Source organism: Onychomys torridus, chromosome 4, assembly GCF_903995425.1.
Source record: "Onychomys torridus chromosome 4, mOncTor1.1, whole genome shotgun sequence".
Lineage (NCBI taxonomy): Eukaryota > Metazoa > Chordata > Mammalia > Rodentia > Cricetidae > Onychomys > Onychomys torridus.
In genome coordinates this window covers 61267261-61321553 of record NC_050446.1, presented here as the reverse complement: position 1 = coordinate 61321553, position 54293 = coordinate 61267261, and the positions used below count along the sequence as shown (strand labels likewise).

At 49.2% G+C, this 54293-nt stretch overlaps 2 protein-coding genes across 2 annotated transcripts; both read right to left on the bottom strand.

Annotated features, from left to right (window-relative positions):
• Positions 1-7600: 7600 nt before the first annotated feature.
• On the bottom strand, positions 7601-33053 carry Slc43a1 (solute carrier family 43 member 1). Its single transcript, XM_036185907.1, has 15 exons — positions 32938-33053; positions 31648-31814; positions 21912-22089; positions 21726-21781; positions 21520-21596; positions 19024-19116; positions 17441-17574; positions 16113-16291; positions 14889-15035; positions 14744-14779; positions 14409-14562; positions 11672-11813; positions 11352-11425; positions 9726-9849; positions 7601-8265 (listed from the first exon to the last, which is right to left on the bottom strand). Exons 1-15 carry the CDS (start codon positions 33051-33053, stop codon positions 8119-8121), a joined length of 1824 nt encoding a protein of 607 aa, XP_036041800.1. The 3' UTR covers positions 7601-8118.
• A 10926-nt stretch (positions 33054-43979) lies between these two features.
• Positions 43980-48309, bottom strand: Timm10 (translocase of inner mitochondrial membrane 10). Its single transcript, XM_036185337.1, has 3 exons — positions 48172-48309; positions 47633-47745; positions 43980-44402 (listed from the first exon to the last, which is right to left on the bottom strand). The coding sequence occupies exons 2-3, from the start codon at positions 47701-47703 to the stop codon at positions 44201-44203; spliced, it is 273 nt and encodes a 90-aa protein (XP_036041230.1). The 5' UTR covers positions 47704-47745; positions 48172-48309; the 3' UTR covers positions 43980-44200.
• Between the last annotated feature and the right edge of the window lie 5984 nt (positions 48310-54293).

The following is a 54293-nucleotide window of genomic DNA, read 5'->3' as shown; positions in this document are numbered from 1 at the left end:
GCCCTGAAGTGTTTGATAGCTGAATGACTAAATCTGGAGGGGGCCACCAGCTTGGCTGAGTGGCCTCCAGGAAAGACATGTAAGCCTCCACCTTCCCCTGCAGGGAGGTGTAACTTGGATATTCATGGGCACCACCAGCAAAACATGGCTTTGGGCCTATCGGCTTCCTGGGGGAACACAGTCATACCACAAAAGCCTTATAGAGCAGAACCTAAGACTAGATTCCAGCTTGTGTATGCCCTCTTTGCTGAATGCCCCTGTGAAGTATTCAGCACACACAGCTGTTCTGGATACCCCTACAGCCATCCTGTCTTTCTCCCTTTGTGCCACTGGTGAGATAGAAGCCTTCGTGGGTGGGTCAGGTCAAGCAGTTCCCTGAGCAGATTAGGAGAGACTAAAAGGTTAAGGTGATCAAGGGACAAAGAATTCTAGTTGGGGTGTCTTATATTGCAGCTGGAGGCCCCCTCTCTAGGGTGGGTAAAGAGGGGCCAGGGGCAGGGCTAGCAATGAACCTTAGCCTTGAGTCTCATCCTATGGAACTGATCCAGGATCCAGAGCTGGGTGGTAGCCTGGGAGGTAGGAATGGCAGAATGGGAGGGATCTGGGTGCTGGGGTTCAGGACTGAGCTGTTTCTGGGTTCTGATAACCCTGACCAGTGATGTCTCAGGATGCTGAGAAGAGGGGGTAGAAACAGGCAGGAATCAGCAGCACCCGTGGACCCATAGCAGATGGACTTTGGCTCTGAATGTGAAATGGGTGAGGGGCTAGTGAAAGCAGAGGTCAGAACTGGAGAGCTCTGAGCTGGAGTCTTACAAGGCCTGTGTCAGGCTGGCTTTGAGGATTGGGAGGGGGTCTAGAGGTAGGTTGATGGGGAAAAGGAGATGTGAGCTAGGGAAGTGCTGTATTGGAGGAGGGGCTTCTGGGCCAGGGCAGGGGAGGAGAGTATGCTGGTAAGTCAGAGGCAGGCTGTCCGGGTCACAGAATTATCTTTGTGAAATATTCATGGGCCTTCGGTCCAGATGCTATTTCAGAACAACGAGAGCAGGAGGTGTGTGTGTGTGTGTGTGTGCGCGCGCCTCAGGAAGAAGCCTAGAGCAATACTGCTCCCCACTGCCCCCCCCCCCCCCGCAGCCACTGACAGCCCAGACAGACCAAGGGACGCCCATCACGTGCACACCCACACTCTCCAGCTCTCTCTCACACGAACACACACAAAATGGAGCTTTGTGGCACGTGCAAGCACACCAGAAACCCACGGGTCCCACAAACAGGCAGATGCACCTCAGATATGGACATGTACCCACACCCTCTCACCCAGGACCCCACCCCCAGCAATCTCACAAGCTCGGGGGCCCCAGCCTCTCCAAACAATCCAGATTGACAGCTTTGAGTGTGGCACTCCAAAATAGAAGAGATGGGCAAAGCCATGTTTTCCAACCCCCACCCATGTCCAGATAAGGAAACTGAGGCCAGAGTGTTCAGGAATGGACTTATCCCCTAACTCCTGAAAGAAACAAAAATCCATTCACCTCCCGCATTCCATGAGTGTGTCCCCATTCTGCATGCTTCATCTTTCAGACAGACGCTAGCTCCGCCTTTCTCTAATCTCTTAGATCTATCTACTCGGTTCCCAAGTCCCCTCCTGGCCCCTGTCCATGCTCTTCTTTCTAGCCCCGCCACCTCCCTGCTGAAGCTCCTCATTACCTCGTGCCTGGAGTAGAGAATAAAGTGGAAGTAATCTCTACTCTGCATTTTCTGCACCCAGTCTCCCTGCCTCCCACCCAGCCTGCCCACAGTGACAAGACTCATCTGGCCGAACTGTGTGCATCATGTCACTATGTCATCTGGAACCTACCATGGCTCCCCATTGCCTTCAGATTCAAGGTGAGACACCTTATCCAGGCACCCGAGGGGATTCACTGTTTCGAGAATCAGCTGCTATTCCAGCCTCCACCCTCGGTGGCCACCTGCCAACCTTCTCTCTAACGCTTGAATGTTTGTGTCCACCTGGCCACCTGGTTTGGTACACTAGAAACCCAGAAATCTATTTTGAATGCCACCTCAAGTCCCTTCATCTCCCCCAAACTGGGAAACTCTTCCCTGCCCTTCTCAAATCACAGAGCCCTTCCTCAAGGCCTACACTGCACCTCCCTACCTGCAGGCAGGGCTCTTTACTGCCCTTCAAAGTACAGAGAAGATGAAGTGGCCCCAAGGACGGCTGCCCCCTACTGGCCGTCATGGGAAGCACAGACAGGCTTTGTCATCACAAACTGCAGAGTGAGCATGCAGTCGCCTGGGGAGATGAATACAAGGACGCCAGATGACAAGCTTCCTAAACCCTTAAGCCTCTCAGGTTCTTACACCCAGAGTGGGGGGTGAGGGTGTTTTCAGCCCAGTTTTCCTAGCAGCTGGCTACCCACTTTAGGTCTCTAATCTGTTAGAGAGCTCTTCTATAAAAACATGAAGACCGGGCTTCCAGGACCCTTCAGAAGGGAAAGTTGGCCAACAAACTCCAAGAGGACACAAAACCAGGAACAGTCCAGGTGGCAGGCCCAAGGTCCAGCTGGGGTCAGGTTTCTCTATGAATTTTTAACGCTTCCAGCCAAACCTGTCAGATGTCCTGAAACCTGAGAATCCATCTCCTTTCCTCTAGACAAGATGCCCTTCTCTATCCCACTGCTCCCGGGCCTGGGCCACAGAGGGGGCTCCAGGGCATCTCTGCTCAGGGCAAGTGGTTTGGAGAAGGAGAGGGATGAAGAGCTGCTTGTTCTCCCCCTGCCTAGCTTCGTGATCTCGGTGAATTCTCCCAATGCCCCTTTTTGTTGGTACTCCTGGTTTGGACATCTGGGGGAAGTGGGGGAGGGGCGGTAACACCGAGTCCTCGATTTAACTGAGCTGTGGTGAGGAAGCACCTAGAAGACCCGTGTCTTTGTCGGGGCTGTCCTTCCCACAAACCCTGTCTCTTCTCCTGTCTCCTGTCCTTTTTATCCCACCGCCAGAAGTGTCTGTCTGTCTGGGTCTCTCTTTCTGAAGGTGGGGTTCTAATTGATTTTGGTGTCCCAGTCACCTCCAAATAGCCTGAGCCTCAAAATTCTCCCAAGGACTACAGATGAAAAGAGAGAGGGAGGTTAGAAAGTGGGCAAGGCTGGCTGAGCAAAAAGTAAACAGAGAAGAAACCCCCTGAGGGAGGGGATGGGAAGAGGGGACCAGCTCAGAGAAGAGCCTGGGGCAGGTCACTCCTTTACCACTTTTCCTTACCCCTGGCCTCCACCCTCTCTGTTTCCTTCCTGGCACCTTCTCCCGGGCCAGATCCCATCACACCAGAGACAGCCACAGTGTGGGGGGAGGGAGGGACGGCCGGCACGGGACATAATAGGAGGAAGTGGGCCCCCGTTTTTCCAGTCCATTCAGCTCTCCCACGGTGATTCTAAACATAAGGGCCTCTCTATCTGACTAGTGGAAAGACAGTCCCTGACTCCACCACCGCCACCTTGGAATCCAATAGCCGGTGGCCCAGGGATCTGCATTTTATCAAGTGGAGAGGGTCTGTAAGTGCTCTCAAGTCTGAGAGTCATCTTCTTGAGGGGGAGGGGGGGAGGGGGGAGGGGAGCAGACAGGACAGGCAAAAGCAATTTGGCCCGCTCCAATCATACACTCTTGGTGGAAGCTGTGGATGGGAACTCCATGCAGAGGACAGTGGGTACGAAGAAAAGATGGAGAATGTCAGCCTGAGTGATCCGTGCTTACCCGGAACCCCAGCCCTAGGGTGGCTGGGGCAAGAGGACAGTCATGAGTTCGAGACCAGCCTAGCCTATATAGGAAGTTCCGGGCTAACCTGAGGTACAAAGTGAGGTCCTGTTTGGTTTTTTGTTTTTTAAAACAAAAGGCAAAATGGATAATATGGTAAGTGGAAAAAGGGACCCAAATTGTATGGGGTGGGACATAGCCAAGATGAGACTGGGAAGTGGCCAAAAGTGGTACTTGACACATGCAAGGTGCGTCCACCCACCCTTCCTCATAGCCACCTGAGACTCTGCCTTGCTGGACCCAAGATTCGGAGATGGGTAGTCACAGAGGAAGGAGCTCCCACTAGCTTTCCGGGGAGGAGAGCCAGATAGCAAGCGTTTCATTCCTCAAGACCAGTGAACCTCTAATAGGGTGCATCTCAGGATTATATGGGTCCGCAAGTGTCACCACCCTAACCAGGGCCCTCTGCACCCGCGGGAACTCAGCTGTGTCCAGCATCCTTCTGACCTGTTCACCCCGGCCTTCCCCAGCCCCCAGTTCCAGATCATCTGCATAAAGTTCCAATTAACACGTTTTCCTAGAGCTGTTTGCGATCCCTGAACTCGCTCCCAACCCAGAGCCGGCTTCCTGCCGCCCCCTCGTCCCTCGGATCGCAGCTCTATTAACCCTTGAGCCCCAGGCGGCTCCGCTTGGCCCCTGGCCTGTCCTTTCGCAGAAGTCAGCGAGCCTGGACGTGCCCCTAGGCGGCTGACTACTCAAAGGGCGAGCCAGAGACCGGTGCTCCTCCGGAAAACGACAGGCGTTCGCCCGCCCCTCTTTCTGGGATGAGGAGGGGGACTTCTCCCGGGAGACTCGGGGCGTCGAAATTCCTCGTTCCTCATCCTCCGGCCCCCGCACCCCTCCTCCCGGCAAGGCACCCTCTCCCCTCCCCAGCCATCTGTTCCTCTAGGCAGCGCAGCGACAAACACGGCTCTAGCTTGCTTCCGCCCCTACCCAGCCCCCTCCCCAAACTCCCCCCATCCCCGGGAGTGGGAGAATGATGACACCCCTCTCCTAGAAGGCCCACATGTCGGCCTCCATCTCTCACTCAACCCCTAGCCTCAGCTGGGCCGAGTAACTGGAGGCCCCCTTCTTCTCCTGAGGGGCCCATGGGGCTGGAGAGAGAATGCTTCAAGGCTGGGGATCGGGGGCGGGCTAGCGGGGAGGCGAAGAGGAGATCTCGGGAAAAGGCAGAACAAACAGAGGTAGGAAGACCGAGGCCCGGGTGCCAGAAGCGTGGGTCTGAGCGCAGTGGTCTGGGGTTCCCCTCCAGGCTTGCCACCCCGCAAGTTGGCCGCAAACATGCAGCGCCGCCTGCTGGGCACACTGAGGACCGCGCGCGCGCACACACACACTGGGCTTCCTGTGCCCACCTTCAATAGACTGCCTGGTGGGATGCCAGCCAGGTCCCTTGATGGCTTGAGGTTGGCAAAATTAGAGTCCTGGGAAGAAAGAGAGCGCAGGAAGACTCTGACAGGGCCTCCGGGAGTTAGCCAGCCTCACTGACAGGATCTCACCCATTCTGAGAGTTTTCTTGCGCACAAAAGGCCATGCAGGGAGTCAGGAGTCTGCTTAGAGCCACCATCTGCTATGTGACTTTCCTCCAGACCTCCCTGCAGTTTTGTCATTTGAAGAGGGGTGGGGTCATTCTGCTTTATTTATTCCTCATGAGAAGTCAGAACAAACGGGGAAGCTCATCCGGAATGCTATCCTCCAGCCCTAACAGTTGGGGGTCCTTCACGGGGTGCGGGCCAAGAGGACTCCAAAGTCAGAGGTGCTCATCTGCCAGTCCAGCACTTGGGAAGCTGAGGCAACAGGATTGCAACATCTACACAGTGAATTCCAGTCTAGCCTTGGCTAAAGCGTGAAACCCTCAAACACATGAACAAGTCACCTCAGCCCTGAGAACCAGAATGCTTGGGTAATCCTTTCTGTCCCTGACTGCCATTGGGGTAGGCGTCGGTAGTCACATTGCTACCTGGCCTTGCCTAGTTATTCTCTGCCCCTCTGCACCACTTGGCTTTGGCCTTAACCTTTCTGGGGCAGTGCACTATGAACCTCTCCAACTATAGCTGGGATGAAATGACTCACCTGTATGGAGGACAGATCGTCAGCTGGCATGAGTGGCTCTGCCAGTCTATAACTAACTGCTAAGGCTTTCTGTCCCAGGGCACAGACTAGTGAAGGGTGAGATAAACAAGGTCACAAGGTCACATCTTCCTGATACGTCTCTCATCATTCAAGATGGTGTTTTCTTTGTAATTGATTTATTTCATGTGCATTGGTGTTTTGCCTGCATGTATGTCTGTGTGAGAGTGTCAGATCTTGGAATTACAGACAGTTGTGAGCTGCCGTGTGGGTGCCGGGAAGCACCCAGGTCCTCTGGAAGAGCAGTCAGTGCCTTTAACTCCTAAGCCATCTCCCCAGGCCCACCCTGTTTCCTTTAAATATGAATAATTTTAAAGCCTGACTTTAATGTTTAAATGTAAGTACAGTGTAACATAAAGCTCAGAATTTACCTGATGTTTTAAGATAAAAAAAGAGGTAACACATAGGTGTTGCTTTCAGCAGGCCCCAGACAAGGTATGGTAGTGGGAAAGTTGGAGTCATTCTTTAATATCTCTCTCTCTCTCTCTCTCTCTCTCTCTCTCTCTCTCTCTCTCTCTCTGTGTGTGTGTGTGTGTGTGTGTGTGTATGTGTATGTGTGTGACTCTGAAGCTCAGGCTGGCCTGGAATTTACTATGTAATCCAGGCCATGTTCAAACTCATGACAACCTTCAGGCTTCTACGTTGTAGGGATTGCAGGTGGGATCCACCACATCTGGCTTTCTATATCTTTCTTTAGCATTTGGCCCTGATCTCTTGTATAGAGAAAGGGCAGCTTTCCAAACCCTGGAAAGTGGTGATGCAGAACTCCCTTTAGGCACTAACTGTGGTGCTTCAAATGAGAATGGCCACCACAGGCTCATATATTTAGTGGAACTGTTTGGGAAGGATTAGGAGGTGTGGTGGACTTGTTGGAGGAAGTGTGTCACTGGGGTGGGCTTTGAGGTCTTAAAAATGTACACCATCCCAGTTAGCTTTCTTTCTCTCTGCCCCTGATTGTTGTCTCAAGATAAGCTCTTAACTATTGCTCCAGCACCATGCCTACCTGCCTGCTGCTGTGCCTCCTGCCAGGGTGGTCATGGACTCACCCTCTGAAACCGTAAGTTCTAAAAAATTCTTCCTTGAGCATGGTGTTAGCACAACAGAAGAGTAACCAAGACAAATGGCAAAGCAGTACATAGTTGAGAAGAGGAAGATGGCCAGACAGACAGGTGTGCAATCCTTCTTAAATATATTTTTATTTATTTATATTTAATTTTATATGCATTGGTGTCTTGTCTGCATGCATATCTGTGTGAGGGTGTCAGATGCCCTGGAATCAGAGTTACCTTTGTGAGCTACCATGTGGGTACTGGGCATTGAACCTGGGATCTCTGAAAGAAGTGCTCTTAACCACTGAGTCATCTCTCCAGGGCACCCATCATCTTTCTTAAATTCCCAGGCAATCTGGGCGGTGGTGGTGAACACCTTTAATCCCAGCACTCGGGAGGCAGAGCCAGGAGGATCTCTGTGAGTTCGAGGCCAGCCTGGGCTACCAAGTGAGTTCCAGGAAAGGCACAAAGCTACACAGACAAACCCTGTCTCGAAATGAAATTTAAAAAAAAAAAAAAAACAACAACAAACCCAGGCAAACCTGGTGAGACAGAGGGATGGAAAAGACAGACACACACCAGCCAGACTTCCATTTCCCTTTTTACTTCCTCTAAGACCTGTAAGAAACAGCACCAGGGAGGGAACCTGCCCTCCAGCCCCTACACCCAATCATGGATACAGCCAGCACCTCAGCCCCTCCTGCAGGAAAGGCCGCCATATGCATGTGCATAGGATGTATGTGTGCACCCTTAGCAGCTGTGATCTTAGGAGAGTCTGTTCACTGATCCCATGAGTCTTCAGAGCCAGTGCCACAGAGGCTCCTGGGGCAAGTGTGAAGAAAGGGCAGCCCCACATTCTGGTTTCCTCCAGTTCAATACCACTGGAATAGGCACTGTCTTCAGTTAATGGACAGCTTGCTTTAGAGAATATTTTTAAGGGATGTTTTTTGTTTTGGAGGTTTTTGTTTTGTTTCCCTTTTTGCAAGTCTCTACAAAAATAGAACTCTTAGTATTTATAACTCCACGGCCCCTTGGCTCCATGCACACGGTGCGGGTAGAAGCCACTGAGGCATTCATTCCCTTTGCTTTATCAAGCCGTGGTTGTCTGTCCTCCAAGTCCCTTAGCCTCAGGAGTCTACGTAGCCACCTTGGAATCATTGAGCACCTTCTGTGGGTCTGGAAAACTGGTGGCATACTCTCGCTGGAGATGGGACCGGTAGTAGAAGAGGTAGGAAGGTAGCAGAAATCCCAGGAAGGAGAGAATCAGGAGGCCCAGGTTCACCTTCAGAGCACGGAAAGAGAAACAAAGAAAGTCAAGTTAAGACTAGCAGGATGCACCCTCTTCAGGGACTCCCAACATGGAGGCCAGGGCAGCATCTGTACTCCAGGTCCAGGACCAGGAGAAGAACTATGGACAGACCCAGGAGGTGTGGTGAATCTTTCACCAGCATCTCAGATGGTCAGCAACCCGGCAAAGGGCCTGAGGTGAGAACACTCAAGTCTGGGAAGTGACTTGAGGGCTCCACGACATAACACTCTCTGGAGTGGCGACATCTATGCCCTGGAAGCCTGGCTCATGCCAGCCAGTAGGATCCCCCTGGAGTGTCAAGAAGAGGTTCTTTGGCGTGGTCAAAAGAACCAGTTGCATATCTAGCCAGCTCGGAGCGCAGATGACTTGCCACGCCCAGGACTGTGCGCTTCACAAGCTCCCTCGGATCACATCCTACTCTATGACTCATGTGTGACTTTGGGCAAAGAATCTCATTTGAGTCCCTCCTTCACAGGTATACTGTGGCAAGACTAAGTGAAAAAGAAGACGAAGAAAGAAAGAAAAAAAAGCCAGCATGCTTGGCACAGCAACTTCTCAGCAAGCTGGGGGAAGGGTAACTTGTCACAGTTCTCTCAGGAGGAGGGTCCACGGCTGAGTGCCCCACAAGCAGAAATCACTGTCAGGGAGGTGGATGGTGGTTCTGCGAGGAAAGGCCTTAAGGACAACAGCGGTACTCACACAGGAGAAGGCACCCTGCCACTGAACCTGTTTCAAGAGTACTGAGAGAGGATGACCGCATCAAGTGATTCTAGTGAATGGAACTAGAGGTACCTGCATGCAGCCCAGGACTATGGCCAGGCCAGTACACAACTTATCTGGAACCCTATTAAAACAAATCCTGGGACAGGGGAGATAGATCAGAGGAAAAAGCTCTTTCAGCACATGAATGAGGACCAGAGTTCAGATCTCCAAAATCCATATAAACGTCACGTGGGAGTGGTGGTCAACCTGTAATTCTAGCTCCCTGGAGAAAACTGGTTAACTAGACTGTCCATACTGTTAAGCTCCGAGCTCAACTAAGAGACCCTGCCTCAGTGAATAAGGTGCAAAGCAATCAAGGAATACTCCCAATGTCAGTCTTGGGCTTCCACATATGTACATACACACACTCAAGCATGAGTACACTCATACACACTTACCCCACACATGATAAAGCTTTTAAAAATAAAATAGAATAAAAGCAAACCCTTGGAACCAGATCAAGAGAGTGACTGATATGAGGCTGGGAGACGTGTGTTTTTAAATCTCCGGGAAGGGTTCTGATGAGCAGACAGCCTGACAAACCCACATTAGGGAATCTCCAAGGCACCTCCTGGCTGAGATGCAAAAAGAGGTGCCAGCATGTACCAGCCCTTTCCCCTTGCCCAGTACTGGGAAGTGGTCCCTGGGCCCCGAGTTGAACCCGCTCTCACCCAGAAGGGGTCTCCACGCAGAGGTCCCACCATGGCCATGAAGAGCAGCTGCTGCAGGAGAGCAAACACGGCACTGATGAGGGACTGGAGGCCTGTCAATGTCCCAAAATGATTGGATGGAAACCTATCCAAAGGGACATCCAAGAGTCAGAGGCAGGACCCCCTCCAGCCCAGCAACCTCTCTGGGTCCACTTCCTCCACTACCAGCAGGGATAGGACGAGCCTCACTGGGCTATTTGTGTTGTTCTTTCCATAATGTTTACTGAGCTTCTCCTCTGTGCAGACACTGTTCTGGGTGCTGGAGAAAAGCAGTGAACTCAACAGATATCTTGAGCATGTTAATGCTAAGAGCTAAGGAGAAGAGCTAAATAGAGAGGTGGGAACCTGCAGGAGAGCCGGGGCTTGCAGAGGCAGATGAGGTGGCCTGAGGCAGCCATACCAAAAAGACAGACAGGTATGCCCCCCGAGACAGTGAGAAGGTAAAACTGTAAACCTTGCAGGGATCTGGAGGAAGCATGATCCAGTGCAAAGGCCCTCGGGAAAGAACATACTTAGGGTATGTTGTTTACAGGTCGGCTCTTGAGGCTGAAGCAGAGTGAAAGGGGGATTGGGGAAGGAAAAGGGCCAAGATGTCCCAGGCCCAGGTCTTTAGGAACTTTGGCCCTATTCTGGAGCAAGGGGAGATGAGAAATCACATGCGATGTGAAGAGTTATCATGTCCTAACTAGGGAGCCAGCCCATGTTAAAAGGAGAGTGGGTGGTGGTGGTATACACCTTTAATCGAAGCACTCAGGAGGCAGAGGCAGGAGGATCTCTGAGTTCAAGGCCAGTCTGGTCTACAGAGTGAGTTTCAGGACAACCAGGGCTACATAGAGAAACCCTGCTTTAAAACACAAAAACAAACAAATGGAGAGTGGGGGAGGCACCAGCTAGAGGTGATGCAGATTGGCAGTGATCCATGCTGGCCATGACCGTGGCTTGGAGGGGGACTGAGACAGTCAGGGTTGGGAAACCAGATGTGGGCACTTGAAAAGTGGAGCCCAGAGGACTGCAGATACATACCCCGGATATGGGTGTTCAGAGAAAAGCCGTCAAAGGCGACTGGAGGGCATTGGCTGGGACAGTGCAGGAGAGGAGCTGCCCTCTGCCGAGACCACTAGCAGGCGGTGTAGCCAAACACCCACCCAGAACCTTCTAGGGAAGGGGCACTGTGATGTGACCCATGCAGAAGGCTTTCAACAGTGCTTTGCAGTTGGAATGAGGAGAGAAGGGAACCAGGGATGTTCACTGGGACAGTATAAGAAATCTCTACAAGACAGGCATGGGGAGGGAGGCCTCAACCCAGGCCCAGGGCCAAAAAGTTCATCAGACCAGGCTTTCCCATTTCCTTTGAGAAAGACATGACTTCGGCGTCTCTATGAAGAGGGAGTGGGCTCTCTGTAATCACTAGCTCCTGCCATAACCTATGCACGGCTTCCATGATCACTTCCCCCTCTGACAGTCACTACTGAAGGGAGGCTGGGAGAATGGCTGCTTTAGAGGACGTTGGGCCCCTTTCAGCTCTAGCTAAAAATCCCTAACTTCTCAGGCAAAGCTCCAGAAAGCAACATGGTCCATGTGACTCACACTGCAGCGTAGAGACCTCCACAGGCCGAGTGGAAGAAACCACGAACCATGGTGTGCAGGACAAAGGCCACCAACTGAAACCCAAGAGAGAGAGAAGCGGGTCAGAAAGATCAAGACAGAGAGAAGAGGGACATGGATCTTGCCAGGCCGTTTCCACAGTTCTACCCTGACCCAACCCCCACCAACATAATCTACTAGGCACACCTCCCAGAAACAGACCTGGAACAGAGGCATGCTTCTGTGGTATACAGACACCAGGAGAGCTTTCCCATGGTGGGGGAGGAGTCTAGGAATGGAGAGGAGCGGAGGAAAGTAGGTACCTGCAGGTGGAGGTTGCTGACGAGGCAGGTGATGCCAAAACCCACCAGCAGAATGTTGGTCAGGGTGAAGGCATTGATGGCATTGGTGAGCTTTTGGATCTTTCGGTAGCGTGGTCTGGTGAACTTGGTGGTAGTTCCATCCCTGGAAAGAACAAGCCATCACTGGCTGCTGCCTGGAACCCCTGGAAGCTCCTTGGTACCAGCCTGGTCTCAACCCCTGCTGGTGCGCCTACAGAGTCAGGAAAGCCACAAAGGCAGAACCATTTCTCTGTCTAGAGAGATGGCTTAGCCTGGGAGGTGCTTGCCTTGCAAACACAACAATCTGAGTTCTAACCCCTAAAAAAAAAATCTAAGTGTGGCTAAGCATCATAGCACACGCTTTAATCCTGGCACTCAGGAGGCAGAGGCAGGCGGAGCTCTGAATTCAAGGCCAGTCTGGATTACATAATGAGTGCTAGACCGCGTCTAAAAAATAAATCTGTGGCACACGCCTTTAATCCCAGCACTTGGGAGGCAGAGCCAGGCATATCTTTGTGAGTTCAAGGTCAGCCTGGTCTACAGAGTGAGATCCAGGAAAGGCACAAAGCTACACAGAGAAACCCTGTCTCGGAAAAACAAAACAAAAACAAAAAAATAAATCTGCAGGGCTGGAGAGATGGCTCAGAGGTTAAGAGCACTGACTGCTCTTCCAGAGGTCCAGAGTTCAATTCCCAGCAACCACCTGGTGGCTCACAACCATCTGTAATGAGATCTGGTGCCCTCTTCTGGCATGCAGTCATACATGCTGTATATATAATAAATAATAAATTTAAAAAAAAAATCTGGGTGTAGTGGTATACACCTATAAACTCAATGCTGGGGAGGTGGAGACAGGTGGGTCCCTGGATCTCACCTACCAGCCAGTCTAGCCAACTGGGCAAGCTCCAAGAGGTCAGTGAGAGAACCTTTCTCAAAAACAAAACCTGCCGGACAATGGTGGTGCACACCTTTGATCCCAGCACTCGGGAGGCAGAGGCAGGCAGATCTCTGTGAGTTTGAGGCCAGCCTGGTCTCCAAAGCGAGTTCCAGAAAAGGCGCAAAGCTACACAGAGAAACCCTGTCTCAAAAAACCAAAAAAAAAAAAAAAAAAACAAAAACCACAAAACCCAGCATGGACAGAACCTGAGGAACAACAGCCAAGGTTGTCCTCTGTCCTCCACAAACGCATGCATGCTCATGCATGTACATACACACTCACCTACAAAAAAAAAAAAAAAAAAAGAAAAAAAGAAGTCATTTCTCTGTAAGTGTGGTTTGAGCATCAACTTGAGGGGGCACTTAAATGCAAATCTACAGAATGAAGAATGTCTAGAAGCCCGGGAACTGGCAGGGAAAATGTCCCAAGCATGTCCCATACACACTGAAGTCAGGAGATCAGAGATAAAGAAGGAAGGTGGAGAAGGGATTCCTCACACCCACTGTCCCACTGTCCTGAACAAAAGCAGGTGGCACTCTGGGCACAGCTCGGCATGACGACCGCCCAGAAATCTCCCTGTTTTGGGCACGACCAAGAGCTCGGGAGCCAGCTCAGGAAAGAGGACAGTAGGCTGGGATGAGCGCAGGCTGCTCATCTATCTAGGATGGGCTCTGTGAATGGGCCTTCACACATGGAGAGCAGAAGGTAATGAGAGAAGGCTGGAGCCCAGGAAAAAAACGGAAGCCACTGGGCCCAACCTTAGACACCTTTTCTTCTAGTCCCTCTCTCCCACATTCTCAGGACAAAAAAAAAAGGAGTCCTGAGTTCTAGATCCAATTTCAGTCTCCTGCCAGCCAGAGGCCCATGATAACTCCGGGCCTTCCTCTACTCCACCAGGCTCACTCTGTGACCACAGACTATGTATGACACAGTGATGGCGGTTACTACTAAGACTGTGAAAGACACAACAGCTCCTATCTTTACCTCTCCCGTCTCCCAGAATGCTTCCTGTCAGGAAGCCATCTGCCACATCCAAAGTAGCCCTCATAGAGGCCACACGGGCAGGCCCTGAACTCCACGCTCAGTTACACAAGCCAAGCTGGAAGCAGCTCTCCCCCAAGCGGTACTTGAGATGGCACAGCTATGGTAGGAGGATGGAAGGCAACCTGATGCGAAGCCCCAGGTCAGACCCATGCAGCGAAGGTGCTCCCAGGCTCCCTCCCCTCAGCAGCTGTGTGGAATAGTCAACATTTGCTGTCTGCAGACAAGGCAACGCATCTCACAGCAAGAGACAGCTAAGACGCCAGTTCCCCCTTTTCCTAGCCTTTGTCTTAAAACAGGGTCTCACTCTGCAGCCAAAGTAGGCGAAGTATGATGGTGTAGCCCAGGCTGGCCTCAAACTCATAGCAACCTCCCACCTCAGCCTCAGCAGGCCTAAGTCTCCAAGCTCAGACAAGCTTAGGAGTATATGCTTTACGACACTGGCTGAGGAGCCTGCTGTGTGGTTATTTACTGGTACAACCCAGGTCTCGGCTTCTTCATCTGTCAAGGCCATCATGAACTCACCTCACAGAGATGCTCTGGGACTCAAATGATGCAAAGGGCCCAGCGTATATATAGCCAGCCCTCAACTATAGGTATTCTTATGCCATGCCTCCTCTAGCCTGTTTCCCTATCTGTAAAACAGGGAAGTGCTTTCTCAGGACTCTTAGGAGAGCGAAGTGAGATGCTAGATACACAAACATGGAGGAAATGAAAACTCTCGTCTCGTCTGTGGGTCACCTGGTATCTCCAAAGGAAGCACTGTCACTCAGAGCGCGCTCGGATGGGTCATCCACACAGTCTTTGATGCGCCAGTCCATGATGTAGCCGATGAGGGGGCAGGTGAGGAGACACAGTAGCTGCATGACTCCAAAGATGGAGGAGTAGAACTCCACTGGGTGAGAACAGAATTGGGGTCAGGGCGCCAGCAGCTCAGTGGACACGGCCACCCACCCCCAGCAGAGGAAGACAGTGCTCAAAACCTCCTCCCTCTGACCCAGTGAGGATGAGTCCCGCCCAAAGAATGGAACAGGCCAGAGTAAGTACGGGCCAGGGCCCTGCCTGGATCTCCCTACCTGTGTCTTGAACCTTTTGTCTCTGTTCATTGTTCTCTGTGGGTAGAGAGGAGACATGGTGAAGGGCGCAGGGCCAGACGACCCTCCGGTCCCATCCTTCACCCCTACGCACACCGCCCCCCACAGGGTTTCCAAAGAGACTTACCGTGTTCCCGGCCACCAGTCACAAGGAACTCCAGCATCTTGTTCATAGCAGCCATGTAGAACATGACCCGCAGCTGGGTCATGCCCATGGTGACGAGGCTCCACAGGAAAATGGGGGAGCAGAGACTCTTCCGAAAGGGGACAGACTCTGGGGAGACAGTGAGTGGGAGGTCAGGCCCCTAGACCTTCTGTCTCACAGCTTCTATGGGTCTAGTGGTGCTAAGATGGTAACTGTGTGGCTCCAGAGAGGAATATGTCTTTTCAGAGATAAGAGGTTCAGGAGCACTATCCTCCAAGCGCCTGGCAAGCTCTGTAACAGCCTCCACGGCACATTGTCAGGTGACCTCTAGAGGCTTCCTGTGTTCCTGTGTTAGCAGCATCTAAGAAGCACTTGCTCTGAGCCACATACACGACAAGCTTTATTCTACCAACTCTAACTTTGCAGCAGCCCCCTCCCCTTTTTGAGACTGGCTTTCCCACATTTTACAGGTGAGGAAACGGCTGCTCAGGCAGACAAATGACTTGCCTGAGCTCACAGGGCTCAAATGGCAGGGGGACCCACCTCAGGCTCCTACTTTTAACCATCCTCCTGTGAGGATGACCAGTGGGGATAATCTTATGACTGGACCCATTTTGCACCATATGAAAGAACATGTTTAGCCCATCGAGTCTTCTGGTCCTCGTAACTAACCTTCCCTGTTGGGTGATGGTTTAAAAGATGAGGAAGGCGAGGGTGAGGACCAATGATAATGTCACCCAAGTAAAGCAGGATTTGAACTCGCACCTTCCCACTCCAAAGCCGGTGCTCCAATCAAGTAACTGAGTCCCGGAGGGAGCTAAATTATGTTTGGAAGTGAACTTCAGGCTCGTGCGTAGCTCCACCTATGGCCAGCAGGGGGCGTAAGTGGGCCAGACATTGGAAGGCACAGCCTGCAAGCTCTCTGACCCGGCTGTGCCAGATGCAACAGGCTGGGAGATTGATGACAGGTGGGTGGGGAGCAAAGAATCAGCAGCCTCACAGGTCAGGAGACTCGCCCTGTGCTGGAAGCTCCTCCTACCCTCATCGGGAGGATGCAGCAGGGTACCCCTGAATCTGAGTTTCCCAGATCTCATTCAGCTTTGATTTCTGCATCCACAACATCCAGAGGGTGTTGTGAAGAGCAAGGAAGGATGAGAATGTACCCTACCTGCGCCCCCCACCCCAGGCTAGGAACCAGACACTCACTCTCCTGATGTTTTTCTGAAGTACCAGAGACATCCTGGGATGAAATAAAGGAATCAGCCCCCTCCTCCAGGCTGGGAGCCTTCTGACTCAGCCGCTGGCCCACGATGGTTACATGGGTGTAGAAGCGGTCACCTGTGACCTTATGGTCCAAGGCTAACCCAATGAGTTTGATCTTCTTCCTGCCAACAGTCAGACCAGAGCATGTGAGAACTAGTTGTGCAGAGCTGAACTTCAACCTCTAGGCACCATCCCAGCCTGTCCAAGGATGCTGAGCATCCCTTTATCTAGCTCCGACATCCCTGGGAATAAGCTTCCTATTGCTGCCCCCATGGCTCTGGCTCAGAACCTGGCTTAGGCACCCGCTTACACAGATACTCAGTAAATGAAGGGCAGATGAGGGTTTTTCTCTCGGTCTACTTTCATGGAGGAGGTGGCATAACTTCAGACACTGGCTCCGCCAGGTCCCATCCAAACTTCGCCTCACCTCTTTTCAATGCTAGGACCTTTAGCAAGTCCGTTTGTCGTTAATGGAGTTAATATCAGCATCTGCATCGTACACACATGCAGCTACTTGGGGGTAAGTCCAGTGTGTGGCAGACAGGAGGTACTCAATAAACGTCACCGATGTGACTACGACCTCATGTGTTAGGTTTTGCTGCACCACCTCCTGCTGTTGATTAACTGAAAAGGGGCTGGAAAAGGCTGGCGTTCGGGTTGCCTCCCACCAAAAGCAGCGTGCTAAACTGGCAGCTTGGCAGCTTCTTGTTTGGTCCACGTGACATTTAACGCCATTTCAAGGGTGGTGGTAAGGTCTCCTACTCTGGCCTTCTCCTTCAAAGCCTGAGAGAATATTACCCTTAATAATAAAGCATGTGTTGACTACCAACTGTGTGCCAGTGCTACTGTTTAAATAAAATAAGATGGAGCTGGAAAGATGGCTCAGTGGTTAAGGGCACTGACTGCTCTCCCAAAAGGACCTGGGTTCAAATCCCAGCACCCACATGGCAGCTAACAACTGTCTGTAACTCAAAGATCTGATCTGCAGGCAAAACACCAATGTACATAAAATAAAAGTAAATAAAAATAAAACAAAACAACAACAACAACAACAACAACAAAAAAACCGTGAGCAGGAGGTTCAGGTGTAAAAGCAGAGCTGGGGAAGTCTGAGGCCCTTTGCAAAACTGAATTCCAAATCCAGGTCTAAAGCCAAAGCTGATTCTGTCAATGACACCACCACAGCCCTGGCCTCAACCCTCTACTGCAGGGGGCAGGGGGCAGGGGAAGGAATCTGCTTCATACTCCAACCTCCTCTCCCAGCCTCTCACGTGTAATCCACTTCCTCGGGGGCAGGGAAGGCTTCTGCAGGCCAGTTGAGAGCACAGTTCAGAAAGATAAGACAGGCCAGGCCAGACCAAGTGAACATGATGATCATGAAGGATACTCCAGCATCGTAGATCAGCTGTCGGGGAAGGATAGGACATGGAGGAAGCCAGTTTGCTCAGACCCCACAAGGGCAGAACCCTTGGAGGACTGGGGCCTCCAAGGTCTCTTCCATCTCAATCCATATACCCAGTTTGCAGGTGGAGAAACCAAAGCCAGAAAGCCTGCCACTCCATCCCTTCGCCCAAGTTCCCCTAGAGGAGTGTGGAGTCATGTCTCACAAAGTACTGAAGGTGCCTGCCACTCTCAACATGCCTAGAAAATCTCACCACTACTTTGGAAAGGAATGCCAGCGTTTGCCCATGACTCCTTAAAAATGCTCATTTTTACACACACAAAAAAATGTTTCATATCGTATGCACAGGGAAATTAATGCTCTGGGCTCAGCCTTCCCCTTGACAGCACATTTCCTCATGGAGAGGCAACCCCAACCTGAGAAGCCTTATCTCACAGCTCCCAAAAGCACACAGGTGCACCTGCTGCAGGGAGGTGGGGTAAGCCGGAAAGTTTCTAATCCCAAAACAAATAGGTTCCCAATTGACTGGGATCTAGTACAAAGACGACAGCCCCTCTGATAAGAGAACTGTCTCCAATTGTCCTCTCCGGCAGCCTCCTACTGAGAGCTCCCGTCACTGTGTAGGAGAAACTTCTGCTCTTGCAGGAACTTGGGCCTTGGGCTCCTCCTTCTGAGGGCAAGACAAAGCTTCAACAGACAGCACCCCTTAAGCATATAGAGGTGACATAGGACTCCTCAAGCTTACCCACTCCAAACTCCTTTAGAGAAGGTAGGCAAAAATGCCCACAAAACTGACAGAATAACTTCTCAAGGTCCACTCTGAAGAATGAGGGCAGGATCCAAAGGCAAGAGTGCTTGGACGACTTGACAGAGGAGAAAGCAGAGTCCTCCAGCAGGCCCCAAGCTTAAAGCTCAGGCCACCAGCTCCCAGGCCCATCAGGCTGGCCTGACCAGGATCGACTCTGGCATCGACTTGCTTTGTGACCTTAGATCAAGTTCCTCAGCCTCTCTGGCAGGGAGATACAGCCCAAATATCTGGCCTTCTGGACTTAAAAACACCACTCACCCTGCCCCAGGGACACCAACTCTGGTGTCAAGGCAAAAAGACAGCTCAGGGGACTAGGGAAATGGTTCAGTGGGTAAAGTTTGGACCTCCATCACACACATAAAGGAAGAGTGGGGCAGCACACATCTGCAACCTGGTGTGGGCTGTAGTGTGGAGACACAGACCCCAGAGGGCTTACTGGCCTGCTAGTCTAGCTGAAACTGTTCCTCTTTGTTCAGTGAGAAAATGAGACAGAGAGCAAGAGAAGACCCCACGTCAACTTCTGGCTGCCTGACACATGCACAAGCAGGGGTGAGTCCAACTGTAACTAACACATGCATGCGCATGCACACACACACACAGTGTAAAAAGAAAAAAGACAACCCAGCCTACTGAAGGTTCCATACCTTGATCCCAGGGAATGTGATGGCAGAAGATGCATAGGAACCAATCATGAGCGCCATGAAAGTGGAGCGCAAGTTCCCAAACATGTTGGGCAGCTGAGGGGAAAAAAGCAACTCTTATGAGCTAGTGATATGCTGATTTCACCCCGGGCTTTCCTGTCTCAGAAACCCATAGGAACGCTTGGAGGCTCCAGCCTGGCACTTCCAGAAGTGAACTCCAGGAATGGCGGCCCCAGGAGACCCACAGAAACGTCCCCAGGGAAAACCCACACAGCAAGTGCGTTCATTCCGACCCCCTCTAACATACTTCCAATATACCTGGGCACTTAAATGGGTTCCAGAAATATCCCTAGGGAGAAATTTTAACTTTGCCTCATCCCAGGATTGCCCCAGGGATTTTGTTCACGGAACCCCTCTACTCAGTGACACCTGTGGATAACCCCCGGGACACGTGTTAAGAAACCCTGATCCGGGGGCAGGAGAGCTCACAGAGGTTCAAATCCCAGCACCCACACATTGCTCACAACTGTCTCTAACTCTAGTTCCGGGGGATCTGAGAGCCTCTTCTGGCCTCTGCAGGGCACCAGGTACGCAGGTATGCAGACGAAAAATATATGGAACATAAATATATTTTTAAAATCTGAGAAAGAAACACTGGTGTAGTCCAACATGGAGAGATCAGAAAGGTAAGGATGAAGTTCTGATAACCAAAGCAGGCCCAAAATGCCCACCAGCAATGAATTAATTGATGGTCATGTGTTCTGTTCACTAACAGTGTACCTGGCCCTCATTGAAAGGGCAGGAGAAATCCTCCTTCCAATGCTTTGTGTACCTCCTCCCTTAATCCCACTGCCTTCCAGGGTTAGGAGATAACACAGCTGGACAGGACCTTAGATGTCATACAGAGGCCACAAGAACAGAGAGGTTCAGGAAAAAGGACCTCAAATAGCAAGAGGAGTAAAGTATTTAAACAGAGAAGGGAGTTGTCATTGACCCCAAGGGAACACAGTTAGGTAAGGCCAAGCCGACTCCCATTAGAACAGAGGTTTCACTAGAGTCCTGTGTCTGCCATGCACCCTGCCAATGATACCAGGGAAGGACGCCAGGACTTAGGTCCCTGTCCTTCCAGGGTCGAAGAGGCTCTGTCTCAGCCCAGCACTGCCAGGAGCTAACCACAGGCTCACCCAGGAGGTAGCATATTGGCCCTAGTTAGCGCCCACTGGCGGTCTGAAATAGCAAAGGTCAGGGGCAGGGCTAACAAGTGGTGGGGCGGGGCGGGGCAGGCGCCAGGCCACACCATTGGCTGGAGAAGAGGCGATGACCACAGAGGAGCGCAGACTGGCTGGCCCTTCACTCCCCTCCACTACCCAGGGCAGGGTCCAGGTCAAGCCTCCTACTCCAGTCCCAGAAGAGATTTTGAAGGCCTGAGCCAATTTGCACAGCGGGAAGAGATTGCCGCACAGAGGGGTGGATCGGAAGGGATCAGCTTCCTTGAAAGTTGTGAAATGTCCCCAGCTGCAGTTAAATTAGGCAGCTGCTGGGATGAGAAAATCGGCCAAAACATCCAATTTGGCCGCATCAGAGATAAACAACCAGAAACGGCCCAACAGGAACTTTCCTTTCCCACCCCCACCCTGCTAAACTTTTAACCCGTATACCCACAGACGTCCACAGACCTATACAGTAAAGCAAACTTACACAGATACGTAAGAGGTTGAGTCACACGGAAAGGTTAGCTTTGTGGGTCAAAAATAGTTAACTATTGATAAATTCACAAGGACACAACCTCACAAATGCATTTTCCACTCAAGTCCTTACACACACACACACACATACACCACTATGATGTGGTAAAAGGTCCACGTGGCTAAGCTGCTCCTTCACTCTCACGGCCACTTTAGCCAGATGAGTTTCCTTCCCAGGAGTTATGACTGCTGACATGATTTATTAGTTTGCTTGCTTACTGGGTTTTCTGTTCCACCCCTCCCTAGTCCCCATATGGAAGCTTCTGGAAGATGAGGACATAGTCCTGTTTGTACTGTGGGCTTTGTGCAGGAACAGAGCTCAACTGACATTCACAGGCTCAGTACACACACAGTCTCACCCTCGCACTCACGCACGCACGCACGCACGCACGCACGCACGCACGGCTCCATGCCTACCGTTAGCTCCCACCTGCACAGTTTCACTTGACCTGGGCTACTCATCACTCTCCTGCTCAGTTCTAGTTATTTCTATGTAAGTGTATGAGTGCATCTGTGTGTGCCGTGCATGCGGTCCGCTCAGAGGCCAGAAGAGGGTGTCAGTTTCTCTGGTGCTCGAGTTATAGGTATTTGTGAGCCGCAGGACTTGGGGGGCTGGTGACCAAACTCCAGTCCTCTGGAAGAACAGCAAATGTTCTTAACTGCTGAGCCATCTCTCCAGCCCTCCTCACTCACTCCTAACCCCACCCGCTCCCAGGTGTCTGGATGGCTGCCGGGACATGTCCATCATACTCACGGTAAGTGAGGTAAACGTTAGGCAGATGCCAGCAAACCCATTCAAAGACAGTGCCAGGAATATCAACGGAGACAGAACTGGGAAGAGAGAGAAGGACAGATGAGGGCGTTTGTGGAGCCACCGGAGTCTACAAGCAGGAGCTGGGGTCAAAGGTCACCTTCATCCCGCCCATTCTAAAAAAAGGCACATGAGGGCAGATGGCTCACCTTCAGTGTCCCAGGACGCCAAGGCCATGAGAGTGCATGATGCAGCGAAGCAGGCGCTGTAAGGACATAGATTTGTTAGTCTCCCATCCCCCTGCATCGTCTTCCCAGCCCTGCATCCCCCCCCCCCCCCCCCCCCTCCCACCCCCTCACCCTCCCCCACACACACATACAATCTAGCCACCTCACCTGCCCACCAAGCGCAGAGGGCGGGGCCCAAAGCGATCCATGAGAATCCCCAGAGGCAGTGTGGTAGCGCTCAGCAGGAAGGAGCCAATGGTGAAGCCCAGATTGAGCATCTCGTCCTGCTGGTCACAGCTTGGCCACTGGTGCTTTTTATCTTGGGTGGTGTTGGTCCTGTTCTCAGCTGAGGAGGGGAAGGGAAGGGCTCAGTGCGTGCAACAGAAACAGGATGACAGCCTGACCCCGGGGGTGGGGGGATGGGGGGGGTCCTGCCTTCCGATTCAGGCCCCTGAACCAACCAGGTGTCCCCGAAGGTAATGTAGAGTCCCACACCCAGTGTGGGGTGGAGAAAGAGCTCATCAGTGATAGCAATTAGCATCTGGCCCTGAAGGACTCACATACATTCTCAATCTGAGGCTTCAACTAGCTGAGCTGGGAAAGTGGACGTCAAAGGATGGACCATGCTGTAATAGTCACTGGAGAGCACCATGGGGGAACAACCCAAATCAAGAGGCAAAATCAGTGGCTGCTTCCTTAATGCATGCAACAAACAGGAATGCACTTAACAGATAGAGGAAGCCTTCCCGATAAATGACATTCTGATAAAAACAGCTAGTACTGTTTAGCATTTAACTATGTTCCAGGCACTGCTCTACACAGACCCTGTAAGTCACAAGCCCCCAAGAGTCCATTAACAAAACATCCCACCCCACACGTAATGACACCAAAGTGTTGCCTTCCAGGGCCCGTCAGCTGTGAACTTAGGAGTTGGGACAAGCAAAGGGTCAGTCAAGGGGACAGAGGGTGACTTTACTTAACTCTGTACACTGAGCCATGAGGTGGCTGCCTCCAAATTGTTTCTGGGTAGTGCTGCCAGGGGAAAACAGAGTACTACCTAAGGGACATCCCAAACAGCGTCTCCATTCCCACTGCCCACCTGATAAACTCTGGAGCCTTGGCCAGGGAAACTCCCTCAACCGGTGCCTCGGGCCCCTTGTCTGTTAACAAGGGCAGAGAATGAGCAGTGAGAGAGTTCTGCACAGTGCCTGGCCCAGGGGAAAGGACTGGGCACACTCAAGAGCTCTTGAAATAGCCGACAGTGGGGTTGAGCACAGACCCACAGGATCGTACCCTAAGACTGGAAGACCAAAGGCTCATGACAGGGAACAAATGGATGCTGATTTAAAGAGGGAGGTGTGCTATGGGACCTCAGCTGGACATGGTGGTATGCAACCATGAATGTTAATTCCAGCCCTCAGGAGGCTGACACAGGAGGATTGCCTTGAAGGCAGCCCGATCTACATAGTAAGTTCAAGGCCAGCCTAAGCTATGTGTGAGACTCTGGAGAGAGAGAAAGAGAGAGAGAGAGAGAGAGAGAGAGAGAGAGAGAATCATTAACTAAAAACACAAAAGTAGTACGTTCTGTGAAGAGAACAGAGGGATACAGTTGTGTCTGGTGCTGGGAAAGAGGGTGGCCATTGACCCTGACTTCAAGTACCCTCCTACTGCCAAAGGACCTACAGGTAGCACAAGGTAATGAGATCTGTGTGTTAACATAAAAAGAACATAAAGATCGGTCAGATCATAAGAGCAGGTTATCAGAAAAGGAACTGCCTTGGGCGGTACCAGCTACCTTGGGATGTTAGGGAAAGGGCTAAGGTACCTGGAGGAAGGGCTCAGCGGGCTAGACTACTCAGCCTTGGAGGTTCACGCTAACCACCTTACTTAGCTACCTTTATGATCACCATCCATTTCTCCACTGGGTTTGTCCACGTGGGTTTATCCTACATCTGATTACTGGACATTTGCTGTGTGCCAGCACTGTGTTGGAACAGCAAGTAAAGAAAGAAGAAACAGAGAGACAAGTCAGACCAAAGAAAGGTCACAAACAGGAGACCACCACGGATCCCCTCTCTACCCATGTTTTGCTAGGCTGCTAGTAAACTGGGTTGAGAGTTGCATTAAATAAAAATCCAGATTTCTAGTTCATTGGAAATTTGGGACCTCAGCTGGACCTGGTGGTATGCAACCATAGTCCCAGCTACTCAGGAGATGGAGGCAAGATTGCTTGAGGCCAGGATTTCTGGGCCAACCTGGGCAACATAGTAAAAAGAGAGGGAGAAAGAGAAAGAGAAGAGGAAGGGAGAGACAGTCAGAAAGTTCTAGCTGTTGCTGCTGAAGGTAGCCTCCTCTTTTGCCAGGGCTGGCCTTCTTGAACAGACTTATTTATGTCTATCTCACAGCTCCCAGATGCTGGCTATCTTATACCTGCTCTGCTGGTTTCATTTATTATCATCCTTCTGCCCTTATATGGCAGTTGAATTGGTAGCCCCTGAGTTAGACACTGTCCTTGCCCTTAAGTCTTTCATAATCAAATGACAAGTTTCCTCTCAAATAATTCCACTAGCTTGCAGAAAACACCTACTTTGAGCCAGGTTGTTCCAAGCCAAATTTCACTTAACCTTTATAACAACCCTAAAAAGTTAATACGGTGGTCTCCATTACAGATGATGAGGTGCCAAGAAACAAAAGCATTCGGCTACCCAGCAGCCTACAGTGGCCTCCAATTCAAACTCAAAAGAATTTCCAGAGCCGGCACAGATTCACCACACCACCCATCCTAGCTGTCCCACAGGCCAGCTTGGAAACTCTCCCAAGTATATTTTAAAGTCAGCGAATATGTGTACTCTGCTCCAGGGTCTAGCCCATCCGACTGCTAATGGCCACTCAAGGCCCACTAATATATAAGTTCTTCTGTTTTAATCAATCGACTTCTTGTGAATTCAATATGAGCTAGCTCTTGAAGCCTGATCACTCTGAGGGCCTGGTTAAAGAACTTGCATCTAGAGAGACACAACCAAGCCCTAGGCCAAGCTCCAGAAGTCCAGTCGAAGAGAGGAAAGAGGGATTCTATGAGCAAAGGGCATCAAGACCATGATGGGAAAACTTACAGAGACAACCGAACCAAGCCAATGGGAACTCATGAACTTGAGACCAACAGTAGTGGAGCCTGCATGGGACTGGACTGGGCCCTCTGCATGGGCGAGACAGTTGTGTGGTTTGGTTTGTTTGAGGGGCCCCTGGCAGTGGGAATAGGATCTATCCCTGGTGCATGAGCTGGCTTTTTGGAACCCATTGCCTATGTGGGATACCTTGCACAGCCTTGATGCAACGGGAGGGAATTGGACCTGCCTTAGATGAATGTGCTGGACTTTGCTGACTCCCCATGGGAGCCTATACCTTTTCAGAGCAAGGGGTAGGGGTAAGGGTGGGGGGAAAGGCTGAGGGGGAGCTGGAGGAGGGATGAAGGGGGAATCTGTGGTTGGTATGTGGAATGAATAAAAAAAAAATTTTAATAAAAAAAAGAGTTTGCATCCAGGAGAGTCACAGCAGAATAAGTTTTTGGCATCCAACTGTCCCACTTTCATAGCTGGATGCTACATGGGACGGGGAAGAGAATGCACTCGGTAAGTGAGCGAGGCTGCTGGGTTGACAATCAAGGGAAAACAAGGTGACCACCACTGTATCCCAGCCCTTGTTTGCTCCTTATGAGCTGGATGACCTAGGCACATTACAGTTGGCTGTGCACATGACATGGGCATTCAAAGTGGGGTTAGGTAATACATGAAACACCTTCCGAGGTTTCAGTTATTAGTTATTTGTGCATTAGAAACATGTATGAATGTGTGTATTTCTTAGGGATATATGTATAAATATGTATGTGTGTGTATATACAACATCGAACACAAGGCTACATCACACTTTAAATAACAGTAACTATGGCACACAGAAACGATAAAATTCCAAGGGTGGCTTGTAAATAAACAACCTTGTCTGGGAACCCCTGGGAAATGGGGTCATGGTTAACCTTGAACCTCTAGTCAGAGCCTGGCCTCGATAGCTGTGCTGCTGAAAGTCTCTGAGGCCTGTCCCACCTTTGAAATGGGGACAGGGACCTGAAAGACCTGGATCTGAGGACGGTCTGAGTCCTATACATGCAGAGCAAATTTAAAATGATTCAGTTTTCCTTTTCTCCTAATCCATGTTCACTTCCTCATGGTATTTTCCTGCTGGTGACACAGTCATACCACCAAAATACCTCAGGACTAAGTTCTAGCTGGTATCATCTTGTCTAGGGCAGAAGGGAACGTGATGTTGGAGCCAAGTCCTGCACTCCGTCAGCGATAAGAAGTTTAAAGACAGGTCTGATGCTAAATAGACTAAAAAGAGTGTTTCCCTCAGTGTGAGACTCTACCCAGCTAACCCTGCAACCTGAGAAAGGAAAGGGCTTGAGGGATTCAATGCCTAAAAAGCATGAAGGAGTGAAGTTTATGCAAATATAATTTAAGGAGGGGGCCAGGTTCCAGCCCCAGCAAGCAGCAGAACGTGGCTGCCTCAAGCCCATGGTTCAAGAAGGATAGTGGTAAAGGGATTATGGAATCTTTCTCCTTGCTTAAGGAAAGCCACTGTGGCAGAAAGAGTCCCTCCATGGAGGCCCAAGAGAGACCATTTTGTGAAGCTGTGAAAGTGAAGCTTGGTTGCACCAGAGACCCCAAGATGTTGAAGATGCCAGAGCCATGGGATGTCTGCCAAGGAGAGCTGCTAACAGGGAGTGGAACCAGCCCAAGAGAGAAGTGTGATACAGTCAGCAAAGTCAGAAGAAGACGGCAATCTGAAGAGCCTCTTGATAACTGAAACCCAGCAGGGTTTCAGTCTTGCTTTGGACCAGGATTTCCTCACTATGCCCTTTCCTCCTTTTTTGGTAATACATATTCTGTGCCATTGTATGTTGAAGTGTGTAATCTTTTTTATTTTACAGGGATTACAGTTAAGAGATTGCCTTGAGTCTCAGAAGAGACTTTTTTTTTCAGTGTTGAGACTGTTATAGACTATGGGGACTTTTGAAGTTGAATTAAATGTATTTTGTGTTATGATGTGGCTCTAAGCCAAGGGGACTGGGGGGTGGAATGTGGTGAATGAGATTTGATGTTTGGTTCCCAGTTGGTGGAACTGCTTCGGAAGAATTAGGAAGTGGGTCACTTGGGGTGGGCTTTGAGGTTTCAAAAGCCCATGCCAGACCCAGTCTGTCTTTCTCTGCCTCCTGCTTGTAGATCAGATGTGAGATCTCAGCTACTGCTCCAGTGCCATGCCTGCGTGCCTGCGTGCCTGCCTGCCTGCCTGCTGCCATGCTCTCCACCATGATGGCCATGGAGTTACCCTCTTAAACTATTAGCAATTCCCCAATGAAATGCTTCCTTTTAGAAGTTGCCTTGGTTACGGTGTCTCTTCACAACAGTAGAACACTGACTAAGACGCTGGACTCATCCAGAGCAATCCTCAGCTATTGATGGTTGAGAGACAGAGGCTATTCCCATGAGGCTTTGTAATGAAGTTCTATGTCAGAACAGAAGTGAATCCTCACTCTGTGCCCTCTTCACACACCTCCAGGGATTAAGGACGGAGCCCACAGCTTCACACTTGTTAGGGAAACACTGTGACCCGCAGCAGCCCTTGTCCTCCTCCTTACTAGCGGGGTGACCTTAGGTGCACTGCTTAGCATCTCCCAGTTGCAGGTTTCTCCCCCGCAAAATGGGGATATAATAATACTTACGTCACAGATGAGATCTAAATGAGATCTAAAGACCTAACAAACAGTAATATTTAGTGACTGTTAGCATTTTCGTTTTGTTATTCTGTTAGTGTGTTACGATGTCTCTCTGTATGATGTGAATATGTGTTGCTCCCATCGGCTAATAAACAAAGCTCTTTTGACCTATGGCAAGGCAGTTTAGAGGCAGGCGGGAAATCCAAGCGGAGACATAGAGAGAAGAAAGGAGAGTAAAGAGAGACACCTAGCCACCACCCAAGGAGCAACAAGATGCCAGTAACACCGCAGCAATGTGGCAATACATAGATTAATAGAAATGGGTTAAGAAGCTGCCATAGGCCATACAGTTTATAAATAATATTAAGCCTCTGAGTGATTATTTTATAAATGGCTTCAGGACCACAGGGCTGGGCAAGACCGGAGAAACTTACCACTACAGAACTGAGATGGTCCTGACTAAATTTCAAGTGACAGTCCCCATTAGCTCCCACCCCAGAGTATATATCAGGAAGGAAAGGTCCCCAAAATAGACAGTGTGACCAAGGATCCCTAAAGCCTGTACTAATGTCAACCTCAGTTACGAGCTTCTCGTTTGCTGAGTTCTTCAACTGTTTGTTAAAGAGCGTCATTTGAGACTCATATTGTTCTGTGGCAAGAAAAATAACAATTATCCAGATAGAGAGCATTACAGAAAATCACAACCAATCAAATGCAGAGAACAAGTAACCATGTGGTGCCTGGCCCCCAACGCGTACACCCACCACACTACTCCCACGTCTAAGGTTCAAGGATCATAATGGAGGAGGGGACAGAGGACAGCCAGAGGAAGAGGAGGTCTGCTGTGAGACTGCATCTCCTAGAGATGCCACGGAGGACTCGTGATGAATGAGGTTCCAGGAAAAAGAAAGGCGTGCTTCCCGATCAGACAGAGCAGGAAGCACCATCCCACCCACCAGCCTGTAGAGGCCATTAGAAAGGGGGACGCAGAGAGACGCTGTGCACTGCTTTCTAAAAGTGCACAAATACGTGCTGAGGGAAAAGGACAAGAGTTCACTTAGTTCACCACTAGTGATCACAAACAACCAAACTCAACCACACACCCACTTCCAAGCAACTCAAAACATCAGGTCGGCACCTCATAAGATCAAGGACCTCAATGTAAGAGCCCAAACCACAAAAACCAAGAAAATACAGGTGCAAATTTTTGTGACCTTAAATTCAGGCAATGGTTTCTTAAACATAATGGGGTAGCAGAATAAAAATTTGGCAAATAGTATTTTTATCAACATCCAAAAAGGATACACAGGGAAAAAAAGAAAAAAACCCAAAGTTTAAAGGAAGGAAGGAAGGAAGGGAGGGAGGGAGGGAGGGAGGGAGGGAGGGAGGGAGGGAGGAAGGAAGGAAGGAAGGAAGGAAGGAAGGAAGGAAAGAAAACTATATGAAGGACTTGGAGCTAGGGTGTAAAGAAGTCTTCCACTGCAATAGCAAAAAGACATGTAGACTGTATATATGTATGAAGGAAGGAAGGAAGGAAAGAAAACTATATGAAGGACTTGGAGCTAGGGTGTAAAGAAGTCTTCCACTGCAATAGCAAAAAGACATGTAAGGCCCAGGGTCCAATCTCCAACTAAATAAACGAGCAAATAACACAACTTAGAAATGGAATAAGCAGCTGAATAGTTGTTATTCCAGAGACCATGCCAAGAAAAACACACGAAAAACATTCAACCTCAGTAGCCATTAGGGAAATGCAAATTAAAAAGACAGTCGACAACCATAGCTGAGGGTGTGGAGAAACTGGAACCCCTCATACACTGCTGGTGAAAAAGAAGTTAGACTGTGGTGGTCATTTTGAAAAACATTAACGTTACCTTCATAACCCAGCAAGTCCACGCCAAAATAAATACATAGACACAGGAGTATTATCATTAACAACCCAAAAGGTGGAAATAACCCAGATGCCTATCAACTAACAAGGAAAATGTAGTCAGTACACATAATGGAGAGTTAGTCAGCTATACAAAATAAGGCTTATATGTGGAACAAAGGACAGGCCCAGAAAGCATTACGCAAAGTGAAAGAAACCAGTCACAAAGACAAGATTCCATTTATAGGAAATGTTCCAAATAGGTATAGCTGGTATCTGTCAGTGCCAATCTATGACAGAAAGCAGACAAGTGGTGCCTGGAGAGAGAACAGGGAAGCTGGTGCTGCTAATGGGTATGGAGTCAATAAAGTAAACGCTCTAAAATTTGTGGGGATGACTATGCAATTCCAAATACACTAGGACCTATTATAGTGTGTGTTTTGCTTTGGTTTTTCGAGATAGGGTTTCTCTTTGTAGCTCTGGCTGTCCTAGAACTCACTATATAAACCAGGCTGGCCTCCAACTCATAGAGATCTGCCTGCCTCTGCCTCCTGAGTGCTGGGATTAAAGGCATATACCACTACCATCTGGCTTATATTGTATGTTTTAAATGAGGAGTTTATATATAATCACAGGTCCTTAAAAGTTTTGAGGATGGTAGAAACGTAAATACTGGCTGTTGTGATGAATACTGGAATGTATAAATTTGTCAAACACCACCAAAATGTACAAGGTAAATTAATTTTCAGTAAAGATGACTTAGTGAAACCCTACTACCTCCAGGTGCAGAAGGCAGGAAGAAGCCACTGGATGGGCTATAGCTGACATCAAGGCCATTAGGCAACAAAAGAAAGATTCTCTCTAGTCTCCAGGGAAAACCCAGAGGGACTGGAGAATTATGTGGATGGGTGTCTCTAAGGTCTCTCACAAGGTCCTCTCAGCCATCCTGGAATGCCTGTCATTCCATCTCAGACCTCTACCTCCAGGGACCTCCCCTGACTTCCTAGGCCTGATGCTAACTCCACCATCTGCAGTCCAAGGCCTCTGGAAGTGGGGCCAAGCACATGGGCAGGGTGCCACATTTGGGTGCAACCCATTGCTTCCTTAGAGATAACCTTGGCAGGGGTGGGGCAGCCTCTACGGTATAGCTGGTGCTGCAAATAAGACTAGATATCAAAACCCCCCATCTCCACCCTCAAGAAAATAGTTTTCTGTCCTTCCACACTCACAGTTTCAGCTAAGAGGAAATGGGCTGAGCTGAGGAACCAGAAGCCAGAAGGATGTTTACATTTTGAAGTGTTCTGGAGTCTCACACCATCCCATGGACAGACATCGTCCCTAGGTAACGGGTGCTCAATTTGTAAGAAACTCACTGGTCAAATGAGGTGGAAGCTGGGATTCAGATCCCTCCTGGCCTTCCTCCCATGCTTGCTCCGCAACATGGAGGTGGGAAAAGGAACAGAGGGAGACACACCAAACAGCACCTCACATAGGTCTTTCGCTGAGTGCAGTACTCTCTTTTCCAGAAAAGAAAAATATCCACCAAGTCCCAGCCACCAAATGAAGAGCTCTGTCCACCCCTATTCCCCACCCATCCCACTCCACCCCACCACCACCCACGACAGAAGCAAACAGATAGGCTTTGACTGTAGTCACTGTTCTCAAAGAGTTTAGGATTCCCACTCCACAAGACCAAGTTACACTGACTTGAAAAAACAGAAACCCTCCACCAATATTCATTCTAGAGGAAATAGGGCTGTTAACTTTATACAAATGGGTGATTTATAAAACTAGGGACACCAAGGTCCTGAAAAGGCCAAGAAAGCAGATCCTTCATATTCAGGTTTTGTGGCTCTGCTTGATCTTACAAGAACTGCCTTGTGTGTTGGTGATGTAGCTCAATGCTTGCTAGCATGCAAAAGACCTGGGTGTAACTCTTATCCAGGTAGGTACGGCACTTCTAAGGGTCTACATACTAGTCTAGACTGGAGGTTGTCAAAGGCAGGTTGTCAATAGGGACTTGAATGCCTAGCAGGACATCGGCATTCAGTGACCATTGACTAAGAGAATCCTACGGGAGGGCACTTGAAGTTCGAAGAGGTCAAGAAGTGAGGCTGTCCAATTCCCATTTATCCAGTGTTCCAGTCTTGGGCAGCCCTGCTTTGTCTCCACCTGACCACCTGTCCTTGTTTTCCAACTTCCTACCTCCTCCTTCTACCGTCCCTGGAGGTCCTCACCCCCCAACCCCCAGCCTTTCTTGGATATACCTGTGCACAGACTGGAATAGAAGCCTTCCTTCTTGAGCATGATCAGCAGGGAGCCCCAGCCCAGGAGCACCGCGGAGAAGAAGAGGTTCTCCAGCACAGCGGTGCAAGCCATCCACCAGCGCCTGCTGTACGCCTGCTTCAGCGTGGGGGCCATGGTGGCCGAGACTCTGCAGAGAAACAGAGCGCTCAGAGAAGAAGGGCTTCCTAGCGGCCCTTGAGAAGGGTACTCCATGATGGTGGCTCCGGAGACCCCTGGAGCCCACCCGTGATGGAGCCCTCATGGAGGTCCCATAGAGCCCGGTGCTGCGGAGCTGGCTCCGCGCGCTCTGGCCGTGCCAGGGGTGAGCGCGCCACTGGCCCGCAGGCCACTATCAGGAACTAGAAAGGTCGGGTGTCTGCGCGAAGCAACTTCCTGGCGCGCTGCCGGGCTTGTCTACCCCGGCCAGGGCGCACAGAGCCCGCTCCTGGAGCCAAACCCCAAGTTCCCAAAGTCAGCAAGGGGCGGACCGTGCTCTGTAGCCACCGCCGACCGACGGCTAGGCAGCCTCTGGCGCCAGATCGGACTCTCCGAAGCGGGCAGGAGGCGGAAAGGGAAGTCTGGGGCTAGCCCGAGACCCTCTATTCTTGTTACGCCTTTCATCCTACTCCTCCTCTCCAGAGTCCGGGTAGAAAAACTCCTCCCTCTCGCCACAGCCGGCGCTCGTGTCCCTCCTGTCTCCTGGGCCAACCCCAAAGCTGCCACGTGGAGGGAGACCCTGGGCGGGCCCCGTGGCGCCCCCACGGACCCCTCACTCCCGCAGCGCGCCCCAGAACCCGCCAGCCCCCCAGTCCCGGGGAGAGGGCTGGGGCTCCGGCAGGAAGTCCTGTGCCTGTAGACTTTATAAGGACAGTGGCGGAGGATGGGGTGGTTGGCGGGCGGGTGTGTTTACCAGAGGCAACGGAGAAACCGGAGCTCGCCCGGGCCGCGGTCGCCACCGCCAATAAGGGAGGGGGAGACCCAGGCAAGCGGAGAGGGGACAGGCTGGGAAGAGCAAGCTGGAAAGACGAAGGGGAAGGAGACACTAGCCCCTTCTCCAGGGGGTGGCCCAGCCCCTCATCTGTAAAACAGGGCGTTCGGTTCAGCGACCCCCGAGGTCCCTTCTCACATGGACAACTGTGGCTCTAAACAGAATGGACTAGAAGAATGGAGGGGTCGGAGAGAGGGGACAAGGTGCCCAGTCTCAGGTAACGGACGCTTCGAAGTGCCCTGCAAGTGTGGCTGGGTGACTTTGAGCGGCGCCAGCTGCTCACCTGTCCCCAGCAAACTTGCCTCCCGCAGCCGTTGACACTCGGGGTAACACAGAGCCTCCGCGGCGCTTCCACACTCCGGATCGCCGGAGACCCAGGATCCCAATCCCAAAACGCATCCACGCGGGGGTCTTCCGGGCGTGCCAGACCCAGCGGGCCTCGGAGCCCGCTTGTCTCACCTCGTCTGCGCCCTCGAAGGAAACCGTAGACCCGGGAACCGTCCGAGCGCCACAGAGCCGGGAAGCCGGGAAGCCGGGGCATGGACTACGCGATCCGCCGAGTTGATAGTTGTATTTACTGGCGTCCAGAGCAGCGCCCCAAGGTGGGGGCGGGGGTTCCCTTCCCTTCCCCTCCCCTTAGGTCGAGTTTCACTCACACGTGACTAGCCTGTTGGTCCCCAGATACTCTTCTTACCCTGTACGCCCCGGGCGCCTAAATTTCCGCCCTCGACCCCCACCTTCTCTGTTGACCTCCTGAACTAACGTTTGACAGTGTTCTCTGCATCTTTGTTCAAAACAACCAAAGACTTGGCTGGCGTTAGACTGGATGCTGGAAAGGCTTGGATGGGGTTTTGAACTGTGAAATCAAAAAGGAGTGTTTTCTTCTGAGAGTGAGAACTCTTTAGGAGTTTATATGCTCCAATTGCGAGTGTGCATTTTAAAAACTGACTAACCTGGGTTACTTTGGGCATCTTAATCTCTCAGAGCTTCAGTAGAATTTGCCTGCCTGTCAAGAGGAGATGGAATAAAGGATGCAATGGTAGTGCTGGGTACACTTGACATGGTGAGCATAGTAAATATTAATTGTTGTGGCTGTTGTCATTATTTCACAAGACTCTGTGATCAGGCTCTTCAGGTCGATAAATGATGGATTTTAGTCGATCATTCTTCACACCTGGCCTCAAGTTCCTCCTCTGAACAGTATAAAGTAGGGAAGGTATTCAGTACTTATTTGGACAATGGTGCAGATTAAGGAAATAATTATGCTGAAGGAAAACACAGATATGGGTTAATTCGGTGCATTAAGAGTAGAAAAAGAGTAGTTAGGTGATGGTGACACACACTTTTAATCCCTGGATTTGGAAGGCAGAAGCAGGCGAGTCTCTGAGTTCCAAGCCAGCCTGGTCTACAGAGGCAGTGTCAGGGCAGCCAGGGCTACACAGATCAACCCTGTCTCCAGGGGGGAAAAAAAGTCAAAGTGTGGGGGCTGGGGGTGTGACTCAGTTGGTAAGGTGCTTGCTTAGTACATTTGATCCTGGAGGGTCCATCCAAGGCACAGCACAACCAGCTAGCTGCGCCTCGGTAGCAAAGGAGAGGTAGAGGCGAAGGAATCAGAAGTTCAAGGTCATCTTCCAACTGCAAGCTAGAGGTCAGCCTGAGTTACACGCAATCCTGTCTCAGAAGAAAAACACGTGAAGATTGCAGCCGATAGTAGCCACAGAGCTCTGAGGGAGCATGGAGAAGTGGAGAGCTCCACAAAGGTAGGTGGCAGGGAGCCCCTGAACCCGAGCAGCTGAGCCACACCACCAAGAAAGGAGCTAACACTGTCAAGTGACTACCATAGATATGATGGGCACTTTCCAAAACAAAAGTTACTAAGTGTTCAGCTCATCACAGTGTGCTTCAAACCTCGCAAGTTTTCACATGGGGAGCAGCCAAGGTTTGCAGCTAGACCACAGCAATTGGAGGCAGGCCTGCCTGGCTTGTAATTTTTCTGATGTTTTCATTTCTGCGAGCCAGGTGAAGGAACAGCGAAGCAAAAGCTTGGCAGCAGAAAGGCACGGGGAGTTCTCTGGCAACGGCACATGTAGGCTTTGGTGGTGGTTTTCCTTCTTTAAATGCCTTGCTGGCTGCAGGGTGAAAAGCATGGCTGAGCAATAGAGCTCTTGCATATGTATGCGCTCCATTCCAGGACAACATGTGCGTGCATGCACACACCACACACACACACACACACACACACACACACACACACACACACACGCTTCCAGACCTTTTATCTCAGGGTCAATTTTTTTTTTCTTTTTGCTTTTTCAAGACAGGTTTTCTCTGTGTAGTTTTGGTGCCTGCCCTGGATCTCGCTCTGTAGACCAGGCTGGCCTCAAACTCACCGAGATCCGCCTGCCTCTGCCTCCCGAGTGCTGGGATTAAAGGCATGTGCCACCATTGAAATTTTTTAGCTCAGGACACAGAGTCCTACAGGAAAGGTTCTAACTCAAGAGCATCATGGTTCCTCTTGAGACTACAATAAAATATGAATCCATTATCTATGAAAATGCTTCATAAGCACGAGCACAGACATTCACATTGAAATTGCAGTGGGGTTGTGAGCCCAACCACAAGACTTTAGTGTGCGTGAACTGTGTCTGGAAGGCGTGCTCTTCCTCATCCTATCCATGTTCTCATCTTCCTCTTGGGGACTCTGAGCTCTGCGAAGTCAGGAGCGTTGGCTGTGTTCACTGCTTACATACCCCAAACACCTAAGAGGTGCTCATGGAGCAGATGTGCAGGGAAGAGCCCGGCCAGCTGCTTTCCCGCCTTCCTGTCTCTGCACCTGTTTTTCCTTCTTGTGGGAGTGACAGATTCACTTCTTCATTTCGGATTCACTCGTTCTTACAGCACTGCTCCAGTTTCACCTTTGTTTGGAAGCTGCCCGCGGATCCCCAAACACTGTGATGACCTTTCTGGATGCCTCCTGCTGATCTAAAAAAGGTCAGTGTCCTCCCTCCCCTGCCCTACTCCATCAGCTGTAAGTCTGTTGGGTGCAAGAACAACCGTGTTGCAGGTAATCTGTACGGCTGCTGCCTATCACAGACCTGGCACACAGTAAACTGCTGGTAAACATTTGTTGAATAAATGAGAAGGGAGTGGCAGGAAATCAAGCTGGGAAGGGAGGCTAGGATGACTTTGAAATGACGTCCATGAAGCCAAGGACTTACAGTGCTGTGAACTGTAGTAACTCCTGCATTTTGTTGTTTTCTTTTCTTCTCTTTTGGTTTTGTTAGAAGGGGACAGACATGGTTTAATGAAAAGAGGGTGTATTGGGAAGGAAAACTCATGTAAGTAGGAAGCAGCTGGGTGGTGGCGCACACCTTTAATCCCAGCACTTGGGAGGCAGAGCCAGGCGGATCTCTGTGAGTTTGAGGCCAGCCTGGTCCACAGAGCGAGATCCAGGGCAGGCACCAAAACTACACAGAGAAACCCTGTCTCAAAAATAAATAAATAGATAGATAGATAGATAGATAGATAAGTAGGAAGCCAGTGTAATAGTTCAGATTGTGAAGGATGGAAAGGCCACATATTTTCACACAGGCCTATAAACCCAGCACTTGGGAAGCAGAGATAAGGCAGAATGATAGGCACACCTGCAAGTCCAGTTCCAGGCCAGAACTACAGGGCAAGACTAAGACCAGAAAACGGGGACGTTAGAGAGATGGCTCAGCCGTTAGTTAAGAGTACTTGTTGCTCTTGCAGAGGACCTGGGTTCAGCTCCCAGCCACCTTCATGGCGGCTCACAACTTTCTGTGACATCAGTTCAATGGAACTTGGTGCCCTCGTCTGTCATCCACAGGTACTACAAGCATATGGTGCACTAGCAAAACACTCAACACACATAAAATAAAAATAAATAATTCTTTTTGTTTGTTTGTTTTTCGAAACAGGGTTTCTCTGAGTAGTTTTGCGCCTTTTCTGAAACTCGCTTTGTAGCCGAGGCTGGCCTTGAACTCACAGAGATCCACCTGGCTCTGCCTCTCGAGTGCTGGGATTAAAGGCGTGTGCCACCACCACCCGGCAATAAATCTTAAAGATTCTATTCCAAGGGAGCACATTTGGTCTCGGGAAGCTGCACAAGGGCCACTGTGGGAATGTATAATTGGGGAATATATGATATGCCACTATGGTAATGTATAATTGGGGAGGGGAGTTGGATCTAAACAGGGGCTCAGGGAATGGTCTTTAAGGGTGGTGTGTAAACTGAGATCTGAGATAGCTTCAGGGGACAGAGTCAGCAGGATTTATCAGTTCCCAAGGGAAGGAAAGCTCACATGAAGGATTCAATTCCTAGTGCTGGAGAGAAGCACACAGAGGAAGGGACTGTAGCGCAGGTTGCCACGGAAAGCGTCCAGGCCTGTCCTGTTGGGTCTTCTAAGACTATGAGAACGGCTCAGCAATTTGAAGTGACCATTCTCTTCCTCTTTTGCTCCTCACCCACTGCTGCCTGTGTCAAGAGCAGCACCAGCGCTTCCCAAGCTGAAGTGACAGTACTGGATTCTGCTCCCTGCCTCTGTCTTCACACGCAGCCTGCCAGTAGCCTATAGTTCCCACCTTCTAAAGTCTCCTTGTCTCCATACACTGGCCTTCCCAGCCCCTACTGCTCACTGAACTCAAGATGGACCCTAGCAACCTGGCCTTCCCAATTCCACCCCATTTGACCTCACATAAAACCAGCATCATCTACTGGGAATGGGAGTTTTACCTGGCCACTCCCCTTGAAATGTCTTCAGTGTCCTTTTGTTACCAGAGTTAGGGTCAGTGGTTATGCCCTTGACAGTCCAGGCTCAGCCTCCTGTCCTCAACAACTCAGTTAAAGAACCAAATTAACAGTGAAAAACAGAAACAATCTATTTAATGTGGCCACACAGAGAAAATACAGTGACCCTACACCCCAAGTCCATCTTTAGGGTCCTGGCATAAGGTTTAGGCTTAAGTAGAGAGCTAGAGGTATGCAAAGCCAAACAGTCTGGTCAGGGTGCGGTTCTGCCCATAACTGACCCATCATTGTTTAGACTTTAGTTTCATCCTGCGAGGTGGTCTGATCAGTTGTCAGAAATGTGTGAAGTCTCCTTCCAAGAGACAAGGTCCCGTGTTGGAGATTTAGCTCAGTGGTAGAGCGCTTGCCTGGCAAGCACAAGGCCCTGGGTTCGATCTTCAGCTCAAAAAAAAAAAAAAAAGAGAGACAAGGTCCCCCTCTGGCTGTCACTCGGCTTCAGCATTTCTGTCCTCCAGCGTGAGAGTCCAGAAGTCCCAGTTCGTTGTTGGCCATTATTTTAACAATAACCGAACGAGGAGCTTTAGGGTATCTTTATGTCACTCACATGGTTCCACCTTGTTAGACTCAAACAATGAGCCCTGACTGTCATCTGTGCCTCGGTGCTGCTTCCAGCTCCTCTTTCTAGTCCCTGTGACTTGGCCCTGCTACCCCCCTTCACACCACCAACACTTCATACTCTCTCCCACCTCAAGTTCATCTTGGGCCCAGAACATTCTTCCGAACCTGGCATAGTAAACTAATCCTTCCAATCAGAGTGAAGGTGGTGTCCATAAGTGCCCGATTCTTTGCAATAACTCCCGGACTCCATCTGTAAATCCCTTTGTAGTGTGGCCTATGTAAGATTTGACTTTTCCTCTGATGAACTCATCGAGGTGTGCCTGTTTCCTCTGACGGACTGTGTGCCTCTCAGGGGAGGTGCCTGCATACGCCTTCCCTCCGGCCACCCACCCTCCAGACCCACTGCCTGGCAACTCCTACTCATCCTTTGAATCTTGCCAGCCGACCACTTTGGGGGAGGCAGCCTTCACTGGATACCCAGATTATGAGCACATTCCTTCTCCTAGCCACACAGCTCCTTAAATACCTTTTGTAAAACTTATTGAAGGGTTATTATAATTCAAGGGGGACGCTGGAGACAGACTGTCCTTCTGGGTAGGAGATTTATTAGGAGAAATATTAATGCCATGGAAAGTGGCATGTGGGGGTTTTGAGAAGAGCACAGACCCCGATACTGTAGACAGACAGCATGGAAGGGGCCAAGTGAGGGGTCCCTTCTTACAGGTTTCAGAGGAAGAGGAAAATTCCATGCACCGTTAATTGACAAGTATCCACAGCACAGGCCTGCCTCTGCTTCCCAGGGATTCTGGGTGGGAGGTCTTGCATAAAGTGAGAAAGGAAGTTTGTTAGTGTGTGATTTGGAGGATGTGGGGTAACTGGAGAGGAGAGGCACATTTACTTGTAGTATACCCATTACCTGGGTGAGTGTGGGGTGACACTGGTACCCGCTGATATCTTGGGAGTCTAGTAGCCTGGTTCTGTCGTTGAGGAAGTAAGAATAAGGGTGCCAGTGAGATGGCTCAGTGGGTAGATGCTTGCCACCGGGCCTGTGTTCAACCCCTGGAATCCACATGGCAAAAGGTGAAAATTGAAGCTTGCAAGTTTTCCCGACTGTAGTGGACAGCCATCCCAGCATTGGCCTGCAAGTTCCAACTCCCATTGAGGCTTCGGTAATGGTCACGCCCACAAGGCGGGGCTGAGGAAGGAAGCGGAAGTCCCAGGATGGAGAGGAGAGGTCTCTCTTGGTTCTGGGACCCTGGACACTGGAGGTAGACCAAGCAGAGTTCTCCAGAGAACACCGCCGGACTGCGTCATACCTTTGCCAGAACCTACAACCTATCGCTTCATTTGTAAGTTACCCCACAAAATAAACCTCCCTTTTAACTACAAGGAGTGGCCTTAATAATTTCACCAATATCTGGCACCCAACGTGGGGCTCGAACCCAGGACCCTCTTGTGGAAAGGAAAGACAGCAGAAGCAGTGAAGGGTAAGGCTCTCAGCTATTGCTCTGATCTCTTGGTTTTAAACTCTGCAACTGGCTGTGTTTCTTATTTAACAAGATGGTTACATCATCTACACCTGACCTCTGACATATGTACACGTATGTACCCACTAAATAATTTTTTTTTTAAATTAGAGCACCTCTGGCCCTGCCCCTCTCTGGCTGGTGGAGAGCTGCCCTCCCCCTACTGGAGAGTTGATCCTACCCCAGAGGCATGGGAGAGCCAGCTTCACCCCTCACCTGAAGAAGGTGGTCCCAGTGGCCAGGTCAGACCAACTCAGCTACCACCCAGGCACACATCCAGGGCTTTGAGTTGGAACGCCCCAACATCTACCCCATCTATGACCTGCTGGAGAGTGAAGGGACTGGTCCTGCAGAACCATGGCTGCAGGATCTCCATGACTCCGGGCAACAGCAGGATATCTGAGAGGAGTTTCCGTGAGTGTCCAGCATTGATGGTGTGCCAGAAGCCAGAGGCCTTGAACCTGACCAACAAGTCATTACACAATGAACATTTGCAAGTAAAGCTGTGTGGGCAGTAGCATGACACACCGCAGCTCCCAGTGCCACTAAGATGAACGAAGAGGTGATGGAGAGGCGGGAAAGATGGAGGACTGAAGTGGGGTTTTTGGTTTTCGTTTGTTTGTTTTAATTTTCTTATTTGTATTTTTTATTTTTATTATTTCATTTTAAGTTTTACTTGGGGAGCGGACGATACAAGGGTGAAGGGTAGATATGGAAGGATTAGGAAATGAGTGGGATTGGGGTGCATGATGTGAAATTCCCAAAGAGTCAATAAAAATTGTGTTTAAAATAAATAAATTAGGGCACCTGCTATTCTTCTGGAATCCAGACTCCTGGGGAATCTGCTAGAGGGTAAGAGATAGGCTCTGGGGTAGGGGCTTGCCATTTCCTTTACAGCAGCTGTGAGAAAGAAGCTACCATACATGAGTGTGGCTCGCTCGGCTCCTAGTCCAAACCTCACGTCTCTCACAACTATAAAACTAGTTAGTGTTTGTCCCACCAACTATATCTTTTAGACCCTCATTCCGCTGTGTCCTATCACGTCAGACAATGCTCATTACAGACTCCTTTCAGCCTAGCACACATGAGCTCCCGCACATGGAGAAAACAGTCCTTAGCTTCTGTCAGATTTTTAAAGGGGTCTGAGGCCTGAAAGAGTCTAAGCCTTTCGCTAGACTCAGAAGGGTCTGTCTGCCCTTCAGAACAGCATCCTCCACTACAATGTAAGCTCTAAGAGGGCAAGTGTCTTATTCTGTTTTGCTCTGATGTATGCCCAGGGCCTAGAGTGGTACCCAACACATTCTAGCATAGGTGTAAAATAACCAGGAGTCTCAGACAACAAGAGTATGAGCTGTCTGTGACTGAGTTACCCCAAAATATAAGACTCTGAGCAAACACTTATTATCCGAGCTTCTCTGGGTTAGTAGGAGATAAGGTGTGACTTGACTGGATCCTGACCTTCAATGTCTCTCCCAGGCTGCAAAGTGGGGATCAGGGATGCTATCCTCTGCAAGCTAAGCAGGGGCAGGTGCACTCACACAACGGGACATTCACCATGTAAGGGTTGCTTACCGCAGGGGCTTCTTCACAGGTCCTCACAACGTGGGAGCTGGCTTCATCGGAGTTAGCAAGGAAGGGAAGAAGTGCATGCAGTTATAAGAGTAAGATATATAACTGCCGTAACTATATCCTATAACCTTAGCTATCATCTTTTTATAAGTCTCGTGATCCCGTGCACATTGCACACAGGAAGAGGATCCATCTAAGAGCACAAATACCAGGTGGTGTTACCTGAGGCCCCAGGAACCTTAGAAGTTACCTACCACAATACATTAACTGAAGAAGGCATAGACCAGAGCCTACTGGGTCAGGCCGATGAGGGGAGGCAAAAACTAGTGGTGAGAGATCTGACGAACAGCTGAGGCTTTGCCCACCTTCCAAAAGGCTGCTATCAACCTGTAATGCAGATCTATAGATCTTCTGACTTTTTAAAAGTAGCCAAAGCCCAGTAGTGGCGCACACCTTTAATCCCAGCATTCGGAAGGCAGAGGCAGGCAAATCTCTGTGTTCGAGGCCAGCCTGGTCTACAAAGTGAGTTTCAGGACATCCAGAACTGTTACATAGAGAAACCCTGTCTAAAGAAAACCAAAAGAAAAAAAAAAAAAGTAACCAAAGCCTAGATTTTTGTGAGATATTTCCTGATTTTTTAAAACTGAGATAATCAAGCAAAACTACATCTGGGTTTACACTTCCTCCCAATGGCAGGAGGGACCTAATTCAGTCTTATTTCTCCCACACTTTGAATATGTCTACTATCTCTCCTGTCCTTCACTCCACCCAACTTGTTCATTGGCTGCAAAAACCTAACCAGTTAATTCTGTGCATGTCCACAGAAAATGGTCTAAAAATGCAAATTTGCTGCAATATTGTCTCCTTAAAGAACTGCGCTTAAGTAGCCTGAGGTCTGTTGACTTAAGATCTCAGCTCTGCCTTGGACAAGTGATTGAAAAACTCTTGAGAGCCCCAGCCTCTTCATCCATAAAACACAACCATTGTACCTGCCCCAGAGTTGTCCTAACATTAAGCAAAGGAATGCATGTGAGGCCCTCAGCAGAGCCTAGCCACAGCAACTCAATAAATGTCAGCTGGTCTTCTATCATCACCTCTCCTTCCTGTCTGCACCACGTCCCTCCTTGACCCATTATTTTCTGACACCTAAGACTATCCGGCTGGGAGAGGAAGCCTTTGGAAAGCAGAGCCGTCACTGTCACTGAAAGGTTTAAATCCTCTAACAGGCTGCTGATGCCTTCAGCAAGCGAAAATCCAAATGGTTTAGCACAACCCACTCCCTAGGCTGTTCTGGAGCTGAGCCTGCCCAGGCTTCTGGGCTCATCGCTCAGCTTTGCTCTTCACACTTGGTGTTGCAGCCACACTGTAGCTGTTCCTTGATGCTCCACACTTCCCTGCCATGGCTCAGCTGTTCTATTCAGGAGCTATTCCTGAGCCGGACCTCTTCTCCCTCTGTCCACCAGGAGGCCTTGTTTGTTCCAGCTGTGCACTGACAAGAAAATACTCATTGTCCCTTTTAAGCCTGAAGGCAGATACAGCATCTCCTTCCTCACAGTAACTCATCTCTCTTCCCAGCACTGTGCGCTGGCAGAGCACAAGAAAACGCAGTAACTTTATGGCACTGGCCCCAACAGCTCAGACCTGAGGGCAGACAGCACCACCTGCTGGCCTACATTTGTATTTCAGCATTTAGAAAGCCTTTATAGAGTGTCTCCCCCGCCTAATAAAACAACGGTTTTGAAATTTTACAGAAGTCCATCTAGAGCAGTGGTTCTCAATCTTCCTAATGCTGTGATCCTTTAATACAGTTTCATATGTTGTGGTGACCCACAACCATAAAATTATTTTGTTGCTACTTCATAACTATAATTTTGATATTGTTATGAATTGTAATATAAATATCTGGTATGAGGATATTTAATATGTGATTAAGAGGTCAAGACCAATGGGTTGAGGACTACTTGCAGTGTCTCCACAAACCATCAAATTTAGCAAATTATTGAGTATTTACTGTACTTCAGATACTTTTCTAAGTGTTTGAGTTCCTAGTTTTCACCATCACCCAGGAGGCAGGAAGGACCACACTGCAATTTTGCAGGTAACTGAAGCAGTTAAACAACTCTCAAGTCATGCAGCTGCACTGGGAAGCTGAACGAAGTCTCTGCCTCTATGCCCTTCATGATCCCAGACACCTCTATCATGAACACCTATTTTCGGTGTCAACAAGTGCCTTCTAGAATGATCCACACATTCTGAAGGCTGCGCTCCTCCAAGGGCCCTCCCTCCTCAGACAGAAGAGGGACTTAGCCTCTTCTCAGTCAGTCCTTGCTTCCCCACAGCTCTCCTGTGCCACCTGCAGCAAGCGGTGGCCTCCTGAACCTGCTTCCTTACTAGACTTCAGTCTGGATGCGTGGACTCTGTTGGATACTGAAAAGTGACCAAGGAGCAGGCTGATCAGACGAACACAGATGGCGAGAGCCATCTAGATCACTTTCCGTGATGCTCGGCCAGCCTTGCGCCTTGACAATGCCTTCTAGAGCAGAGTCTGGCTACTTGCTTCCTAAATCCCATCCACTGTCACTCCCTCTAGATCACTGCATTTTAGTATGTGCTATGGGTAGAAATGACTTAATATTTAATCAAAAAGAATTTTTTTAGTGCTTCCTACCTGAGTCACAGCAAGCAGCACACCCTGAACCAAAACCTACTGATCTCACTAGTCTACAGTCCTGAAACAAAACCCAACCCCCCAAAAAAGAGAAAGACCCACCGCATCCAATTCCATCTACTGTCGGATGCTCTAGCTGAGTCATATTCTCAAATACTAAAGACACTGCTTTTCACAAATCTGTTTTAATACAGATATATACATATACACACATACAGTCACAAACCAGCGTGACAAATCCCCCTTCTTTAGCCAGGAGAGCTCTACCATACCCAGGGGTCCTGGAGACGCTCCAGTGAGCCTAAGTATGACAGTTTTCACATATGACACCCATTAGGGGACATTTAAACCGGGTACGTGGCAAGGTGCACCCTGGTGCACACTGCCTGGGGCCTCATGCCGGTCCAGAGCTCTGCTGTACCCTCTTCATCAGCTCCTCGTCCTGCATAGACAGCTCTGTCAGCTTTTTGCCCATCCTCTCATGGATGTCCAAGTACTTGGATACACATCGGTCCAGACACACAGACTCGCCTTTGGACAGCTCTGCTTCCTTGTAGTGGGGAGGCACACATTTCCGGTGGCAGGCACTGGTCATTCTGGGATTAGAGAGGGACAAGGTTGTATCAGTAACTCCCTGTGGCATCCCAGGACCCTTCAACAACTCCAATCCTCCAGTACTGATTTTTGCTTCACCCTCTCCCCCAAGAAACCAGTGGAAATTCTGTTTTCATTTCAAATGCCTTGGAAGGTTCTTCAGACTAAGAACCTTGTTTGAGTCATGTATAAGATTAGTTAAAGAGGAAGGATTTGCTGGATACTGGCTGTGTGCCAGGCATAATGCTAAATGCTAACACAGACTGTGTTATGTAACCCTCATAGCTCAGTGGGGTTAACACAATCAAACCCCCAATTTTACAGACAAGGAAATTAAGACAGAGAAGCTCAGTAATTTGCTAAGGATCATACAAAGCCAAATAATCTGACCTCACAGTCTGCATTTTAAAAACCGTTCCAGCTGAGTGGTGGTGGTACACGCCTTCAATTTCAGCACTTAGGAGGCAGAGGCATGCAGATCTCTGAGTTTAAGGCCAGCCAGGTCTACAGAGCCAGTACCAGGACAGCCAAGGCTATTATACAGAGAAACCCTGTCTTGAAAAATCAATAATAATAATAATAGGTGTCTCCATGACGGGTAAGGTGACCCACTGACGTCCTACACAACCTAAGTCAGAAGCTCATTTTTTTTTTTTTAGTAAAAGGGGGGGGGACCTGTAGGTCCCTGGCCCCCATTTTGGGTAACTGTTGCCTTGCTTGCTGACCTTGACCTTGATATCCTCCCTATGCTAATTCCCTGTGAGATTCCACCTTTCTGAATGCTTAAGGGAAGCTCCTTGTCTGTGTATCCAGCATATTGGGCATTAACAGCTTAGATGCAAGATTGTAAAACATCAGGAGTGGGGGTGGGGATTTAGCTCAATGGTAGCCCAGGGTTCGATCCTCAGCTCCAAAAAAATAAATAAAAAAACATCAGAAGCAAACTTCTGCCCTCCAGGTTCTCCCATTGAGCTGTAAGCCTGTATTTAAGACCTCCTCCCTCCTTCAATAAACGGCATTCAGCATTCAAAAAAAAAAAGAAGAGGAGGAGGAGGAGGGGATCAAGAACCTGCATGGGACTGAACTAGGCGTGCTGAATGTGGGTGACAGTTGTGTGGCTTGATCTGTTTGTGGGGTCCCTGGCAGCAGGGCCAGGACTTATCCCAGGTGCATGAACTGGCTTTTTGGAGCCCATTCCCTGTGGTGGGATACCTTGCTCAGCCTTGATACAATGGGGAGGGGCTAGGCTCTCCTTCAACTTGATATGCCAGACTTTGTTGACTACCATGGGAGGCCTTACCCACTCTGAGGAGTGGATGGGGGTAGAGTGGGAGGGAGGGGGAACTGGAGTTGATATGTAAAATGAAAAAAATTTTAATAAATATACTTAATAAAAAAAGAAAAAAACAATAATAATAATAATAATGAAATAAAATTCTAATTTGTGGCCTCCAAGATAAATAAACCAATGAGAAGAGTTTCCACTGACTAAAACTACCAAGTGTCTCACTGTTTCCCGAATGATATGCTTGATGCTAAAGGCTTTCATGTTCAATATTGGTAATGTCATCATGAAGTAATGTTTATTATGTCAGTTTTATTGATGATATAATCAGTTAGGAGACAACTTGTCCAAAGACATTCAGCGGGTGATTGGTGCACCAGGATTTGATTCCAAACTGGCCAAACAGCTAAAAGCAACAGTTGTGAAGCTAGCCTAAAGTATTGGTTCTGACACTGCTACAGACCAGCTATGGGCTAGCTATGAGATTATTACATAAACCCCTTGATTTCTCAATTCCCTATGTTAAAATGGCACTAATAAAATTAACCCACTGCCGGGCGGTGGTGACACACGCCTTTAATCCCAGCACTCGGGAGGTAGAGGCAGGCGGATTTCTGTGAGTTCGAGGCCAGCCTGGGCTACCAAGTGAGTTCCAGGAAAAAGGCGCAAAGCTACACAGAGAAACCCTGTCTCCAAAAACAAAACAAAACAAACAAAAAATAACCCACTGATTTTAACTTATTTGTTTCTTTCTTTCTTTCTTTTCTTTTCTTTTCTTTTTTTTTAAAGACTAGTATCATCTACCCCAGGCTGGCACCAAACTCACTATGTAACCAAGGACTGTGAACTATTGACTCTCTGGCCTCCACCTCTGAGTGCTGAAATTACAAGTACCACATCAATATCAAACCAAGGGCTTCCTGCATTCTAGACAAGCACCCTACCAAGAAAGTTATATTCCCATCTCCCAGTGAGTTATTTTAATGGGAGACTGGAAAGGTGGCTCAGTGGTTAAGAGAAATGACTGCTCTTGCAGAGGACCTGGGTTCAGTTCCCAGCACCCACATGGCAGCTCACAACTGTCTGTAACTCCAATTCCAATGGATCTGATGCCGTCTGTGGCCTCTTCAGGCATGTGATATACATACATATATGCAAGCAAAATATCCATACATATAAAAGAAACACAAATAAACAACAAAAAGAACTCAAAAATGATAATGTATATAAAATGCTTTGCAAGTACCTAACACAGAGTTAAAGTTTAAGGAAGGCTGGGTGTGCACACCTTTAATCCCCAGCACTCAAGAGGGAAAGAGAGGTTAGTAGTGATCTCTGTGATTCAAGGCCAGCCTGTATACAGAGCAAGTTCCAGGCTAGCCAGTGTTACATCATGAGACCCTGTCTCAAAAAAAAAAAAAAAAAAAAAAAAAAAAAAGAAGTTTGAATATTAGCTACTAAACGCTATTGACTATTAAATGACTGTTCAGATGGCTCAGGAGGCACTTGAGTCCAATCCCTGAGACCCATGGTAGAAGGAAAGATGAACTCCTATCAAGATGTCCTCGGACCTCCACTAATGTGCTGCTGTGGCATGCACATTGGCACTCATAAACAAGCACAAAAAAACATAAACAAAAGTAATGAAATGGGCTATTTGTTTAAAAAAAAAATGTTGGTGGTAGTTGTTCTTGAAACCCACCAGATCCTGGACAGGAGATTCTCCTTCTCACCCCTTTACTGCCTCTAAATAGCCAAGTCCTTCAAGTGACCCGTATTTACTTTAGCCAAGCACGGTGAGGGTGGGGCAGAGGTTAGGGGGGTGGGGGTGGGACTTGGCTCCACTACCTCAAGGAAAGCATTCTTTACAAGTCCTTCACTCTGTCCTGGTAAGGGTGACTCTGGCTAATTTCCCAAGACAAGGTATCGTGGAGTGGTCCTCATTACCTGTTGTACATGTCCGCCATCATCTCCACCTCCAGCTCTGCAGCCAGCTGCTGGGCTCTAAGAGGATCCATGTCAACCTAGCACCGTGGAGAATAGCCTCCTGGTCTTTAGTCCTAGGAGCAGACATGATCGTCAGCACCCACCCCTCCCGCTTCACCCTATGATCCGGGGGCTGGAGGACTGGAGGAATCACAGCGTTTCAGACCAGCAGGGACCACCGCCCTCAGTAAACGTAATCAGCCCTCTTAACAGAAGTCGGAATGAAGCCCTTCAAGGGGACGGTGCCCAGCTCAAGGTCACTCGGGATGTCACGAGCACAGGGCCGGAAACTGAGACCTCTCAACCCCTCGAGATCTCTCTCAGCCAGAGGACCGACAGTAGGTACAGAACAATCGAAGCCCTGGGCCAGGCCCGCACGGCCCTGAGAATCCGACCCTAACCACAACCGGGGCTGCTAGAGCCGGCTCAGAGGCTGCGGTTGTCATGGCGACGGCATCATCAGGGTCACTCCGGGGGGTCAGACACCGTGGCTCACTCACCACGGCCTGGGGCAGGTTACAGATCCCACGACGTCCCCAATTTCGGGTCAATAGTAAAAAGTTGCCGGGCACCCGGCTAGGCGAAATAAAAAGCACGTGGGTCACTTCCGGGAGGGAAGTCCAACCTCTTCTTTGATCCGGAAGGAAACGCCGACCAGGCGGCGCTGGGAAATCGGCTACCATAGAGATGGAGCCACAGGCCGGCTGAATGGAAAACGACTTCAACTTGCTAGAGAGGATTCCAAAATACCATAGAGGCTTGAGTGGGGGGCAGAGCGCCAGCAGCCCTGTTCGCGGTCCAGTCCTTGGGTTGTCCGGGAGTTGTTTGAGTGTTTGCAGTATGGAAGGGGCTTGGCTGCCCGAACACACTAAGGAGAGCCCACGCCCGGGCGCAGACAGAGCTTGTGTGAAGAAGGGAGAATTTTTCCCAAAGGGAGCCTGTCAGTTTTGTATGCTAAAACCACCTGGAGCACTTTAAAACAAAAACAAAAACAAACAAACAAACAAAAAAAACCCCTCAATACCCAGACGTTACCTCATACCCGTGAAATCAGAATCGCTGGGAGTAGGACCCAGGCATTAGTAAACAAACGAGCTGTGTATGTCATTAACTGGTGGGGTTGCAGAGAGAAGGATGCAAAGTTGCTGCTCGCAGAAAGAAGAAACACGTACAGTGTTTGTTTTTGAGACAGGGTCTCAGGGAAACCAGGCTGCTCTCTAATTTGCTGTATAGCCCAAGATGATCTACAACTTATGATCCTCCTGCCTCTCTCTCACTAGTGCTGGGGTTCCAGGTGTGCGCCACAATGCCTGATTTAACCTAGGACCACAAGCATGCTATAGGCGAGCACTCTACCAACTGAGCTACTTTCCCAGCCCTAGAGCGTGTTTTATTGTACTTCTTCATTATACCCAAACACATACGCATGAACAATATAAATAAATGAATGAATAAATAAATAATTTTTAAAAGCATTGGTTTCAATCTTTTTTTTTTTTTTTTTCTCGAGACAGGGTTTCTCTGTGTAGCTTTGGAGCCTGTCCTGGAACTCACTCTGTAGCCTAGGCTGGCCTCAAACTGAGATCTGCCTGCCTCTGCCTCCCGAGGATAAAAGGCGTGCGCCACCACCTCCCGGCGGTTTCAATCTTTTAAAAATACTTTTATTAGGGCAAATTCACCACACACAGAAAACACAGTCTAATGAACATCAACATAGCTATCACCAGGATTTAACGATTCTTAAAATTTAGCCACATTTTCTTGATCTGTTGTCTTTAACGATGAAGTCTAATTTAGCCACATTTTCTTGATCTGTTGTCTTTAACGATGAAGTCTTTTTTCCCCAAAGTGCTATTTTTCACATCTTCAGCTAATAGTGATTTCTTCTCTCTCTCTCTCTCTCTCTCTCTCTGTGCTGAAGGCTGAATCCAGGGTCTCATGCATTCCAAGCAAGCATTCCATCACTAAACTACACCTCTCATTTGGTATACATTTATTCATAAGAGCACGTGGTACATGTGGAGGTCAAAGAACAACTTATGGGGGCTGGTTCTGTCCTTCCACCACGTGGGTCCAGAGTCATCAAAGTTGTCAGGCATCCTGGTAAGCACCTTACCCACTAAGCCATCTCAACAGCCCACTTATTTCTTAATGTAATCTATTACAGGTTTGTTGTTGTTGTTGTTTTGGTTTTTCGAGACAGGGTTTCTCCGTGTAGTTTTGGTAACTGCCCTGGATCTCACTCTGTAGCCCAGGCTGGCCTTGAACTCACAGAGATCTGCTTGGCTCTGTCTACCCAGTGCAGGGATTATTGCAGGGTTTTTTGTTTGTTTGTTTTGTTTTGCTTTGTTTTTTGTTTTTTGGTCTTTCGAGATAGGGTGTCTGTGTGTAGCTTTGCACCTTTCCTGGAACTCTCTTTGGAGACCAGACTGGCCTCGAACTCACAGAGATCCACCTGTCTCTGCCTCCCAAGTGCTGGGGTTAAAGATGTGCACCACTACCACCTGGCTTATTGCAGGTTTTAAAAATTAGTTCTCTTTCTATGTTGTGTGTGTGTGTGTGTGTGTGTGTGTGGTGTGTGTGTGTGTGTGTGGGTGTGTGCACATTGTGCATGTGGAGGTTGGACGATAACCTCAGGTTTCCATCCTTAACTTCCACCATGTTTGATACACAGGCTCTTGTGTTTGCTGTTGCCTATGCCGGCCTAGCTGGCCTGAGAGCATCCAGGGATTCGCCTGTCTCTGCCTCTTATCTCACTGTAGGAGTCCTGGGATTGTGGACCCATCCTATATCTCTGGTGTTACATGGATCCTGAGGATCTTAACTTGGGACATTACTATTGCAAAGCAAACTCTTTACCCACCTGAGCCCTATTGCAAATATCTTTTCGAACCTCTCAAAAGGATCTTATTTTTTATTATAATTAGAACATTTAACATAAGATAGTTACTTGTACAGTATTTTATTGCTATTTATAGGTACTGTATTGCACAGATCTCTAGAATTTATTCATCTCTAGAATATATTCATCAATATATGACAATGGTTATAGAAAGGTTCTGTATTTGTCGCTCACTCTGTGACAGCACTACTTTTTCGAATGGGACTCCAGCCCAAAGAAAGGACTGCAGGATCTCCTCACTGGGACCTGCCACTCAGAAGAGACTCAGAAAGCACAAAGATAGATGTCTCCCTGAACTGTCCTGAGAGGAGCAGAAGGTGAGCTACTGTCCCATTAACAGGTAGAAAGCCTACTTGGCTGTTCCTCATCACTTCTACTTGCCTCTATTGATGGCTCTCTGGCCCAGACCACTACAAACTGTTCTGAATCACCAGCTTAGTCTCCTGGCTGCTCTCCCCACTCCTGCCGATACTTCATGTCTGACTGTTCTCAAAACAGCAGCCAGAGTGATATAAAAATCTAAAATTAGATCATGTCACTCACCCCCTAAATACTGCAGTGGTTTCTAATCATAGAGCAAAAGCAAAGTCTTCTCAATAGCTTGTAAGATCCTGCATTACTTTTCTCCATGGTGTGGTCCATTACCTGAGAACAGCAGCCTAGAGGAGGAAGGGTTTACCTCACCTTTCAGTTCAGGAGATGCACTCCACTGCAGCACGGAAGGCATTGTGGCAGGAAAGGAAGGCAGCCAGCCACATCAGTGGCCATAGTCTAGACACAGAGAGAAGAGTGCTGGTACGCAGGTCACGTTATCCTTTTATTCTGTCAGCTGTGTCTGTCCAAAGGAAGTCGCTACAGGCTTTCTGGGTGGGTCTTCCCCACCTCAGTTAACCCAATCTAGAATTAGCTTGTGGACACGCCTAGAGGTTTACCTCCTGGGTGGTCCTAGGTCCTATCAAGTAGATAATCAGTATGAGCTAGTACAAATCCCACATGATTTGCCAACCCTGTCTTCTTCCTTTTATCCCCAACTGTTCTCCTGCCCCTGTGCTTTGCCCAGCATTGCTGATACCCTCTCTCTTTATCCAACACATACATCATACCCCCTTCTTCCTAGTTACTCTTCTCTTTGCCAGGGATGCAGGTGCCAGTCCCTGGGACAGGCGTCCGTCCCAAACTACCTTAAGGTCTTTATTCCCATATCATTTGCTGTAACGACAAATATATTCTCCTCCCTATAAAACGAAGTCAAGACAAGCACAAAACCCTATCATTTGCCCTGATTCACCCCATTTCATAAATTCTGTCGTATCTAATATATGACAGATTTTACTTGTTAATGTGATTACTAGCTCCTCACACTAAAATTATTTTCTTTTGTGTTCAACGCTGTTGTCTCCAGGACTTACTTGGTGTTCACTGACCATTGCATTAAAGAATGAAAGGATTATCTAAGAGAAGTTATGATGACTGATGCCACGATCTTCTAGTTTTTGCTGTTTTTGTTATCTAATGACAGTAGGACAAGAAAGGAGTTAAGGGAGAAAAAAATCTCGAAGCCAGAGAAATGTGGGAGAATTCATCTGTCTTCAGCAGATAATTGTTGGATGGATGAAGGAGATGTACTAGGAACAGATGTTACAGTTGTTTGAACATCAGTCCCAAAACCTGAGTTCATAAAATAAGCTATCTCTCATATCTTCAGACACTGGCCCCAGCTCCTTTTCTTTTCCATACCTTCCTTGATTGATTCCTTAATTCAATATCTACTTATCGAGAACCAAATATAATCTAGGCAAAGCTCTGGGTCTACATCTGTGAGCATGGAAAATAGATTCCCTGTCCTCATAAGAGTATAGAGGAGAGAGAGAATTTACAATAGATTTTAAAGATCTATTTATTTTTATTTTATGTGTAGGATTGTTTTGCCTGCATGTATGTAGTGCACTACATGCATGCCTTCTGAGGTCAGATAAGGGCATCAGATCCCCTGGAACTGGAGTTACAGATGGTTGTGAGCCATTATGTGGGCGTTGGTAACTCAACCTGGGTACTCTGTAAACACAGCAAGTGCTGTGCTCTTAAACACTGAACTCTCTCTCCAACCCTAAGAATGAAATTTGTTGTTGTTTTTCAAGACAGGGTTACTCTGTGTCATCCTTGGCTGTCCTAGAATTCATTGTGTAGACCAGGCTGGCCTCAAATTCAGAGATGACCTACCCCTGCCTCTGCCTCTTGAGTGTTAGGATTAAATTGCGCCCACCATGCCTGGCTAAGAATGTTTTCTTCTTTTTTTTTTTTTTTTGGTTTTGGTTTTTCCAAGACAGAATTTCTCTGTATAACTCAGGTTGTTCTGGAACTCACTCTGTAGACCAGGCTGGCCTCCAATGCACAGAAATCTGCCTGTCTCTGCCTCCTAAATGCTAGGATCAAAGGCTTGTGCTACCACACCCTGCTAAAAATACAACTTTTTTTTTTTTCCTACTCTTTTCCTTTTTTTGGTTTTTCTGAGACAGTGTTTCTCCATGTAGTTTTAGTGCCTGTCCTGGATCTTGCTCTGTAGACTAGGATGGCCTCAAACTCACAGAGATCTGCCTGCCTCTGCCTCCCTCCCCAGTGTTGGGATTAAAGGCATGTGCCACCGCCGCCAGGCAAGAATACAACTTTTGATTCCAGTAAATATTATGAAGTACATACATAAGCAGCCAGAAGATTGGAGAGAGCTTGACAATCATGGAGGACCTCTCTGAGGGAAAGAAATTTGAGTTGGGTCCAGAACACTGAGAAGGAGTCTGTCTTCACAAAGAGCAGAGGAAAACCCAGTCCTGAGTCTGGAAAGCACTGATTGGATTTATTTAAGGAACAGGAAGCAAGCCAGTGTGGCTGAGTGGAAGGAGCTGGGGGAGCGGAATTGGAGGAGTCACAAGTTTCATAAATGGGAGGGGTGTCCCTGCCCACAGTCTCCAAATGGTACCCTCCTTAAATTGTATGACACATAGCCAGGATAAGGATTTGTTTCCGAGCAAACTTTCAATTCAGCACACACACACACACACACACACACACTCACTCACTCACTCACTCACTCACTCACTCACTCACATTCAGAACTGATCATGTATCAGTCAATCCTGCTTAAAACAGAATCAATGAGTTATTTGTGATGTAGCTGCTAAGTCCCATGTTTCATTGGCTCTCTCGTTTCCTCTCTCCTCTTGGCCCCGCCCCTTTCAAGCTTCCTGGTCCAGTGTGAGCCCACTGTTGGCAGCTGCCCCACTTGCCACCTCCTGAGCCCACCCCTCAGCAGCTGCTCTGCCTAGGGAGGAGTAACGGAGGCAATTAGAGGAAGACCGGAGGCGGGGGGGGGGGGGGGTGCTAAGGGAGCCCAGGAGGTCTAGCCTGGCTGTGGATGACCATAGGCCACCGCAGAGTTGGAGACCATGTTCTAAATGGGCCAGGCAGTTGCTTGTCAAGATCTTCAGGGCCAGAGCACTTCAGGAAAGAAGATGCTGTTAAGGGTCGGGGCGAGACCGCAGCATGATTGAAAGGTGCCACCTGTCAGATCTTCAGGGGAAATTTGAGCCTCCCAGTCTAAGAGAAAGTGTTGTACCAACAGGGCGGTAAACAATGCTCTTCCCGGGCTTCTAGAAGGTGTGGGGGGGGGGGGGGAGTAAAAGCAAGGAGGCGGGACTATGAGCTGGGGGCTCAAAGCCACCAGAA

Excerpts from the sequence above, each read along its gene's own strand:
- Slc43a1 (XM_036185907.1), bottom strand. The coding sequence starts at position 33,053 with ATGCGTTTTGGGATTGGGATCCTGGGTCTCCGGCGATCCGGAGTGTGG. Across the intron at positions 22,090-31,647 it reads CTATTCCAGTCTGTGCACAG|CTGAGAACAGGACCAACACC; the intron begins GTATATCCAAGA and ends TCCCCTCCTCAG. Across the intron at positions 14,780-14,888 it reads GACTGGTGGCCGGGAACACG|AGAACAATGAACAGAGACAA; the intron begins GTAAGTCTCTTT and ends CTCTACCCACAG.
- Timm10 (XM_036185337.1), bottom strand. The coding sequence starts at position 47,703 with ATGGATCCTCTTAGAGCCCAGCAGCTGGCTGCAGAGCTGGAGGTGGAG. Across the intron at positions 44,403-47,632 it reads ATGGCGGACATGTACAACAG|AATGACCAGTGCCTGCCACC; the intron begins GTAATGAGGACC and ends CTCTAATCCCAG.